At 34.9% G+C, this 72,089-nt stretch overlaps 1 pseudogene; it reads right to left on the minus strand.

Annotated features, from left to right (window-relative positions):
- Window positions 1-29,727: 29,727 nt before the first annotated feature.
- On the minus strand, window positions 29,728-33,272 carry LOC116132654 (annotated as a pseudogene).
- Window positions 33,273-72,089: the final 38,817 nt, after the last annotated feature.

The following is a 72,089-nucleotide window of genomic DNA, read 5'->3' on the forward strand; positions in this document are numbered from 1 at the left end:
AAGTGAAGGGTACACTTCTACCAGCGGGAGGTTAAAATGCATTGGAGTTTTCCTTAATGGTGATGGGTCGACTTAAAATGACGGTTTTGCTTATTTGCCAAAGCAGAGGTTGATAAACGTGCGTTAAGGCATAGTAGAACAGTACACATATACTATGTACGTGGTGACATGTAGTGTCCACTCTACTGATACTAAGAATCACACTTGAGGACAATGGCATGTAGTGACCATTGGATTATGTGATTGGCTTGTTGGCTTTCTAACATCATTTTGGCTTGTTCGCCAAAGCGAAGGTTTGAAATGGGCAGGATGGGATCTTAGTCCACTAGGAAAGTCAACGGACTTTCCCAAGTTAATGGTGAGGGCTATTGACTTGAGTAAAATAGTGCGAGCTTCGTTTAATAAAAGACCATATTAAACAATAATAATGAACATGGTAATAATGGTTACTTTTTCTGCACTTGTAGATTCACTTAAATTTGAGCAAAATGATCCCAACATCAATGCGACAAATCATCGAACTGGGGAAGAAATGGAATGGTGAAAATTTCGTTGACTGGTATAGAAGTATAAATAATATACTTCAGTCAAGCGATAGATTATACACCATTGAGCAAGCTCTATCACCAGAGCCTACTAATAGTTCTATCCATGAGACTAGGTATGTATATATGAAGCATACACATGATGCAAAAGCAGAAATGACTAGATATATTGTGCTTTCATCAATGACACCATTACTATGACAACAATGCCAGAAAATGGATTTAGCTTCTATTCTTCATTTTTTTCGAAGAAATGAGAAGCATATGGTGTCTCGGTCGTTATTCAGATGTAGGATGGAAGATGGTACCGAAATTGGTGATCATATCTCAAGTGGACCGAGTATAAGAACAAGCTTGAGATTTTGGGATGTGGACTTAAAGAAGGTTTAGCAATAAACTAATATTACAGTCATTATTGGATTCTTATTCTCAATTTGTCTATGACTTCATAGAGGAAGATAAGAAGAATACCTTTTCGAGCTTATGGATTTGTTGAAGACCACTGAGTTAGGAATGAAAATGTCAGAGACATTACATTGGTTGAAGCCAACTCAAGTGAAAAGGAAAGGCTTAGAAGTCATTGAAAGAACTGTTGCAGAAAGGAAAAGTGTTTGTCTTCACTGTGGAATCCCAGCCATTGGAGGAAACATTGCAAGGCCTTCCTAGTAAAGGGAAGAAGAACGTTACTTCTTCGTCAAGTACATTCTTGAGATTAACTTCTCCGTAAACCTCTAGTTCACACAGATGTGGTTCTCACATTTGATTGATCTGCAGGAACTATGGTAGAGTAGATTGCGTCGAGGGAGAGGTGAAACTACCAGTTGAAATGAAGCACGTGCTACTGCATTTGCTATAGATCTAATCGTCTGATTTAGCCGATGGACTTGTTTCTTTGAACTTGTGGATTATTATGGTTTTTCTTCAGTTTCTAGAAATTATATTTCTTGTCCACATAGGATAAATGAGAATATTAGTTTACTAATGGATTATTGTCCTTGAGTATAAATAATATTTCTTATGGAACTGTTTCATAATAATATGTTCTTAAGAAAGACAGCAAGATAATCTCAAAAATGAAAATTAGCCAACTTTGGGAAGTTGAGCTAAACATACCTGAAGGAATGTGGGAGTATCACACTCACTCCGCTTATGCACCCTAACATAATAGAGTGTCTGAAGGAGGAACAGGACCTTAATTGACATGGTTAGGTCCATATGAGTTTTAGTGTTTACCGCATCGTTCTGGGTTATGCCTTAGAGACTGCGACTCATGTTTTGAACCGTGTCCGTCAAAGTTTGTAGATAAGACTCCATATGAGCTATGGAGTGGCGAAAGCCCAACTTGTCTTATCTAAGGATTTGGGTTGCGAAGTTATGTTAGAAATTGACTTCGAACAAGCTAGGCCCAAATCCTATAAATGTATATTTGTGGGTATCCAAAGGATACTATTTCTACCACCCAGAAGAGCGCAAAATTTTTGTTGCTCGATCTGGTGTCTCCTAGAAAAGGAATATTTTTTAAGAAGTACTAGTGGGAGAAAAATAGATTGGATGAAGTTCTAGAACCACGAATATACTAGACGAAAGACAAGATGATGTGCCACAGAAGTGGTTGAACATCATGAAAGGTTACTCCTAACTTGTGGATCAAAGTGAACTACCTCAAGTAGCACATGAGCTACGTATATTTGGGAGAGTATGTCATGAGCCCGAGAGATACGGTTATTTCGTGACTCAACATGGTGATGTACTAGTCTACCAAGATGATGAACCCAGAACCTATAAAATGCTATATCGAATCCAGATTCCGTTAAATGGCTTGAAGCCATGAAATCTAAGATGGACTCCATGTACCAGAACCAAGTGTGGTCTCTGGTGGAACCACCTAAAGGGGTAAAACCCATAGGGTGTAAATGGGTCTTCAAGAAGAAGACTAACATGGATGGCAGCGTGCATACTTATAAAGCATGGTGGTTGCCAAAGGTTTCAAACAAATTCATGGCATTGATTATGAAGAAATCTTTTCGCCAGTTGCCATGATTAAATCCATCCAGATGATGCTTGCAATTGCTGCATATCATGACTATGAGATTGGCAAATGGATGTCAAAACTGCTTTCCTGAACAAAAACCTTGAGGAGGATGTGTATATGACACAACCTGATGTTTTGTTCTTGATAGTCAAGCTAATAGGTATGCAAGTTCAGAGATCCATCAATGGACTCAAGCAAGTCTCAAGGTGCTGGAACATTCGTTTGATGAAGCCGTAAAAGAATTCAGTTTTATCAAGAACGAAGATGAGCCCGTGTTTATAAGAAAGTGAGTGGGAGCGCAGTAGTATTCCCAGTGTTGTATGTTGATGACATACTTCTGATTGGGAATGATATACCGAACTTGCAGTCGGTAAAGACTTGGGTATCCAAGTGCTTCTCCATGAAGGACTTAGGGGAAGCATCCTACATCCTTGGAATAAAGATCTATCATGATAGATCGTGTAGTTGCTCAAAGTAGTCAGAGTAGATAGACAAGGTACTGAACACATTCAGTATAGAAAAATCAAGAAAGGATTTCTTATGGTATATGGTGTCTATCTCTGTAAGGATATGTGCCTTAACCACACAATAAGAGAGATAGAATGAAGAGGATCCCACATGCTTCAGCAAGTGGATCCATCTTGTATGCTCAGATTGATATCTAATGTGCATTCAGCACTTGTGGTGGATATCAATCAGGCTCAAGTGAGCAATATGTTATGTACTTAGATCGATGTCTTATGTGCATTCAGCACTAGTAGAAGATATCAACTAAATCCAAGTGAATGACACTGAATGAGTGTCAATGGACATTCTTAGTACTTGAAAAGCTTAAGAATATATATTCTTGGATTATGGAGGGAAAGATGAGCTTACTATAAGAGGATACAGTGACGCTATTTCCTAACGGGAAAAGGATGATTATAGTTCGCAATTTGGGATCAGTGTACTACAGCGAATTCTACAATTGATGCTAAGTGTATCGCATTTTTAATGCTGCCGTGTAGGCGGTTTGGATCAAAAAGTTCATTCAAAAACTTGATGTGATTTCAAGCATTGCTAATCCATATAGTTGTACTGCAATAGCAATAGAGCCATGTTGTGGCTGAGGAATCACTGTCTCACCAGTAATCCAAACACTACTTAGTTGATTCAATCTGATCTGAAGGATCGATAAGAAAGGGAACTGCAGATTTCAGAACACCTACTAACCCACTATTAAAGTTTCATTGTAGCAAAAGCATGATGGGTATCTGGGTCATTCAATGTTGAGTGCATGAATGACTGCTATAGGTAGGCACTTGGGTCATTCAGTGTTGAGTGCATGAATGATTGGCTATAGTGCAAGTGGGAGATTGTTAGAGTAAGTGCCCTAGAACCAATCATTATTGTAGAATTGACTCTTTGAATAATGTTCATTAATCAGTAAAAGGCAATTTTATTCTATATCGTGTAAATCATTATTATTGCAATATGTATTGATATATGTCCTTAGAATGGTAGAACCATGACGAGGGTATCACGTGTTTAAATCTTGATAGTGAGAACCCTATGAGCACATATGGTGCCATTCTAGAAACGTCCTTAGCCCCAGTATTATCTGAAGTAAGGGCACCAATAAGCGGTAAGGCTATCATAGTGTTGAACGACCCTGTCGAAAGGCAGTAATTATCTCGCTTGTCAAAGTTGTTTGGTGACAACCTGGTGCAACACATGGGTGCTTTCTGTAGGCGGATACACCGCAACAAGTTCACTGGACTGACCCCCAGAGGATTCCATATGGAGGTAACCCCAATGTCTATGGAATAAATCCTCTAAAGAATGGTGGTGCATGATCCTTAGACTTGAGATCACCGGAGTGCCTTGTGCACCGATTGGTGTAGTTTGACACTAGCCTAATGCAGTTCTTTTCAAAGCTATCAATATGGTGGTGATTGGCTGCATCGAGGAGTGTATCAAGACTGGTGGATTGACAGAGGATTCATCACTCCCGGTACGGGAGAAGTTATCTCACGGAGTAATTCAGTATAAGCAATGACACTAAAACTGTGGCCACAGTGGGATTGAGTTTGTGCTCTATCTGGATTATAATACAAGTCATTGGTCCAGAAACTGAATACATAATATCGAGAGTAACCGAAGGTTGACACTATTTCTATGCCTTCGTCTCGTCTCGTCAAGATAACGAATAATGAAAGGATCGAATTGTACGGTAACCATATCATTGACAGGTAGCTACTTTGCTGAATCTGAATCTATCGGTTGCCATGATGCCTTGCTAGGAGCCAATCTTGGTCTATGTATTAGTGAGACGATTAATTGGTGTTAATCGCGATACTATACACTGTCGGTATGATGAGGAGCCTATGGGTCACACACATAGAAGATAATTTAAGATCCAGAAGAAGGAGGACGTTTTCGTCTTTATAAGGCGAAAGGCTATTTTGGTAATTCTACAGTGCAATTAAATTTGCTGAGGTCGTAGCCTTTATTTAATTTATTAGAAAAATTAAATAAGTGAAATTACGTTTATATGTGTTCGCAATATTTAATTAAATCTCATTATTGTTAAATGTTAAATATAGATTAAATATATATTAATTGAGTTTAATTGAGATAATGATGAATAAAATAAAATATCTAATTTGGGAGTGTTTGTAACATGGGTTTTTGGGTTGGAGCCCAAGGCTAGTCCATATGGGAATAGAGCAACCAAATTTACTATAAAAGAAAAAGGTTATTTGTAAAATAATACAGATTTTTCATTAGTTCATTTGTTGAAAAAGAGAAATACACAGTAGCCCCATATCTCTCTCCCATACCAGTTTTTGGTTTGTGCCAAAATCAAAGTTTTCTTCTTGATTTCTTAAGGCCAAGGAGGATCTAGCAAATCCCTCATTGGTTCCTTGTGATTATCTTCGTGTGGACTTCGTGGGTTTGGTCCTACACTTGGATTGCTAGCAAAACACGATCAGAGACAAAATTGGAGGAGCCTCCAAATGTGCGTATGATTCTCTTAACTCATGATTAATATTTCTGTAGATTCTTATTATGATAAAATTGTAAAATTATACCCTTGATCTTGGCTCATGTAAACGATCCTTGTATTATATTTTTCGTTGTTTTCGCTGCGTATATGGATCATTTACTAACACTTAAGGCTAAAGAGGATCTAGCAAATCCCTCTTTAATTCTTCGGGTTATCTTCGTGTGGACTACCGCTGGTTTGATCCTACTCTTGGATCGGTAGCAAAACCTATTCAGAGACAAGTTTGAAGGAGCCTCCAAACGTGTGTATGAATTCTTAACTGTAATGTGATTTTACTGCAGATTTTGATTTAACGTATAATCTATAAAATTTGTGCCCTGATCTTGGTTCTAGGGGAACAATCTACTGTTATATATTTTTGTTTTCTGCTGCCATGATTTGATCATTTCCTAATAGTGGTATCAGAGCTTTGGGTACTAGATTTTACAGTTTAATGTATGGTTGATTACACATATTTGATTGATAATATGTAGCCTTGTTGAATCTGCATAAAATCTGCCTTGAAAGCAAGTTTTAAGAAATCAATTTAATTGATTAATTTAATTTGTTGATGATATGCAAGATTGGTATATTGGGATATGGATTTTTGTTGAGATCAGAAGTTTAGATTGATTGCAAAAATTGGATTGGCGTTTTGTTTGATGCTGGTTGAACTGATAAGATGTTACAAATCAGTGTATGCTCGCCGCGTCGATATAACCCATCGTCGCGACGATCATCCTTAGCATAATCGCTGATTGAATATCAGCGCTTGCCGCGGCGATATAACTCATTGCTACGGCAATCGTAGTCTAAGATGCACGCTGATGAAAATCAGCGCTCGTCGCGACGATGTAACCCATGGCCACGGCAATCGCACATGGTGCATGTATGTGACGCAAATCAGCGCACGCTATGGCAATCTAATACGTCATCGCAGCGAGCGTACTTTCGAGTGCATAGGGGCCAAAGTGAAAAATTTGAAAACTTTTGGACCAATAAGATCTACAATTTGTCAGGGGGTAATTAATAATTAACCCACCCAATTCAAAAATTGATTGTTTTTGAATGTATGCCATGTATTTGTTTGTATATTGCATGGTGCCTGGTACATGAACCTTAGACCTATGGTGAATGTTTTAAAATTTTTGGGTATGTATGGTTGTAATTTTTTTTTTTTTTTTTAAAATAAGGCCTGTGTGTCTTGCCTTTCTCCCTTTCTTGATGTACATTCTTTTCTCATCTCATTCCCCTCGAATGTAAATCGAGGTTTCTAAATTTATTGATGTAAAGATTTTTGTATAATTATTTTTACTGTAAATTTAGAATGATGTTTTTGTAATGTACTTAAAGATGGATCAAGGAAGAGACAATCATACTTGAACTCCAGATTTTATTACAGGACCCCTAGGTGACTTATCGATTCCTCTAGGCTCGAGGAAATCGGTTTTAGTTGGGCCATGTACCGGCACGTTTAATATTTTGTTTAGAATACATGCTAAGGTTGAATGTTCAATAACATGCCAAACAATGTCATTCTAACAAAGATAATAATCTGGTGAGACATTAAATAAAAACCCTCAATTAAAGTATATTAAGTCATGTATGCCTTCCATCACTATGGTTTTAATCAAACCACTATTCGTCGAAACCTTATTCGTCAAAGCGAAGGGTACGCTTCTACCAGTGGGAGGTTAAAATTCATTGGAGTTTTCCTTAATGGTGATGGGTCGACTTAAAATGATAGTTTTGCTTGTTCGTCAAAGCGAAGGTTGATAAACATGTCATAGGCATAGTAGAGAAGTACACATATTGTGTGTACGTGATGGCATGTAGTGTCCACTTTACTAATACTGAGAATCATACTTGAGGACGATGGCTAGGCTATTGGATTGTGTGATTGGCTTGTTTGCTTCTTCACATTTGAGGTTGATAGTAGGAGCTATCAACTGGTGTGGATTAAGTTTGTTGGCTTACCTAATCAACTCATTTTGGCTTGTTCGCCAAAGCGAAGGTTTGAAATGGGCCAGATGGGATCTCAATCCGCTAGGAAATCCAACGAGCTTTCCCGAGTTAATAGTAAGGGCTATTGACTTGAGGGAAATAGTGGGAGTGTCGTTTAATAAAAGACCATATTAAATAATAATGAACATTATAATGACTTTTTCTTTTCTGCAATTGTAGATTCACCAAAATGAGCATTATGAACCTGCGACCAATAATCGAGAAAGAAAACAGGTTGGATGGATCCAATTTTTCAGACTGGTATCGTAATCTTCAGATTATACTCAAGTTGGACAAAAAATTGTATATCCTTGATAAGCCATACATGGCTGAGCCTGATCCTGATACCACTCAGGGAGTAAAAGACACTTATCAAAAGTTCCTTAATGATGCTGATGACGTTCAATGCTTGATGTTAGCATTGATGACACTAATGCTGCAAAAGCAGCATGAGAATATGGATGCTGCTGCCATTATTCTACACCTCAAAGAGCTTTTTGAAGGGAATGCTCAACATGAGGGGTACAAGGTGTCAAAAGCACTGTTTGGAAGTCGCCTGACTAAAGGAGCCTAAGTTGGCCCTCATGTACTCAAGATGATCGAGCACATAGAGAGGCTTGAGACTTTGGAATTTGAGTTGGATGCAGAATTACAAATGGATTTAATTCTACAATCCTTGCCTGTATGAACAGTTCATAATGAACTTCAATATGAATACAATGGTGAAAATCCTGTCGAAGCTTTTAAACATGCTGAGGATTGCAAAGCAGGACTTGAAGAAATCCAAGCCTATTTTACTAGTAGCTGCCAGTAAAGGAAAAGGTAAAGGCAAGGGAAAGGCCAAGGCCAATCCCAAGCCCAAGCCTAAAGGACATAATGTTCTAAAGCCTAAAGGACATAATGTTCTGAAGCCTAAAGGTGGCGTTAGAAAAGGCAGGAAAGTAGTCTGTTTCTATTATGGCAAGCCTGGCCACTGGAAGAAACACTGCAAGGCTTTCCTCGCAAGCAAGAAGAAGTCAGATGCTTCGACTTCACGTATATTTATGGTTGACATTAACTTCTCTCCCTCAACATCTTGGGTCATTCACACAAGATGTGGTACTCACATTTGTACTGATGTGCAGGGACTAAGGCAGAGTAGAGTGCTCGCCAAGGGAAAGGTGGACCTACGAGTTGGAAATAGAGCACATGTGGCTGCATTGGCTGTAAGGACTTACTGTTTATCTTTGCCTACGGGCTTATTGTTGGAACTAAATAATTGTTATTACGTACCTTCTATTTCTAGAAATATTATTTTAGTATCTGCTTTACTGATGATCTCAGTAGATATGGTTATGTCTACCTCATGAGACATAAATCTGAAGCCTTTGATAAGTTCAAAAAATCCTGGAACGAAGTATAGAATATGTTGGGCAAAAGTATTAAAACTCTTTGATCTGATTGAGGAGGTGAATACTTAAGCTCAGGGTTTTTTGAATACCTGAAGGAATGTGGGATAGTATCACAACTCACCTCTCCGTATACACCCCAGCACAATAGAGTGTCTAAAAAGAGGAACAGGACCTTACTTGACATGGTCCATGATGAGTTTTAGTGATCTACCTGCATCATTCAGGGTTATGCCCTAGAGACTACGACTCACGTTTTGAACCATGTGCTGTCAAAGTCTATAGATAAGACTCCATATGAACTATAAAATGGGCGAAAACCCAACTTGCCTTATCTAAGGACTTGGGGTTACGAAGCTTATGTTAAGAAATTGACTTTGAACAAGGTGGGCCCAAAATCCTGTAAGTGTATATTTGTGGGGTATCCAAAGGGGATCAAAGGATACTATTTCTACCACCCAAAAGAGTGCAAAATTTTTGTTACTCGTACTGGTGTCTTCCTAGAAAATGAATTTTTTCTAAAAAGTACTAGTAGGAGAAAAGTAGAACTCGATGAAGTTCTAAAACCACAAAATATACCAGACGAAAGATGGGATGATGTGCCACAGGAAGTGGTTGAACATTATGAGAAGGTTACTTCACAACTTGTGGATCAAAGTGAGCCACCTCAGGTAGCACAAGAGCTACGTAGATATGTGAGAGTAAGCCATGAGCCCGAGAGATACGGTTATCTCATGACATACTAGTCTACCAAGACGATGAACCCAGAACCTATGAAGATGCTATATCAGATCTAGATTCCGTTAAATAGCTTGAAGCCATGAAATCTGAGATGGACTTCATGTACCAAAACCAAGTATGGTCTCTGGTGGAACCACCTGAAAGGGTAAAACCCATAGGGTGTAAATGGGTATTCAAGAAAAAGACTAACATAGATGGCAAGGGGCATACTTATAAGGCATGACTAGTTGCCAAAGGTTTCAAACAAATTCATGGTATTGACTATGAAGAAACATTTTCGCCGGTTGCCATGATTAGATCCATCCGGATTATGCTTGCGATTACTGCATATCATGACTATGAGATTTGGCAAATGGATGTCAAAACAACTTTCCTGAATGGAAACCTTGAAGAAGATGTGTATATGACACAACCCGATGGTTTCATTCTTGATGGGCAAGCTAACAAGATATGCAAGTTACAAAGATCCATTTATGGACTCAAACAAGCTTCAAGGAGTTGGAACATTCATTTTGATGAAGCCGTAAAAGAATTATGTTTTATCAAGAACGAACATGAGCCATGTGTCTACAAGAAAGTGAGTGGGAGCGCAGTGGCATTCCTAGTGCTGTATGTCATCACATACTTCTGATAGGGAATGATATACCGAGCAGTTGGTAAAGACTTGGTTATCCAAGTGTTCTCCATGAAGGACTTAGGGGAAGCAGCCTACATCCTTGCAATAAAGATCTATCATGATAGATCACGTAGGTTGCTTGGCCTAAGTCAGAGTGCATATATTGACAAAGTACTAAAAAGATTCAGTACGGAAGAATCCAAGAAGGTATTTCTTTCAATGTCATATGGTGTTTATCTCTCTAAGAATATGTGTCCTAGAACACAAGATGAGAGAGATAGGATGAAGAGGATCCCATATGAATCTGCAATTGGATCCATCATGTATGCCATGCTATGTACTCGGATTGATGTCTCATGTGCTTTGAGCACTTGTAGTAGATATCAATCAGATCCAAGTGAGCATCACCGGATGGCTGTCAAGAACATTCTTAAGTACCTGAACATGACTAAGGATATGTTCTTGGTTTAGGGAGGGGAAGATGAACATTCTTAAGTACCTGAACATGACTAAGGATATGTTCTTGGTTTATGGAGGGGAAGATGAGCTCACTGCAAGAGGATATAGTGATGCTAGTTTCTAAACGGACAAAGATGATTATTGATCGCAATCAGGGTTTGTATTTTGTCACAATGGGGGTACAGTGAGCTGGAAGAGCTCCAAGCGAAGCATCGTAGAAGACTCTACAATGGAGGTTAAGTATATTGTATTATCAGATACAACCAAGGAGACAGTCTGGATTAAGAAGTTCGTCACTAAACTTGGTGTGGTTCCCACGATTGTTGATCCAATAGACATCTATTGTGAAAACAATGGAGCAATCACTCAAGTCAGGGAACCACGACCTCATCAGAAGTCCAGACACATACTCAGACGATTCCATCTCATCAGAGAAATAGTTGAGAGGAAAGATATGCAGATTAGTAAAGTGCATACTAACGACAATCTCGTAGATCCACTGACAAAGCCTCTATCGTAGTAGAAGCATGAACAACACTTGAGATCATTTGGTATTAAATACATGAATGATTGGCTATAGTGCAAGTGAGAGATTGTAAGAGTAGGTGCCCTAGAGCCAATCAATTATTGTAGAATGGACTCTTTGTAATAATGTTCATTGATCAATAAAAGACATTTTATTCTATATCGTGTAAATCATTATTATTGCAATATGTATTGATATATGTCCTTAGAATGGTAGAACCGTGGTAAGGGTATCAAGTGTTTCAAATCTTGATAGTGAGAACTCTATGAGCACATATGGTGGCCATTCTAGAAACGTTTGTAGCCCTAGTATTATTCTGAAGTAAGGGCACAGATAATACGGTAAGGCTATCATAGTGTTGAATGACCTTATCGAAAGGCAGTGACTGATCTCACTTGTCAAGGTTGTTTGGTGATAACCTGGTGCAACACATGGGTGCTTGTTGTAGGCAAGTTCATTAGACTGACCCACCAGAGGATTTCATATGGATGGTAACCCCAGTGTTTATGGAACAAATCCTCTAACAAATGGTGGTGCATGTGGTCCTTAGACTTGAGATCACTGGAGCGCCTTGTGCACCGATTGGTGTAGTTTGACACTAGCCCAACGTAGTTTTATTCAGAGCTATCAATACGGTAGTGATTGGCTACATCAAGGAGTGTATCAAGACTATGGTGGATCGACAGAGGATTCATCACTCCCGGGTATGGGAAAAGTTATCTCACGACATAATTCAGTAAATGGCAATGACATTAAAACTATGGCCACAGTGGGATTGAGTTGTTGCTTAATCCAGTTTATTATTCCAGTCATTGGTTCAGTAATTGAATAAATACATATCGAGAGTAGCTGAGGTTGACACTATTTATGTGCCTCGGTCTCAATGAGATAACAGATGATGGAAGGATTGGATTGTATGGTAACCATATCGTTGATAGGTAGCTGCTTCGCTAAATCCGAATCTATCAGGTGGCCATGATGCCTTGCTAGGGGCCAATCTTGGTCTGTGTGTAGTGAGACGATTAATTGGTGTTAATTGCGATACTACACACTACCGGTATGATAAGGAGCCTACGGGTCACACACATAGAAGATAATTTAAGAATCAGTTTATGAGAAGGGCGTTTTCGTATTTTTAGGCAAAAAGGTATTTTAGTAATCTCACAGTGCAATTAAATTTGCTGAGGTTGTTGCTTTTATTTAATTTAATATTAAAATTAAATAATTGAGATTATATTTAAATATGTGTACGCATATATTTAAATGAATTATTGTTATTGTTAAATATTAATATATTTTATATATACTAATTGAATTTAATTGAAGTAATAATAATTAAAATAAAAATATCTAAATAGGGCTGTTTGGGTTGGTGCCTAAGTCTATTCCTAAGTGGAATAGGGTTTCACATGCACTATATAAGTGCATGTGTTCCATGAATTAATTGATTATTGATTAAGTATTATTATATTCATTTAAAAAAAAAAAACCTCCAGTCCCTTTTTCTCTCTACCCACGCCACTTCACATTTGATTGAATCAAAATTTTCATTTGATTCTTGTTCTTGGTTCTTAAGGCTAAAGAGGATCTAGCAAATCCCTCTTTAGTTCTTCGGGTTATCTTCGTGTAGACTACCGCTGGTTCAATCCTACTCTTGGATCGGTAGCAGAACCCATTCAGAGGCAAATTTGAAGGAGCCTCCAAACGTGCGTATGAATTCTTAACTCTAATATGATTTTACTGCAGCTTTTGAATTAACATATAATCTGTAAAATTTGTGCCCTGATCTTGGTTCTAAGGGAACGATCTACTATTATATATTTTTGTTTTCCGCTGCCATGACTTGATCGTTTCCTACCAAAAAGAAGAGAAAAATTTCTCTTAAAAAAGGCCTCCACAGCCAAGAATGAAATTGGGTTAGAAAACTTAATTTTTCTTTACTTATATAATAAAGTAAAATATCCATTCCACCCCTAAAGTTTAGCATCAACCCAACATTAGGTAGAATTCCATATTAATACAACTTAGTTATTTAGTTAAATATTACTATAAATATTAATATTAACTCTAATAATTAAATTTATAATTTTGCTAAATTACTCTAATAATAAAATTGGACATAGGCTACAACGTTAGTAAATTTAATTACACAGCAAAATTACCAATATGCCAATTCATCTAAAAGACAAATATACCTTTCCAAAAATTCACCATCCTTAAACTGTCTTCTAAGTGTGTAACCTATAGGCTCCTTATCATATTGGTAGTGAGTAGTATCTCAATTGACACCAATCAATCATCTCACTACACATAGACCAAGATTGGCCCTTAGCAAGGCATCATGGCCACCCAATAGATTCAGATTCAACAAAATAGCTACCTATCAACGATATGGTTACCGTGCAATCAAATCCTTTCATCATCTGTTATCTCATCAAAGCTGAGGTACAGAAATAGTGTCAACCTCAGTTATCCTCGATATCTTTGTATTCAATTATTGGACCAATGACCAAAATAATAAATTAAATTGAGCAATAACTCAATCCCACTATGGCCACATCTTTAGTGTCATTGCCATTTAATGAACTGCGTCGTGAGATAACTTCTTCCATACCCAAGAGTGATAAATTCTTTGTCGATGCACCTTAGTCTTGATACACTCCTCGATGTAGCCAATCACTATCGTATTGATAGCTCTAAATAGAACTATGTTGGGCTAGTGTCAAACTACACCAATCGGTGCACAAAGCGCTTCGGTGATCTCAAGTCTAAGGATCACATGCAACGTCATTTATTAGAGCATTTATTCCATAGACACTAGGGTTTCCATCCATATGGAATCCTCTGGTGGGTCTATCCAATGAACTTGCCTATAGCAAACACCTATGTGTAGCACTAGGTTGTCGACAACAACCTTGACAAGTGAGATTAATCACTGCCTTTTGACAGGGTCGTTCAATACTAAGATAACCTTACCATATTATCTGTGTCCTTGGTTAGAATAATACTAGGGCCATAGATATTTCTAGAATGGCCACCATATGTGATCATAAGGTTCTCACTATCAAGATTTGAAACACTAGATGCCCTCATCACGGTTCTACCATCCTAAGGACATAAATCAATACATACAATTCTGATATACATAATATAGTAGAAAACGCCTTTTATTGATTAATAAACATTATTACAAAGAGTCAATTCTACAATAATTTATTGGCTCTAGGGCACATACTTTAACAATCTCCCACTTGCACTATATCCAATCATTATATATCTAACATCGAATGACCCTAAGTGCCTATCATGCTTCTGCTGCAATGGAAACTTTGACAGTGGGTTAGTAGGTATTCTGCAAATCTGCACATCCCCTTTCTGATCGATTTCTTAGATCAGATTGAATCAACTAAGTAAGTGTTTGGATTACTGGTGAGACTGTGGTTCCATAGTCACAACAATAGCTCCGTTGTTGTCGTAGTAGAACTTTACTGGATCAGCAATGCTTGGAACCAAATTGTAAAACCCCTCCCTAGCTGGGTATTGCCTAAGTATCCCTTGACCATTGAGAACCTAGAAAAGACACACCTAGGAAAGGAGTTTGTTTCAAAACCTATACTTTTGTTTGTTTGTTTGTTTTTTGTAAAGCATATTATTAAACATCCCATATCCATAAAATGATTCAAGAAATTTAGCTTCCTACAGAGTTAATAACATAAGTATATAATATCATTTACTAAAATCATTTAACCTTTTTCATTCATTTGACAAGGAAATGGTCATACTAGTTTTATTAAAACATATTTACTTCAATATCCATAAACCAAAAACCATTTGATGTTATTTTACATCAAAATTCAAAACATAGCAAAAGCATTCCTTCATGTGCATGTCACTCCCCAGTAGCCTCTCCCAGCTTCAAACTTTAATCCTTACCTACAAAACATTTTAAAAATTTCATGGGGTGAGCGCTAATCGCTCAGTAAGGGAATATGGCCATTTATAAATTATTAAGGTTCATTATACAAGCATATTACTCAAGATCTTGCCTACCTATAAGACATGACCTTCATTCATTGACAGTATCAAGTTCATAAAACATGTCATACACTTTGGACTTCCCTCATGAACATAAGTTATAACATAACCATACATAATATTACATAGAACATATATGACTTATGCAATATTCACAAACATGGCATGCCTATTTCTTTTGTCTTTGTACTTGACATTTTCATTAGTCTTTATTATCCGATCGGATTCATTTGAACCATTACCTTGTTCTTGGTCGTCACCTCAAAGGACTCATGGTTTCCATAAAGATTTCATTCCTCTGATCTTGGTTTACACCTCAAGAGACTAATGGAATTCATTCTTTAACATTTCATAAATTTTTTCATAAGTCAACTAAATAAGCTATGTGCATTATCATTATGAAGGCAAACATATGGGATAACATCTCTCACACTCAATCATACTATTCATTCATTTAACATGTATCCTTGGCCAATTGCACAATTCATCAATCAATTTTGCAAAACTCCTTGACATGAATATTTTCCTATTAAATTCATTAACTTAATTCATTTGATTTCTCATAAAATACAAGGAACTTCAACAGTAAGATTATTCAATGGTTTATTAGAAATTATAAAAAAGATGGGAATTTTTATTAAGGAGGTGGATGCCATACAGTTCGTCACTTTTCAAGCAATTTTTCCTCATATTCCAATTCGAATTGATTTTTGGCTAAAACATAAAGTTTTAGGTCTATTTCTCAACTTTTTAATACTTAAAGAACATCTTAATTCGACTTTTATAACTTCAGTTATGACTGATTCAGCAAAGCATATACAGTATATCACTCTAAGTATAAAAGGCCATAAAAACCTCCCTTTTTACAAAACCAAACCTCCCTTTTTACAAAACCAAAATGTGCCAAGACATCATCCAACTACAAATCTCTTAATTGGCATAATCATCCTCCATATGCACACATACACCAATCAACACACCCATTTAAACAATCCATAACCAAAACATAGCATCACACTCAAATTAACTTAAATAAATGTAAGTTCAATCAAGCCTAGGTTTATCAATTTTTGTCATAAGGGAGATTTTTATTTTCCTTACCTTAGTATTCAAAGCACAAAGACACTCCTCCTTAGCTCCAAAGGTTCACCCTTTCTACCTTACACACATAACCACTTATGAATTTCTCTTTTAACTAAAAATCACAACAAACTAGGGTTTTAAAACTCACCTTAAACCCTGAAATTGAAGTTCTTTAAGTGTGGATGGTAATCTCCTTCAAAATTCAACTTGAAATCCTATGAAAATTTTGAGAGAGAGAGCTTGAATTAAAGCCTTTAATGGAGGAAAATAAGATTTGAAGAAGAAAGTTTGGTGTTCTAACAGTGTTGGCTAACATAACCAAAAAAAAATCTTATAAACATTTCATTTTTTTTTAATTTTTAAATGGGATTGGCCATCAAAAGTTAGATATAAGGGTCATTTGGTATAAATTTTGCGTATAAGGGTATTTTGGTCATTTCTACTATAACATAATTATTACACTCCTTTAATGCCATTTGACTTCTCTTTTCTGCTTGGTGACCAAGTAATTCCATAAGATAATTAACTAATTTACCCATAATACACTTTTATGGATATTTGATTCCTATAAATTATTGTGAAAAGACCATTATACGCTTTGGGAACCGTTTATGTTGTTTAATTCTACTAACCTCCTTCATGACCCTTTAACCTTATTTCTTATCAGTATCATCAATTCCTAACACTTTACAACATTCACGTCTCATAATGCATGCAAAATGACCATTTTACCCTTTTATTGATGAAAAATCATTTTAAGGGTAGAATTACATACCTTATAGCATCGGAATGCTGATGCGGGGTTTACACACATCAAGTTCAGTAATGAACTTCTTGATCCAAACTGCCTACACAACTGCATTTAATAATGCCATGTACTTAGCATTAGTTGTAGAATCTGCTACAGTACTTTGCTTCTAGCTTTTTCCAGCTCACTATAGCTTTATAGAGACAAAATACAAACCTGGGTTGCAAGTGAAAATCATCTTTATCCATTTGAAAACTAGCATCACTTTATCCTCTTATAGTGAGCTCATTTTCCCCTCCATAAACCAAGAACATATCCTAGTCCTTTTTAGGTACTTAAGGATGTCCTTGACACCCATCCAGTGTTGCTCACTTGGATTTGATTGATATCTTCTACAACTGTTTAATGCACATAAGACATCAATCTAAGTACACAACATCACATCACTCACTTGGATCCGATTGATATCTACTACAAGTGCTTAATGCATATGAGACGTTAGTCCGAGCATGCAACATGGCATCGCTCACTTGGATCCGATTGATATCTACTACAAGTGCTTAATGCAAATGAGACATCAATCCAAGCATAGAACATGACATACATGATGGATCTAATTGCTAACGCATATGGGATCCTCTTTATTCTATCTCTCTTATTGTGTGTTTTAGGACACATATCCTTAGAGAGATAGATACCATGTGACATCGGAAGAAATCCTTTCTTGAATTCTTCCATACTGAATTTCTTCAATAACTTGTCTATATATGTACTCTGACTTAGGCCAAGTAACCTACGCTCGGTAGATCTTTATTCCGAGGACGTAGGTTGCTTCTCCTAAGTCCTTAATGGAGAAGCACTTGGATAATCAAGTCTTTACCGATTACAAGTTTGGTATATCATTCCCGATTAGAAGTATGTCATCGACATACAACACCAAGAATGACATTATGCTCCCACTTACTTTCTTGTAAACACATGGCTCATCTTCGTTCTTGATAAAACCTAATTCTTTTATGGCTTTATTAAACTGAATGTTCCAGCTCCTTGAAGCTTGTTTGAGTCCATAAATGGACCTCTGAAACTTGCATATCTTATTAGATTTTCCATCAAGAATTAAACCATCGAGTTGTGTCATACACACATCCTCTTCAATGTTTTCGTTCAGGAAAGCCGTTTTGACATCCATTTGCCAAATCTCATAGTCATGATATATAGCAATCGCAAGCATAATCTGGATGGATTTAATCATAGAAACCGATGAAAAGATTTCTTCATAGTCAATACCATGAATTTGTTTGAAACCTTTGGCAACCAGTCATGCCTTATATGTATGCACCTTGCCATCGATGTCAGTCTTCCTTTTGAAGACCCATTTACACCCTATGGGTTTTACCCCTTTAGGTGGATCCACCAAAGACCATACCTGGTTCTGGTACATGGAGTCCTTCTCGAATTTCATGGTCTTAAGCCATTTAACAGAATCTGGATCCGATATAGCATCATCGTAAGTCCTGGATTCGTTGTCTTGGTAGACCAGTATGTTGCCACGTTGAGTCATGAGAAAACCATATCTCTCGGGCTCACGACGTACTCTTCCAAACCTACGTAGCTCCTATGCTACTTGAGGTGGTTCACTTTGATCCATAAATTGTGGAGTAACCTTCTCATGATGTTCAACCACTTCCTGTGGCACATCTTCCCGTCCTTCGTCTAATGTATCTTGTGGTTCTAGAACTTCATCGAGTTCTACTTTTCTCCTACTAGTACTTCTTAGAAAAATTCCTTTTCTAAGAAGACACCAGTACGAGCGACAAAATTTTGTGCTCTTCTGGATGGTAGAAATAATATCCTTTGGTCTCCTTAGGATACCCCACAAATATACATTTGTAAGATTTTGGGCCTAGCTTGTTCGAAGTCAATTTCTTGACATAAGCTTCACAACCCTGAATCTTCAGATAAGACAAGTTGGGCTTTCGCTTACTCCATTATTCATATGGAGTCTTATCTACAGACCTTGATAGCATACGATTGGGTCATAGTCTCTAAGGCATAACCCCAGAATTATGTGGGCAAATCACTAAAACTTATCATGGACCTAACCATTTCAAGTAAGGTCCTATTCCTCTTTTTAGACACACCATTATGCTAGGGTGTGTACGGAGAGGTGGGTTTTGATACTATCCACATTCCTTCAGGTATGTTTAACTCAACTTGCCACACTTGGCATAGATTTCATTTTGAGAATATCTTTATTGTCTATTTTAAAAACATATTATTATGAAACAGTTCCATAAAGAATACTATTTATACTAAAAGACAACAATCCATTAGTAAAGGAATATTCTCACTTGTCCAAAGTGGACACAGAAATATTATTTCTAGAAACTGAAGGAAAATCATAATAATCCACAAGTTCCAAGTAAGAAGCCTATAGGCAAAATCAGACAATAAGATCCTATAGCTAATGCAGCATCACATGCTCCATTTCCAACTGGTAGGTCCACCTCTCCCTCGATGAGCAATCTACTCTGCCGTAATCCTTGCACATTAGAACAAATGTGAGTACCACATCTTGTGTCTATGACCTAAGATGTTGACGGGAGAAGTTAATCTCAATCAAGAATATACTTGACGAAGAAGTAACATTCTTCTTCCTTTTTGCTAGAAAGGCCTTGCAATGTTTCCTCCAGTAGTTGGGATTCCCATAGTGAGGACAAATGCCTTTCCTATCTACAATAGTTGCTTCCAACGTATTCTGGGCCTTTTCCTTCTCACTTGAGTTAGCTTCAACCAACGTCAATGTTTCTGACATTTTCATGCCTGACTCAATAGCCTTCAACATATCCAAAAGCTTGGAAAGGGTATTCTTCTTATCATCCTCAGTGAAGTCATAGACAAAATGAGAGTAAAAATCTAGCAAAGACTATAATGTTAGGTTTATTGCTAAACCCTCATTAAGTCTACATCCCAAAATCTCAAGTTTGTTCATATACTCGGTCAACTTGAGTATATGATCACTAATTTTGGTACCCTTTTCCATCTTGCATCTGAAAAGTGACTAAGACACCATATGCTTCTCATTTCTCTAGAGAGAATAAAGAACAGAAGCTAAGTCCATATTCTAGCACTACTGTTGCAGTAACAGTGTTATTGATGCAAGCACAATGTATCTTATCATTTCTGCTTTTGCATCATGTGTATGCTTCATATATACATACCCAGTCTGATGGATAGAACTCTCAACAGGCTCTGGTGACAAAGCCTGCTCAATGGTGTATAATCTATCACTTGACTGAAGTATATTGTTTATACTTCTATACCAGTCAACGAAATTCTCACCATTCCATTTGTTTCCCAGTTCAATGATTTGTCGCAGTGATAATGGGATCATATTGCTCATTTTTAAGTGAATCTACAAGTATAGAATAAGCAAACGTTATTACAATGTTTATTATTATTATTTAATAAGGCCTTTTATTCAATAATCGCTCCCACTAATTTCCTCAAGCCAACAGCCCTCACTATTAACTCAAGAAGCATGTTGGCTTTCCAAGTGGACTGAGATCCCATCTAGCCAATTTCAAACCTTTACTTTGGTGAACAAGCCAAAATGGGTTGATTAGGTAGGCCAACAAACTTAATCCACACCAGTTGATAGCTCCTACTACCAACCTCAAATGTAAAACAAGCCAACAAACCAATCACACAATTCAATAGCTGAAGCCATTGTCCTCAAGTGTGATTCTCAGTATCAGTAGAGTGGACACTACATGTCGCCACGTACACACAAAAAGTGTACTTCTCTACTATGCCTATGATATGCTTATCAACCTTCGCTTTGGTGAACAAGCAAAACATATAATTTAAGTCGACCGATCACCATTTAGGAAAACTCCAATAAAATTTAACCTCCCACAAGTAGAAGTGTACCCTTTGCTTTGGTGAACTAAAGTTAAAGTAGACATGTTAAGCTTTCCAAGTTGGGATGGCACATCCAGAGATGACTTTGTTTAGGCCTCCAATTATTGGTGTAAAGTCAGAGCTGAAAACTGAAATCGAATCCTAATTAGAGTAGGATTTCTGTTCGACCACTAGAGCTTTAAAAAGGCATAACTTTAGCTTCCATAACTCAATAAGACGATTCAAAAGCCTAAATTGAATACACATCCTGAACTGCAATTATTATGAAGGGGCCGAAGTCCATAAAGCTTGTTGTCCTATCCAAAACTTGCCTGGAAGTTACAGCTTCAGCCTAGAAGCTTTAATCCTTAGTTGATTTGGATTATTTTTGTATGGTTCGTATAAAGACTTGGTCCAACTTCAAGAGGGAGTTCAATACATGTCTGGAGGGCTGGAAATTCGTGTATATGAGCTAGAATTTCACTTGCACAAATTAAGGGCAGGTTTGAAGACAGAGAAATAAGTATTTTCCTAAAAGGGTTTAGTTATTTGCCTTAATTTTAGGAGTTGGCTTTTAAAGGGAAGCTTGTATACATTTCTTTGAGATAAAAATAGAATTTTTAGGTGGCCAGGGTTTTGGAGGTGGGAGATAGAACGCAATTTTATTTTTCCGTTTCTTTGTGCCTTTCACCTCATCATGTCGTGCTAAATTCTTTAATTCGATTCAAGGAAACAACAATCCGATTAGCATAATTGTGAGACTTTGTTCTTAATCTTAGGTATTCTTCTATTCGTATATCTGTGTTTTTTGTTTTATTTATTATGGTTTCATGATTTAATTGATTAAAGAAGCCTATTAATTGATTGATTGTGTGATTGATTGCTAAACTGAATTTGTAATCCGTAATTGTTATAATATTCAGTTAGAGTAGTAATTAAGCACAATAATTGTGATCCAAGCTTTTGTCGATTGTTTAAAAGAAACATGGAATGAATTAAATAATCTGACGCTTGTTCGATTGTTATTCATCTTTAACTACTTCCAAATTCGTAATGCTATCAGTAAATTCATAAGGATTGCGTAATACCAAGTGGTTTACTGATAAGAATTAATTTGTGTGCTGGGCTCAGATTAATGAACTTAGGGAAGATAAAGATTATCTAGCTTCTTGATAATCTTTGGTTAAATATCCAATTAAAGAATAACATATATTAGAAGTTAGTGATCAGTTTGCAACTGTGGGTAATTTTCCTTGAGTCGAAATCATTTTTTATTAAATTCTCTTTACTTAATTCCTATTATTAGTAATTACTCTTGTGTCAATTAATTTTCAAAGTAAAATTTCCCTCTTTTTATTTCATTAATTCATTGTGATATTAAGTTGGGTAATCTGATTAACTAGTCTCTATGGATCGACCTGTACTTACTGTGATTACAAGTTGTGAGTAGAGTAATTTAATTTTTGGTTGCGCTCGACACGCATCAACGTGCCGATACATGACCAAACTAAAACCGATTTCCTTGAGCCTAGAGGAATCGGTGGGTCACCTAGGGATCTTGTAATAAATATCTTGAGTCTTCAAGTATGATCGCTTCGTCTTTGCTCCATCTTCAAGTACATTGCAAATTACATCATACTAAATTTACAGTGAAATTAATTCTACACTAATTTTACATCAATAAATTTAGAAACCTCGAGTTACATTCGAGGGAAATAAGATGAGAAGAGAATGTACATCAAGAAGGGAGGAGAAAGACAGGGCACACAAGCCCTATTTAAAATATTTACAATCATACGTACCCAAAAATATATATAAAACATTCACCATAGGTCTAAGGCTCATGTACCGGGCACCATGCTTTTCAAATAAGAATTATCGCATACATTCAAAACAATCGATTTTGAATTGGGTGGGTTGGTTTATAAAATTACCTTCTTGAATTTGCATAATTACGCATTGGTCCAGCATTGCAAAAGTGCTACAGCTGCATTCACATCACGGCATAGTTTTATTATGACTCAGGAACGAATATGCGCCACGACGAAGTTTTATTTCGCTGTGGCGCAAATCCAGCAACTCGTGCTCTAACGACGCATTCACGCCATGGCGTAGTTTTATTACGCTAGGACGAGATCACGCAATTTTATGATTTGATGTGCTACTTCATCGTTTTCATGCCATGGGTAGTTTTATTACGTCGCGGCCTAAATTGCTCATTGTGCGATTTTACAATGCTTTCACGCTGTGGCAAAATTTTATTTCGCTGCGGCTCAAATCACATAATTACGCGATCACGTAACGTAATCATGCTGTACCAAAATTTTATTTTGCCACGGCCTATTTGCACGTTTTAGTGGCTTAACATATCCCGCGATCATGTCGTGGCAAAGTTTAATTTTACCGAGGCGTGTTTACGTATTCCAGGCTTACGAAGCTCAATGCCATGGTGTAGAAGGACTTTGCCACGACACAAATCACAATTCTAGAATACTATTCATGCACGCATAATACAAAATCGATCCAATGCGAATTCGTCAACAAACCCAATTTATATATTAATCAATTTAAGTAATTTTAACAAATTGAAAAGCCTAAAGATGCATTTTCTAACAATCTATTTAGGCAATCAATCAAAACAATATAGTTAAAATATATATAATCAAAACCCTAGGCTCTGATACAACTATAAGCAATCGATGAACGTTGGCAATGGAAAAACAATTAATTTCGCCCATCGATCACACTAATTTTGCCAAGATCAAGGTTTGATGTGTATATATTTTACACATGCTTAAATTGAAATAACATAAATCCATACAAGGATTCGATTATACCTGAGATTGGAGGCTCCGTCAATGTCTCTAAATGTGATTCACTACTGATTCGAGAATAGAATCGAACTTACGTCATCCACATGAAGACAGTATGCCAATGACCAAGAATTTTGCTAGAAATAATTCTTGGCTTTAAGGAATCAAGTATTTGGAAGAATGAGTGTAGAGAAACGAAGAGAAAAATTTCTCTTCAAAAAGGCTCTCCATGGCCAAGAATTAAATTGGGTTAATAGCAATTCTACGTAATGTTTGGACATAGGCTATAACATCAATAAATTTAATTACACAGCAAAATTACTAATATGCTCATTCATCTAGAAGACGAATATACCCTTCCAAAAATTCACCATCCTTAAACTATCTTCTAAGTGTGTGACTCGTATACTCCTTATCATATCGATAGTTAGTAGTATCACAATTGACACCAATCAATCGTCTCACTACACACAGACCAAGATTGGCCTCTAGCAAGGCATCATGGCCACTCGATAGATTCGGATTTAGCGAAATAGCTACTTATCAACGATATGGTTACTTTGCAATCAAATCCTTTCATTATTTATTATCTCATCGAGGCTGAGGTACAGAAATAGTGTCAACCTTAGTTATTCTCGATATCTTCGTATTTAGTTACTGGACTGTTAGAGTAGGTGCCCTAGAGCCAATCAATTATTGTAGAATTGACTCTTTGTAATAATGTTCATTAATCAATAAAAGGCAATTTTATTCTATATCGCGTAAATCATTATTATTGCAATATGTATTTATATATGTCCTTAGAATGGTAGAACCATGATGAGGGTGTCAAGTGTTTCAAATCTTGATAGTGAGAACCCTATGACCACATATGGTGCCCATTCTAGAAACATCCATAGCCCCAGTATTATTATGAAGTAATGGCACAGACAATATGGTAAGGCTATCATAGTGTTGAATGACCCTGTCGAAAGGCAGTGACTGATCTCACTTGTCAAGGTTGTTTGGTGACAACCTGGTGCAACAGATAGGTGCTTGCTGTAAGTGGTTACACTGCGGCAGGTTCACTAGACTGACCCACCAGAGAATTCCATATGGATGGTAACCTCAGTGTCTATGAAACAAATCTTTTAACGAATGGTGGTACATGTGATCCTTAGACTTGAGATCACCAGAGCGGCTTGTGCACCGATTGGTGCAGTTTGACACTAGCCTAACATAGTTCTATTCAGAACTACCAATACGGTGGTGATTGGTTGCATCAAGGAGTGTATCAAGACTATGGTGGATTGACAAAGGATTCATCACTCCCAGGTACGGGAGAAGTTATCTCACGGCGTAATTCAGTATATGGCAATGACACTAAAACTGTGGCCACAGTGGGATTGAGTTGTTGCTTTATCCGAATTATAATACAGGACATTGGTCCAGAAACTAAATACATAATATCGAGAGTAACCGAAGGTTGACACTATTTCTATGCCTTCGTCTCGTCGAGATAACGAATGATGAAATGATCGAATTGTACGATAACTATATCGTTGACAGGTAGCTATTTTACTGAATCCGAATCTATCGGGTGGCCATGATGCCTTGCAAGGGGCCAATCTCGATCTGTGTATTTGTGAGACGATTAATGGGTGTTAATCGCGATACTATACACTACCGGTATGATAAGGAGTCTATGGGTCACACACATAGAAGATAATTTAAGATCAAAGAAGAAGGAAAGGCGTTTTCATCTTTTTAAGGTGAAAGAGTATTTTGGTAATTTCACAGTGCAATTAAATTTGCTGAGGTCGTAGCCTTTATTTAATTTATTAGAAAAATTAAATAAGTGAAATTACGTTTAAATATGTGTTCGCATATATTTAATTAAATCATCATTATTGTTAAATGTTAATATATAGATTAAATATATATTAATTGAGTTTAATTGAGATAATGATGAAATAAATAAAATATCTAATTTGGGAGTGTTTGGTAATATGGGGTGTTTGGGTTGGAGCCCAAGGCTATTCCATATGAGAATAGGGCATTAAAGTTTTACTATAAAAGAAAATGATTATTTGTAAAAGATAAGAGATTTTTTTTCATTAGTTCATTTTCTTTGAAAAAGAACAAACACAGCAGTCCCTTAAACACTCTCCCACGGCAGATGCATTTTGCCCAAAATCAATTCATTTGATTTTCTTCTTTAATCTTAAGGCTAAGGATGATCTAGCAAATCCCTCCTTAGTTTCTTGTGATTGTCTTCGTGTGGACTTCGTGGGTTCGATCCTACACTTGGATCGATAGCAAAACACGATCAGAGACAAAATTGAATGAGCCTCCAACGTGGGTATGGTTTCTAAATCCAGATTTATTTTCTGCAGATTCTTGTATTTTATAAACTGTAAAATTTATACCTTTGATCTTGGCTCAATGGGAACGATCCTAGAAATTATTGTTTTGTTTTCCACTGCGTTAATAGGTCGTTTCCTAACATGGACCAATAACCGGAATAATAAATTAAATTGAGCAACAACTCAATCCCACTATGGCCAGAGCTTTAGTGTCATTGCCATTTACTGAACTGCGTCGTGAGATAACTTCTCCGATACTCGGGAGTGATGAATCCTTTGTCAATCAACCATAGTCTTGATACACTCCTTGATGTAGCCAATCACTACCGTATTGATAGCTCTAAAAGAAACTATGTTGGGCTAGTGTCAAACTACACCAATTTATGCACAAGGCGCTTCGATGATCTCAAGTCTAAGGATCACATGCAACACCATTCGTTAGAGGATTTATTCCATAGACACTGGGGTTATCATCCATATGGAATCTTTTGGTGGGTCTGTCTAGTGAACTTGCCTACAGCAAGCACCCATGTGTAGCACCAGGTTGTCGGCAAACAACCTTGACAAGTGAGATCAGTCATTATCTTTCGACAAGGTCATTCAACACTATGATAGCCTTACCGTATTATCTATGTCCTTGGTCAGAATAATACTAGGGCTATGGACATTTCTAGAAGAGCCACCATATGTGATCATAGGGTTCTCACTATCGAGATTTGAAACACTAGATGCCCTTGTCATAGTTCTACCATCCTAAAGACATATATCAATACATACAATTATGATTTACATGATATAGTAGAAAACACCTTTTATTGATTAATAAACACTATTATAAAGAGTCAATTCTACAATAATTGATTGGCTCTAGGGTATCTACTCTAACAATCAAGACTCCAAAATTCCAACGAAACATCATAAAACTTCACCTACAATGGCATGAATCAAGGTGACTCGTTGTTAAGCTCCATCTATGACTGCCATTTTTATAGTAAAAATAGGCCTTTCTAGAATAGCCAAGACCCATCCTCCAAGCATTGCAACATAGTTGCCTCGATCCTGAATTTAAAAAAGAAGAACCCTTTGTCATTCATCATAACCTCCTTAACTCCATATTTCTTCCACATTTTCATTGCCAAATATTATATTGCATGGAGTAGGGGTTTCTTCTCTATGAACGACCCAACCAAGCAAATCTCCAAATTCCTTCTACCCCTTATAGCTAGCGAGAGAGGGGGACTAATCATTGTCATCCCATTGGAATCAACAATCGGCTCATGATACTTTGTCTTATATTTTTCCTTTGGTGGCCTGTCTGTAGTCACATGTGCCCAACTGTGATGTTACCCTTTTGAACCACCTTCAAACTGAGAGCCCACGATTTGCGTTTAGTAGCCGAAAATCTGTCTATTATTCTCCAAATGGCTCACCACTCTTCCTCCAGCACTAGGGCTTTCATTAACCTTTAGCTTAGCCCCGTTAGTCATGTCCTTTCCAAAAGTCAACCTGAATTCCTTGTTAGCACCCAACCCGTCAGTCTNCCTTGGCGAAATCTTGGTGGGGTACTCTACGTAATTGGTGGTCGGCGATGTTTTCAACATTCCAACCCGATGAATTGCCGATATTTTTTATTTGTTTTTTTTTGGGGGGAGGGGGGAGAGAATGAATGATGATTAAAGCCAGAGTTTGGAACAGTGGCAATGATGAAAAAGTGGAAACTGATTTTATCTCCTCTTGAAGTAAAATGGGTCATCTCATCCTCAATCAATCAATCAATCACGAATATTATTATTAATAATATTGGATTAGTGTAGTCTTATCAAATTTATTTTTCACTTTAATTATTGTAAACCAGTTTTATTACATTTAAATATTTAATCCCGTAAATCTTTTGACTTATTTCTCCAAATTACCAGAATTAAATATAAAAAAGATTTGTGAAGGGAGTTTCAAAACCTGTTAGGCGCGTGATGAGTTTGGACATTTTTTAACACTCCCGTCCTTTCCTTTTACATGCTAGTAAAGTCACATACAAAAAGGTATATAAATATATAACAAACTCTTTCATTAATTTTCATGTTTTTTTTTTTTTTTTTCTTTGTTTTCTTTCATAATGATATCATTTTGTAACCTTCTTTATATGGGCCTTTGTAAGGATAGCATTTTTCTTTATAATTTTATCTTTTTTATTGTTTTTAATCTTTCCTAAAATTTAACAAGAATTGTCTTATGGTGTGCGTTAAAAGACAATTTAATAATATTAAAAGAACACAATTTTTAATATATTTGGTTGATGCAATCGAAAGGCACTTGGTAAAATATACACATAGTTACTGATAAGTAACAAGATTGTTAAAAATGACGTAATAAAGTAAAGAACAAAAAAAAAAAAATTATAATGATTCGACGGTATAGAAACCAAACATACATCTATTATTATATTATTATTGGGGAATGTTACAGGATCGAATGAGATTACAAAAGAAAGTTCGTGAGGTAACATAAAGGGCATTCAGCTCTTGCAACCCATTCTCTTTAAACACTCTCTAAAACAAATTAGTGTATTTTTCCCTTAGACTTTACTAATACAGAAATTTCTTGGAACGAAGGCCGTGAGCTCTTTTTATACTTGTCTCATCTGACAATAGTTAAGGATAGGTATTACAGGATTGTTTGCACGCATAATCCCCTTAATTAGGATTTGAGTCATTAATCTCCATGGTGACAAGCCGGGCAATGCGAATGGTAGCTAAACTCATACTATCAACAATCAATTACCTTGTGGGAGGAGTTAAGTGCCGATGAGATGACATGTGGGAGGATCCACACTATCAGCATTTGACACACCTTGAGGATGCATGTCATAAATATGACCACCAAGAAATTAGGCACAACATATTGAAATGCTAAATTTTGTGTCATTTAATCCGTATAAAAAATATCAACAAAACTCTAAAGTTATTTTTAATATAAACGCAATTTAAAAACTTACAACAGTTTTTAAATTAAAAATTTTAAAATACAATCAATTTAAATCGTATTTTAGTTTTTAAAAATTATTTTTGGATCATGAACAAATAAATCAATCAGGCCCTAAATTTAAACTAAATTCCATTTACTTGGATTTTCTTTCTCAAGAAGTTCATGTTCTAACAAATGAGATCAGCCATTTAATTACAAGCGAGAATTAGAGTGAATCGTTAAATGAGCTCCTCCTTTCATAATTAATTCAAAACAAGCTACCAATGAAATCAAAGCATTAGGGTATTTTTCTATGTGGTTTTTTCATTAAATTAAAAGATAAGAAGATTAAGATTTTTAGCACAACCCTTTATATATTTCTTTATCAAAGATCAACAATGCAAACTCAGGTAATTTTGTAGAATACATGACAACCACTTCTTGGACATAAGCTCCATGAATGTATGAGCACTTTTCTTCTATTCATTGTTCCAGTTTTATCACAACCAACCACAACATGTGAAATGCGTTGATGGCATCCGTCCTGTTTGTCGAATATATCTGCTTGCGCTGCTGTTTTTTCTGCATCTCTATTTTTTCTCGCTTCAGCTGCTGCCCTTTTCTCTTCTGATCTTTGTCGTGCCATTGCTATCTTTTTCACCATCTTTGCTTGAGCTTGAGCTCGCATTTGTTCAACTTCGGCCTGTAAATTGTTGCATTAGTTAAGAATCTTACAGCCACTAATAATTGCTCAGTGTATCAAATTTTCATTAGAAGCAAGATGTCAATATTTACTAGGCAAAAACTTGACTTATTTACTAGGCGAAAACTTGACTTATAGGTCAAAAATTAGGTGAGAGATCTAGTTGGCACATAGATTGAGTGATATTGCTAGGTCTAACAGTAACCATAGCGGATTTTCAGTTACCATTTCAGTCCTTATATCTCTCTTTACCTCTCTGGACAGTTTTCAACCACAAAATAATTTGACCTTTCACATTACCATATAATTATAGCCAATAAAGTTCTCCTCTGACCTGACACGGCGAGTTGAAAAGATTTTAGCTAACCTCTATTCTTTGCATCTCTGCTTCTAGTTTTGCTTTCTGCTGGCTTTCCCATGCTTGGATTTTGATTTCTTCACGTTTAAATCTGCAGAAAGAAAAAAAAAATGCTTCTGTCAAATTGAAGTGGGAATTACAAGAGAAAATAAATCTAGATGCTGGTCACTTGAAAGTACTACTGCTTTGAATTTATTAATTAAGCTGAGAACAGTGAACCTGCTGTGTGCTTAGATTTTTCAACTTCTTCCCATGCGGCTGCACGTTTTTCAAATTCAATTCGCTCGAGCTCCTCCATATCAGTTGTTTTGACTGAAGAAGTATTCTTTTCCTGCTCATCTTGACTAGCCCAAGCAGCAATATCATCTTTCCAAGCTGGACACCAAGAGCAACAATCCTCTTCTTGTTCTTTCCTTAATTTTCTTGCTCAGAACAATCTCTTTTGCCATTTTCCATGGGGCGTCGTGATTCATCATCTGTGTTGTGCTCCACAGGTGTGGATACCGTGCTATCCCCTAGGAGTAGATGGAATTGAAGAAGTCGGGCTACGGAGTGGAGTTGTCGCCCCTACAGGGGTCGCAGTCCTTGAAGGCTCTTGACTTGTCATGGGAGTCATTTCTGTTCCCATATCTCTCTACACATGATCTTATGGCAGGACAACTGCACATTTAAATCATAAGTTCACAAAATTAATGACAGAACTTGCACAATTATAGAAAATAAGACTCACAAGAAAACTTATGGTGCATGGTATTGGGAATGGCAATTTGTAGAAGAAATATAATTTGACTTCTTAAAGCACACAATATTTTGTTAGACTTCAATAACAAAGAAAATTGAAATTGATAACTTAATTCTCCCTATATGGTTAAATTATATCTATCAGAAGCAGAGAGTTTTTGAAATGATTAGAACACAATTAGTTGACGCTCATATAGGAAAAAATCAAATATCATGAAAATATTCATTGATATAATGCTAAATTTTCATGGCAACATTAGACCAATCCTTGTTGGTCTCTGGGAGAATTTAAAACAGAAAAAGGTGAACAAAGGTATGTAGAACCAATCTCACCACGCCCCACCAAAAGAATGAAAAGAACTAAAATAAAAAAAGTTAATCGAGATCGTCATACAGGCCACCCGTTCCAAACTATATCATCCATTGGACAATAGACAGAGCCTTATGGTGGGGTTTCGGTTACTTGATTCTCTCCCTTGAGTTATGCTACCCGTAAATGTTATCATGTACAAGTACATTATCCAAACACATTGACAGAGAAACTATCATCAGTTTAGATGTAAAGCTATTAGATAGTAAATGTAGCCTTTCTTGACAAATTTTAACAAAGCATAGAGATAAAGTGCATTTCAAATTTGAAATTAAACAAAACATATGCATATCGGAATAGGTCTCTTAATTTTATCCAAAAACTACTAAAACAACAAGTTCCTGATTTTGGGTTCTAGAACAAACTAATGAAAATGAAGTCAACTCTTTTACCTGATGCTCTTCTGCTGCACCTTTTGCAGAAGATAACTCGCCCTGACACTTCCGTCAAATCCTTACTTTGAGACACGTATCAATCAATGCATTACCTCTGAATCCTTGATGCGTCCAGGGGGAACAAAAGCGAACTTCTCAAAAGCAATTTGTGATGCAGGTTGACAAAAATCTACACGCTTCGTGTCAGCTGCCCTGAATTGATGGTTATTCATAAGTTGCATATTCGGAGCAACTCTTACAATGTTCGTCACTGGTAACCTATAAGCTTGGTTGTGGAAAGTATTCTTCTTAGAATAGTTAGCTTGCAAAATTTGCCTATTCATTATCCATTTCTCAGCATCATTCCACTTAGATGGCATAGGTCTCGAAAATGATCTCGCAATGGGGTTGTGTCCTGATCTCTCCCCTTTATGAAACTCAAAGCTAGATGAACTAGCATTACTGTCATAATCTAGATTTATCTTCAAGCATTCTCATTGGGTGAATTGCACTCGAATTACCACTATCACCCTTGAGAATTGCTGCATTTTGACTGGACCAACATCAGTGTTTTCCCTTGGCTGGCAGAAGCTGATCACCTAGGTTGTGGTCCAAAACTACCTCACTGGCGACTTGTAAGCTTGGAGCTGCAACTGCAGGGCAAGACGAAACATATACGGGTTGATTCAATTGCTTATTTTAGTGCACTAAATCCCACCAACCCTTAAGCTCATACAACAACCACAAATAACTCTATATAATATAGCTAAGTTAGAAGAAGCTTTTTTGTTTATTTTACAATAAGTTTAAAGATATAACAAATTCACCAACACAAACTCAGTTGCGAAATGAAAGCTAAAATGGGTTTATTCTAAGCAAGATAAGAAATAAACCTTCATCATCAAAATCTCCATTCTTGGCGGCAATAAGCTGGTTTCTGACGAACTCAGAATCCTCAAGCTTGGAAGGAGAAGTCTTGCAGAGTTACTGTTTGATCCATCCTTCTTTCTATTGTGATGAGGCCCCATCAGCTTCATCCTCAGCTTACTTGGAGAATTATGCCAGTCTGCAATTCATCGAACCACAAAATACCCATTCAAACACACAACTTATAAACAAGAAACCACCAAACTAACAACGTATTCAATCATTACAAAAAAAAAATCATGAATTCTCCTCACAATCAACTTTAGAGAACCAAAAAAGGAGAAAAAATAAGAAGAAAAAAAAAAAACACACTTTATCAACTAAAGAGAAACTCCAAATTGGACATTCTCATCTCAAGAAAATAACAATTATAACAATGCACACACCCAGATCAAACACGAACATAAAACACAAAACGCAACTCTATTTGTTCAACCCATTTCAAGAAAGAATGAACCCAAAAATTAGACAACCCCACAAGCCAAAAACACCATTAAGTTTTTTCTTTAACAAAAAAAAAGAAAAAAGGTTGGTTTGAGAATGACCTGAACTTTGTGTATCTTCATATCCATTCGAGTAGATCTTTCTCTAAACTCTATGGAATTGTCCTCTCCCTACAACTGCAAACCAAAAGACAAAGAAATATAGGGAAAGAGAAAGGCTTTATTTAAGCTAAGCTTCCATCAATAATCAGACATCTCAGTCCAAGTTTCAGTTTGAGTGGGACCATCTTCATATTTTCAATTTGATCCACTACTTCAACTGTACCTAACAATTAACATAACAGGTTACAGTACCCCTTCTGATCTGGCCACGTCATCCCATGGGACCGCAGTCACGTCAAAGTCCTTAAGGAAGAAAATATCTAAAACTTAACAAGCATTTTGGTCAGCACGTCGCCGCGGCGAAGAAGCTTCTGTCACCGCGGCGAAGCTGTCTAGCAGCTTCCCCGTGGGTTTCAACACCTCTTCGCCACGGCGAAGATTCTTCTTCGCCCCGGCAAAGCCTGGAACACTAAACTTCTTCTATTTTCAACCAATTTCAAGGCAAGTGTTCAACATATCACTCAATCAAAGGCCAACCAAACAATAATACTAATAAACCGACTCAAAAAAGAGCAAAAGAAGAAACATTAGCTGCGTACCTCAAGTGGGGCGTTACAGTAGTGGGCAGTAGGGTGGGATGTGCGACGTGGGGAGCGCAATGAGGCGTGCGCATGAGCTCACAATGAGGCATGCAAGGGAGTTAAACCCTAATTTTTTATACTATTTAAAATTTTAAATCATTTTTACGATAGAAAGATAGTTTAATAGAGGAAGAAAATTTGCAATGGGATATACATATTAGGTTACAAGCAATAATTTTTTTTTTTTTTTAGTTTTAATTGTTTCACATAAAAATTTATTGTTATTTTTTCTTCAATACAAATTTGTAAGTTTTTAATTTCTTCACATATACATTTATTGTTATTTTTTCTTCAAAGTATTGGTAGCTAATTTAATCTATATATTTTTTGTGTTGTTTGACTGTATAATGTTTTTGGGATCATTTGTGAGAATTTTTTTTAACTTTCAATTTAATTATCTACAATTTTATTTTAGGAATAACGCTAGTGAAGGATATATAGCATAAGCGAAGGACTGAAATGCTAACTCTTTTAAAATATAAAAAATGGAATGAAGGACATTAATGGAATTTATGGGATGCCATAAAAAAAATAATTTAAAACTTTGAAATGGAATATCTTAAGAAATGGGGTGTCTTTGGCCATCAGTGGAGTGCCAATAATTCCACTCTTAAGAAAAATAGATGATAAAAACAATTGAGCCTAACTCACATCATGGGCTAACCTGGTTCCTTAACAATGATAAGATATTCTTAGGCCTACTAATCTTAAGTACCATCAATTCCTAATGCCTTTGTAGTGGGCCAATTCCTAAGTTGTATTATTAAATGCCCCATCAAAATTCAAGACATAACTCTTTCCAAATGAATTCTTTGTTTCTCATTCATCTCTATTAACAAGGGTTTATTTGATATATAATTTAAATATATTTTTTTGCTAAAAAAATATAAAAAAATCTTATAAAAACGCTTTTGGTAAAAATGAGTGGAAATATTTCGAAAAACCATTTTCAGATACAATCCTAAAAGCTAGTGTAAATTAAAAGTTATTTTCGGTATGACTCTACAAATTATTCCATATATATTGATACTTTTTTGAGGTCAAGGAGGGGTCCTAAACCCTAAACCCTAAACCCTAACCCTTGTGGGTAAGGTGTGCTACGAGCCGAGCAAGCAGTAGGCGTGGCTTGCTCAGCTCGAATATATTAGGAGAGTCTCGGCTTGACTGAGCTCTGGCGCTGAGCTCTCGAGCTCGCGTTGTGGTGAAAAATTGAGGAATGGCTTGACTCAGCTCGACTATTATAAGAATTTAAGAAAACGACAGCTTTTGAACCTCTGCTTCTTCTTCTTCTCTTTTCCACCGCCCTTCCCACTATTTCTCCAGTCGATGCTGAAGACTGCTGAGACCAAAATCCAAAGCCTCATCTCCACCCAGTCATAATCTTCAGTCGATCTTCCTACTGCATGTGCCACATCATGAGGAAAATACCACCACCATCGGAGTTCACCCCACCGTCATCGAACTCATGAGATCTCAGCTTTACCTCCGACCTCCTCTCATGGGGCACCTACGTCAATGGCCCTGACTCTCTCTTTGCCCTCCATCTCACAGCGCCAACTCGTCCTAAGCTTGTTGAGTTTGTGTTTTGGGTTTGTTTTTATTTGTTTGTTATCTTTGTTTTTGGGGTTTAGTGTTCAAAATACCAAAAACAGTTAAGCTGTATCGAGGTGGCTGATGTTGCGGTGTAAAGAAGCGAAGATGACGTGAGCTCGCGACTGCTCGCGAGCGTTCGAATCGAGCCCGAAAGCTCGACATTTTTCACGACTTGAGATGGCTCGAACCGTGAACTACTCGATCTTTGACGAGTCGAGCCTGAGTTCGTCCCGAGTCACCCAAGTAGCTCACAGCTACTCGTTCGACTGCACCCCTAGTTGTGGAGCCGACTTTTGGTGGTTGTGATGTGGCAGAGGCTAATATGTGTTTGTTGGTTGTTGTGGGCGTACTAGAGGAACAGTGTTAAGGTGGAGGTTGAGGCATGGTTGGTTTGTTTGTGGAGGGGCAGTTGTAACCAACTGCTGTAAACTAGTACATTGCATGCAAATTATAATAGAAAATGGGCCCAAAACTTTCTTTTTATTATATGTAATAACTTTTTTATACACAAAGAGCATTATTTACAAAATGCCATTTAAAAGACAAAAATAGGGGAAAACGTGTAGCTATTGCTCTCGCTTGCCACGCCCCTCCAACTGCACATCACCTAGATCCTGCATCTACAAAGGAAAATACAGGGGTGAGCACAAAATAATGCTCTTAAGTAAACCCTCTATTTGTCTATCCCTGTATTTATTTCTCTTAATTCTTTCCTCACTCTTCTTTCTTTCTTTCATTTGTTTTCTACTAACGCATGGCCTCATCTTATCGAGGTACGACCGGATGGGTTACACAGCACCATCTCACTCTTCTGACTGTCGGGTGAGTTCACACAGCACCAACCCGCTCTTGTGTACTACCGAGTGGGGATCACAAGCACCTACTCGGTTCATAACTAGCGGTGGAGATCACAAAGCACCTACCCGTTTCTCATGACTTTCGGGTGACGATCACAAAGCATCACCCATTTCTAATGCTCTTCTCTTTCACTCTACTCTAGCACTTCTCATTCTCTCTACCCTTGAGTAGTTGCATTCACAAGTTCTCTACTCATAGAGCAAGTGCATACACAAAGTTTCTACCTTTCTTAAGTCAATTTATGCATATGGAGGGTCATGCTTATTAATGCACTGGAAATGCCAATATGCAATGTTCAATAATTAGGTTCATAACTCATTCTCATGTCTCTCTAGGCATTTCATCAAACACTCATGTGCATATAAAACTCTCTCTAACTACAACTCTATTTCTCTCTTTAACCATCCAAAATTGGAAGTAAATTCCCTTCCATGGCATATTCCTACCATAAGAGAACACTCCCAAAATACATACTCAATTTCATCTAACTATCTCAAACCCTCACACATCCACACTTCCTATAAAGGAAAAGTATCCAACATTCATCATGAATACTTATCTCAATTTAATTTCTCAACAAGTAGACTATATCTCTACTCAGTTTCTCAAATACATACATAAAACATGCATACATCATTTCTACTAAATCTCTACTCAAAAGAATCTCAATTCTCACTTGGGATGGGATTTACTACCTTGTGACAGAGAGATCTCACTAGCACTTCCTTTCTCTTGGTTTGCTTGACTTTTCTCTACCCTTTAAACAATTAAACATTCAACCAAAAGACCTCATATTCAAATATACACAAAATCCACAAAACTTCACACCAAAGCACGAATCCTTACCTTAGGATGCCTTAGATTGATTTTCTACCCCAAATCACTCAAAAAGCCCTCTAAAATCCTTGAACAAAGAAAGAGAATTTGAGAGGAAGTAAGAAAAGAGAATGCAGTGGAGAAGAAGAGAGGGTTTGCAATGACTTAATTCCTTTAATACAATTTATGCACAAGCATTCCCATTTTGCCCTTCTCCTTCCTTAGGAATTCCATCTAAATCCTTTGATTCATTACAAACACACCCCATATTAACATATTCTCCATGAAAATTTCTTACATTTTACTCCCCACTTTTCCTACTAATTGGGCTCCCTAATTTTCCTCCACCACTAGGACCTCCATCCTCTGAATCCAGTGATCCAACCACAATTCTTTCTGGTTCCGGATTACATCAAGCGCTTCTGCATTGGCTTGCATTCCGCTTACATTTTCCTTCTCAGCTGGAGCTCTTTCCAAATGGCTTCCTCCCAACCCATCCTTGATCAAATTCCCAAGGACTTCTCCTCCATCACATCCAAAAGGCTAGGGTCGATGGCAGGGGTTATCATGTAGCCAGGGACGTAGCCAGGAATTCATTCTAGGGGGATCAAGACGTTAATTAAACTTAACAATATAATTGTAAATAAACTTATAATAAATAATAGATTGGGTATAAGTTATACAAAAATATGAGTATTTATTTATAATGCTCTTTATAATTAATATATTTATGATTGTGTTTAACAATATGAAATAAATTTATAATACTTTAACAAGTGTAAAACAAAACCAAGAAAATTTACTACTGGGCAAGTTATTAAGCCAACACAAATAACAACATTTCCAAATTAAGCTATAATAAAATTTCCATTAATTCAATATTCAAAGATTTATCTAGCTTTCATAGCAAAATATTTTAACTTTTGTTGTAATTTCACTTTTATGTTTTGACCCCTTAAAATAATGCATCAAAATACAGATTTTTGATTTATTTTTTCTCTTAAATTCAATATTTTGATATGATTCATCTGCAGGTAGTTTAGATGGTTAGAACAAATTAGGGATAATGTGGATAGACACATGGTCTTAGATTCGATTCTCCATATGAGCATCCGCAATTTAAGTGAGAGGTTATGGTGGTGGGTTGTAAGCTAGCCCTTAGCCCTTACAATTTTAAGTAAGAAGTATTAAAACACAAAACAATTGATGATAGTTTAATTTGACAAACAAATTTTAGAAATGATATTTATTTTATAAAATATATGAAAAGATATAAAAACTTTCTTCATTTTTTTTTTGTATAATTAAATAATAGATATAAAATTCATTATATAATTTATTAAATATATTTGTGGGACTTTTTTTTGTAAAAACTAAGAATTTAATTTGATATATTTTATGAATCTAANGTGGGTTAAACTTTTATTTATAACTGTATAGAATTATATTTAGAATTCCATAGATTTCATAAATTTGGAAAATCTTAATTGGTTAAGGTTAATAAGATAGGAAGAAGATAAGGTCAATTTTGGAATATGTTTAGGAATATAATTTATTTAACAAAATTTATTTAATTTCGGGTTTAAAAAGAGTTTTGATAGCGCTTAAATAACAACACTCTAAAAAATAAAAATGCATTTAGCATTTGTTTGAAAACATGAAAATGAAAATGTGTTTGACATATTTGTTTGAAAACAATATTTTTAAAATAAGAAAAATATATTGAAATCTCGTTTGACAATAATACAAAGTCAGATTGGATTTTAATTTGATCTATTGTAGACGATAAAATCTACGGTTGATTTGGAAGGGATGAATTATGTGAGAAGTGAGTTACTGACAATCAGATGGGTACCTATTCAGAAAGAGAGAACGAACTTGAAGACTCAGGTGACACAAGTGTGCTATCAGTCGTAGGCACTTTGACAGTTAAGTCAGCATGGGTGAAGGTATTTTCATAGGGGCTAAGAGCGAGAAAGGGTTTACCATAATGTGGCTTGGGCTAGACTAACACAAAGTGGTCGGAGCACAGCTTGCTGTGGCTAAAGGTGGTAAAGTTTAGTGAGCATTGAGCTTTATAGCGGGAAAACGGAGATTCTTGGGAGCAAGAATTCAGGAGCTAAAACTATGAGTAATTTCTGAATGCATAAGGAGAGGCTTGACCTCTGTTTATCTAGGAGTTCAAGGGAGCTTGAGTAATAGTAGAACTCTGAGTTTCTACTTGATAAAGGAGTTTGAATTAGGAAGTCTTGTGACTTGCCTTCATCGGATTAGGAATAGTAACACTGAAGTGGAAAGTAAATAAAATTCTTATTCCTATTTTGGCATGAATGTGGGTTAATGGGCTAGAGCCCGATTTAGCTTAACTTGTATAAAGGCCCACCTCATGGAGTGGCCCAAACAGTAAGTCAGACCAGTTCGTAGGGTGACCCTGCTTATAGAGAGACACAACTCGTAAAGTAGCCCAGTCGTGGAGAGGGCATACTCGTGGTGTGGTCTGGCTCGTAGAATGGGTCGGTCCATAGAATATTCCTTCTTACAAAATGGGTCATCCTGTAGGATGGTCAATCCACAATGTAGATTTAAGCGTAAACCCAATCAGAATTAGGTTAAGGCACTAGGCTGTAATATGTTTATTTCGTTATTGGACCTTGTTAGGCCCAATATGATTTTTGGCCCATACACCTATATAAAGAAATGGAATATAATATGGTGTAAATGGAATGAGAAAATTATGTGTGGGAGAGTAATCAACATTAAAGTTTCATATATCAATTTTGTTTAAGAGAGAGAAAATGAACAAAAACAAAATTGATAAGTTTTCTTTTGTTTCATGAAAATTAAAGACAAAACCATAAACAAACAAGCATTTCATATTTTCCAAGGATCAAAAATGTTAAATAGTGAATTTGGTGCATAAATGAACGTTGCCTTAAAAATAGTCCATTTTCTCTCGACTCAAAATTTTTACAAAATCATTACTTACCTCTAATCATGTTAATTTTTACAGTTGAATTTTATAGTGGAATGGAAGAACGTGATGATTTTGTAAATCTAGAAAGAGGTTGTTGATGTTTTTTCAAAAGATCAAGTTGGACTTTCTCCATTTGCCATGGTCTTGTGATGCCGACACCATTGCATAGTTCGTCCTCTAATGATTCAAATGGTGTCGAATGAGTCGTTGGCGACAGCTACTCCTTAAAAAATTCATTACTTACTGTCAGAATTGAGAGGACAAGAGAGACAATTGAAGAGAGTAGGAGTATGCCCGAGAGGTATCTTTGAGAGGGAAAGAGAGACAAGTGGAGAGTCGGAGTATGCCTGAGAGATATCTTCGAGAGAGAGAAGAATTGTATTCAATTGAATTGAATCATTTATATTAAGTTGTTGTGAATTGTATTTGTATACACAACTTATTTATACAAAAGTGTTAATAGCTATGTAAGAATAGAAAATATCATAATAATGATACAATCTCTGCAATAAAAAAATGAAAATAATTATCTAAAACACAATAGGAATGAGAATAATGTCATATATTCTCATTTCATATCTGCATGTTAATGATATGGAATGTGAATAATGTTGCATATTCTCATGTCAATACTCCCCCTCAAGCTTGTGGTTTGTATAAGTCATAAACTCCAAGCTTGCGTAGTAGATGCAAATGTTGTTTTTCATTAGATGTGAGAGAAGTAGTACCTAAGGAGGGAGCCAGAACGGTTGGACAGACATAGTCAACTGTCCAAATGGGAGGTCGAGTAAGATGGGAGGATCGTCGTTAAGGGACTATCTTCAAGGAGGGAACACCAAAAGTCATTAGGGAAGATGTGTTAGAGTCAGTGCACTAGAGCCAACATTTTAGCTCTTGTAAACTCATTTTATAAATGAATAAAAGGCATCGTTTATTTATGAGTATATATAATATAGCATCTATTTATTGCGTGTAAAGAAAATAGTATATATGTCCTTAGACAGGTTGAAACCAGTGATGAGGGAATTAAGTGTTATAAATCTTAATTCTGAGAACTCTATGAGCACAATTGGTGGTCCTTCTAAAATTGTCCGTAGTCATAGCATAAATTTGACCAAGGACACAAATTATACGAAGAGACTATCATCATGTTGAACGACCTTATTGAAAGGTAGTGAAAGATCTCACATGTTAAGGTTGTGGACATCAACCTGGTGCAACGCATGGATGCTTGCTTGTGCAAGTCCACTAGACTGGCCCATCAGAAGATTCCATACAAGATGGTAAACCCAGTGTCTATGGAATATATCATCTTACGGATTGTGGTGCATATGGTCCTTCGACTTAAGATCACTAGAGCGCCGTGTGTAGATATCGATGTGATTTAACACCAACCCAATTTCATCTCTCTTAGGAATTTCCAGAATGGTGGTAATTGGTTACATCGAGAAATACTTTATGGCTATGGTAGATCAATAAAGGATTCATCACTCTTAGTTACATGAGATCTTATTTCGACGAGATATTTAGTTAAGAACTACGACCTCAAATCCATGGCCATGGTGGAATCGAGTTGGTGCTAAAATCCAATTTTATATAGTCATGAGATTTGAGAACCAAATATAGAACATGTCAAGGTAGCATTTTGAGGTAAACACTATTTCTGTACCTCAAACCTTGATGAGATATAAAACGATGAAATGGATCGAATTGCACGGTAACCATACCGTAGACAAGGTAAGCCTAATCACTGATTCTTTGCTTACCAAGGAATCATGATGTCTTGCTAGAGGTCAATCTTGATTGGTGTACAAAAAACACTAATTGGTTGATGCCTAATTAGTTATCGGGGCACTGCCGCAAAGTAAAAAGGCTTCAGGTCACACACATAGAAAGCAATTAAGTGAGAAATGGAAATGGAAGGACAATCTTGTCCTTGGGTCGAAAAGGGTATTTCGGTAATTTGGGAGTCTAGGGGCATTTTCGTCATTATGGGCGAAAAGGGCACTTTGGTAATTTTGCTAAGGGGTTGATGCCATTATCCAATTTATTGGAAGAGGATTTAGCAAAAATTGGAATCATATTAATTTTAATTAATATGGAAATATCTATATTTAATTTAATTAAATATGTATTAAAAACCCAAATATTAAATATATATATATATGGATTAAATAAATGCATTTATTTAATTAGTTTATATATATTATGGAATTAATTAAATAGTATTATTTATTTAATTTAGTACTTAATATTTAAATAGGATAATATCTTTAAGAGATATTATCCTTTCCTTTTAGGATTAGTGTAATCGTCTAAGATAGGAATTCAAGGATTGCGATCCTAATTGAATTCCTATTTGGAATAGCACTATAAAAGGAGGAGGATTTTTAGTTGTCAAGTGAATTCTTTTTGGCAAAATAGTTTAAAAGAAATTGAACTATTTCTCCCTCTCTAACTCTCCCAAATGCACGCCTAAACCCTAGCCACCAAGAGAGTTCTCTCTCTCGGGCAAATTATACCAACGACAATATCTCTTTTGGGTGTCTACAAGACAAATTGTCCACAACTTAGGGGAAAATCTCAAATAGCAGAAACTCTCAGCTGCTTATACTTGGGTAAACCATGTGGAGAAGCACAATAACCATTGTCCATAGAAAATATTCCTGAATAAAGTCAAATAGAAAAAGTGGAGAGAAGAGAGGTGGCTGAGAGGGAGAGTGTGATAAAGGATTTTGCAATTGTGTTTGTCATTGTTGTGTTATCTAACCCCTATGTGTCTTGCAGGCTAAAGTTTAACTTAAAGTTAGAATGGGTTGATTAGCAGAAGCTTGATTATGAAAGAAGTTATCTAACTTGAGTGCCTATGTGTCTTGCAGATTGAAACAGAAATTAAGGCTAAAGTAGGTTGATTAGCGAAATAACTCAATAACCCAGGATAGTAGTAAGTGCTGGAAATGATTCAATATGCACCAGGGAAGTTCCTAGGAAACACTAAAGGGGTCATGAACGATCTAACTTAAAACCCTGCCTTCTTAGACATTCATCGTCTTGTTGACAGAATTTTCGTAGACATGCATATAATCATATAAATAACTACTTACTATCCTAAACCTGGAGTGATAGGGTTTGGGATAAGATATGTTTGTATGAGGAACATAGAACTCTATGAACAAGAGACAGAGAGATTAATTGATAAATTCTTCATTGATAACCTCAATCTAGATTTAAGCTATTAGATAGTCTTACACTTGACTCCAAATGACTCCCAAAAAGACTCTAATTGCCTAATTCAAATCTAATAAGATATTCTATCATAATTATAAAAGGATAATAAGATAATCCTAGTTCTATCCTAATAAAATAATAGCATAATTATGAAAGATAATTATAAAAGACTTAACATAATTATAAAAGATAATAATAAAAGACTTAACATAATTATTCTAATTCTAAAATAATCCTAACATGGAGGCTCTGATACCATATTAGAATTGAAAGGGCAAGAGAAACAATTGAAGAGAGTTGGAGTATACCCGAAAGATATCTTTGAGAGGAAAAGAGAGATAAGTAGATAGAGTCGAAGTATGTCCAAGAGATATCTTTGAGAGAAAAGAATTGTATTTAATTGAATTAAATTGTTTGTATTGAGTTGTTATAAATTGTATGTGTATACACAGCCTATTTATACAAAAATGTAATAGCTATGTAAAGATAAAAAATATTACAATAATGATGCAATCTTTGCAATAAAGAAAATAGAATAATTATCTAAAACACAATAGGAATAAGAATAATGTCACATATTCTCATTCCATATTCATATGTCAGCACTAACCTCTAATGATATAGAATTTGGAACATAAAAGAACATTGCCACAAAAATCATCCATTTTCTCTCGACTACATTCTTTTACAAAATCATTACTTACCTCTAATCATTTTAATTTTAACAATTAAATTTTATAGTGGAATTGAAGAACTTGATGATTTTGCCAAATCTAAAAAGATGTTATTGATGTTTTTTCCTATTGAACTTTCTCCATCTACCATTATCTTGCGATGGTAGCATCACTGCATAGATGGTCATCCAATGATTCCAATGGTGTTGGCAATGTCGTTGAACGAGTCGTCAACGACAACTGCTGGGCGATGACTTTGTCAACTAGTTTTCCAATTTTTTGAATTTTAATTTTTTAATTTATAAAATTATTACTATTATATTTTAAAATTTAAAGGAACATATTTAATTATTTTTTAAAGAAAAAAAAAACATTGTTAAATTTATACTCCTAAAGCAAAAGTAATTTTACAATTAATGAAACTAAGCACTTTGTAGACTTTATATAAAGTTGATTATTAAAGTTAGCTCATAAGTAATTAAGGAAAACACTACAATTATCCTAAACTAAACCATAATGTTGTAGCTTAGGGATGAAGTGACTAAATTGTAAGCTATAGCAATCCCATGCATACACTTAATTTCAAACAAAAAGAAAACAAGAACAACCCTTATTTAAAAATTTTGGCCTATTTTATTCAGATAAAAATGACCCAAAAAAAAAAAATGAGTTATAATTTGAAGGCAACAAATAGTATGCTTTTTTTTTTTTTTTTTTTTGAGGGATGGCAAATTTTCTAGTTTTCCTACAAGGACTATTACTCATAGGTCTCCGCCCCATTCAGACTGGATTTTAGCCAAATTTCCATCCCATCCCCAAATTACTTTTAAGTCAGGGATGGGGATTGCTACAAGTGATGGGCGCGGGCCGGGTCGAGGTCGGGGACCCCATTCCCTGTCCTTGTCCCCGATATTCACTCCCATGACCATTCCTGGCCCGTCCCCGCTGGCAGGGATAACTCTCATGATCGTCCCCGGCCCGTGGGGATGGAATCACTCCCATCCTGTCTTGGCCCGACCCGATGAACGAGGCTTTGCGGGAAAATTCACCCTGCGGGGATTTCCCCCCGAACATAATTAAATTTATCTATATCTAATCTTAACACAATTTATTAGGTAAATTGATTAATTATTCAATTGTATGGAAGCTTAGGCTTAGTTAGCCTTGTTAATTAATTAATTTTTCATAAAATTAATATAACTAAATTCAATCTTAACATAATTTACTAGGTAAATTGATTACTTATTTAATGGTATGAAGGCTTAGTCGATTAGGCTGAATTAACCCTGTTAATTAATTAATTTTCATAAAATAAATATATCTATATCTAATCTTGACATAATTTATTAGGTAAATTAATTAATTATTCAAGTATATGGAGGCTTAGGCTTAGTTAGCCCTGTTAATTAATTGATTTTTCACAAAATTAATATAACTAAATTCAACTTTAACACAATTTACTAGGTAAATTGATGAATTAATTCATAAAACACTATCTCCGCTATAACTAATAAAATTAGTCCATTTGTGAAAGGGACAAATCTCATTATCCCAAGTACCCAACATTGACAAAGTTTAACATTATATTTAATTGACCAATTAATTAATTACAAAGATAATTGAATTTGTGTAATTTGTAAGTCGTTAAGCAATTGTGTATATTCTTATATTGGCTTGGTAAATTGTAATAACTTAATCAAATTTATTTTTTAGCCATGTATTATTATTTAGTGAAATTCACAAAGTAATAATACATATATTTAATTATTAGATTCCCTCATTTAAATTGTTTTTTCTATAAATTTATTACAAACATTAGAAAGTATTATAAAAGTAAATATCATAAATTTAGATATATTACCTAAAATTATGATTTAAACTCTAACTTTATATACAATCTCCCAAAGAAAAAAAAAACATAAAATTCTCAATAAAAGAAGGTGGGGCTCCACGGGGGTGGGTCGAGGTTGGCCAGGGATTGCACAATCCTTTCCCTCGACCCGTCCTCGGGGGCGGGGAGTTTTTTGAGGACCATCCCTAGTCTTATCCCCGACATTTCCAAGGATTCCCCGCCCCATTCGGGCCAAATCCCTGCGGGGCTGGGGCAAACGCCCATCCCTAATTGCTACCCTATGCTTGATCCTCGAAAAAATTATTTTAATTTCGTATTGAAAATATTTAATGAGTTCTATTCCCACATAACAATTTAAGGGAAAAAAAATTAAGAGTTTCAATACAATAATATCAATCTTGATTCTAACTTTATATCAATACAATAATTCAATTATGATTAAAGATTTTATTATTCTAATATTATACATTTAGTAAAGAATAAATTCTCATAAACGTTTTTTTATTTATAAAAAGACTATCAATTATATTCTTAAGTTGAATAATACAATAAAAAAAAAAAAACTATTAGTGTTTAATATTGAAAAAATACCTCCTATAAAATATTAAAATAAAAGAAAATAATCTTTTTTATTTTTTAATATTTAGGGATCAGGTCCCCACGGGGATCTTTACCTTGTCCCCGTTTTGTCCAATTCAAGGATGGGGATCAATTTCCCTTCCGGGGACAAGGATGAGATGATGACCCTGCCCCTACCACAATTGCCATTCCTAGTATTAGCGTTGGCTCCTAATAATGTTACCATATAACCTTTGGTGTATAAAATTTGAAAAGACATTTGTATCCAAATGTGGATAAATTGGGAGATCTTGAGTTTTCTACCATAAAAGATAAAATAGAATGCTGAAAAAGGAAAGAAACAAGGTTTATGAATTATGACCATGAGGGTTTAGCCAGATGGTCAAGCATGTGGTTTGATCCCACAAGGTTTGGGGTTTGAGCCCCCTCTTGGACACCTACATGGCCAAAAATCATATTTAATCATATGCTAATGACGGCAAGGTTTGGTGGGGGTTTTAGTTTCGAATTCGAGCTTGTGAAGCAAGTGTGGAGGATTTCTAGATTATCAAAATAAAATAAAAAATTATGATGAGACAATAAGGAGATAGTTAAGAGTTAAAGAAGAAGTGCTTATAGAGTAAGATAAAAAAAAAAAGAGAAGAATAGACAAGAGAGACAAGTGAAAGACAATTTTGTTGACGATAGTGTGGCAATTATGAGGGATGGTTAAGAATGAAAAAATACATTATTATTGATCCATAAGGGTTTAGTTGAATGGTTAGCATGTGGTTTGCTTTCATAAGGTCTAGGGTTCGAGTCCCTTTATAGGTACTTGTGTGTGGCCAAAAGCCATATTTAATTGCATCCCAACCATGATAGGGTTTAGCAAGGGCTCCAGTTTCGAACTCTTATACACTATTGCCACTCTAACCCTATTATTGTCTTTTAGGGTTTGATAAAAACTAGCCCTAAAGTGGAAAGTATCTCATAAAATAGTCTAACCCAATTTTCCTAATTTTGAAGGATGAAATTGCTTCCATTTACATTTCTTTAACTTCTTCAAAACCCATCTAACCATTCTCCATAACTATGATCCCTAACAAATCACTACATTTTTGGATTTTTTGAAGGTGATATTGAGTGATTTTATTGAAATCTTGGGCAATTATAAGATTGACAAAAGATATGTTATTTCTATTGAGATATTTGAAAAAAAAAAAAAATTATAGGGTGTATTTGTAAAAATAAAAACCATTGTAGGAAAACAAAAATAAGTTTGATCAACCTTGGTTTTTTTCCTACAATAGTTTTTTTCTTCTTACAAATACCCCACTGTGATGCCTTTTCTTTTCTTTTCTTTTTTTTTTTTTTTTTTTCAAAGATCTAAATAAAAATAACTCATATTTTGTCAATCTTTTAATCATCCAAGGTCCCAATAAAATCACAAAATATCACTTCCAAAAAATCAAAAAATGTAGTGATTTGTTAGGAATTATAGTTATGGAGAATGAGTTGGATGAGTTTTGAAGAAGAAGTTAAAACAAATGTAAATGGGGTCAATTTTATCATCCGAAACTAGTAAAATTGGGTTTGACTATTTTCTTAGATGCTTTTTACTTTAGGGCTAGTTTCATTTTATATATTAAAATAGAACTAAATAATATAATTTCCCATTTAGGGTGCGTTTGGTTTGGGGAATGTTTTATTGCTGAAATTGTAGGATTACCAGTTAGATAGATTACCTTGAAGATTATGAGGGAATGTTACAGCAATATGTTTGGTTAGATTAGTGTGTATAAATAATTAAGATGTTTGGTTAGGAATAATAAAATATTATCGACAAAAGCTTTTATTGAATTGCCTTTCCTTTTTAATATAATAATAATTATTATTATTATTTAAATAAATTCTTTTAACCCCCTATATTTGAGAATTTAGCTGAAACACCCAACAACAACGTTTAAACTTTAACAAAATACCCCCAACCACCCAAGACCACCGCTGACCGCCTACCACCACTAGGGGTGAAAATCAAGTCGAGTCGCTCACGAGTTACTTGAACTCAACTCGATGTTGGCTCAAACTAGACTCGAAGTTCGTCGAGTCAAGTTCGAGTTCGAGTTCGATCACAGTAGAACTCGACTCGATATGTTCACGAGTATTTCCAAACTCGATGGTTAAGTTGATAGTTTTTAAAGTAATAGGAGTCATATATAATTTAAAAGTTAAAAAATTTGTAAATCCACCCCTGTTAGATGAGCTCGAAATCGAGTTTAAACTCGAACTCAATTAAAACTCGACTAGAAATAAAATAAAATAAAATAAAAAAAAAACTCGATTATACGAACATGAATTCAAACTCGATTTCCAATTTCAAGTACCGAGTTCAAGTTCGAACTTGATTTCTTAGGCTTGTTCAGGCTCAAACTCGAACTTGATTTCTTAGGCTTGATCAGGCTCAAACTCAAACTTGATTTCTTACGCTTGATCAGGCTCAAACTCGAACTTGATCCTATAGCGATCGAGTCGAGTTCTATTTACAAGATACTCAACTCGATTACACCCCTAGCCACCACCGTCGATTGCTAGCAGTAGTCACCGAAACGGCGCACAATCGGTGAGATTTGGCCGGCTGTGCACTGTTTTGGCTGTGTTTGGCTAAATCGAAGGCCAAAAATAGCTAGATCGTCATCTGGCTGTTTCCAACTAGATCCACGCCAATCTGGCTGTTCCAGCCAAATTGAAGGCAAAAAACAGCCAGATTATCTTGGATTTGGCCAGAAACGGCCAAATATGTGCTTGCTATTTTTAACCAGATCCACGGTGATCTAGCCGCTTTCAGCCTTCGATATGGCTGGAAACATCCATATCGATACACAGTCGACGAAATCTCGTGGGTCGTGCATCGATCTAGTGACTATTGTTGATGGCTGACGGTGGTCCTTGGTGGTTGGGGATATTTTGTCAACTTTTAAACTTTTTGTGGCTGGGGTATTTTAGCTAAATTCTCAAATGTACAGGGTCTGACTAATTGTTATTTGGTAGACATTTGAGGGCAATTTAGTTCAAAATGACTTTTATTTAAGGACAAATTTGGTAAAAAGGAAAAAAAGATAACCCCAATAAAAAAAGATTAACACCCTGGACTAGGTAATTTGATAACCCCCAAAATGCCCAACAGTATTCACTATTAGGAAAGAAACATTTCCGCAATCTTATGTTACTGTCAAACCAAACAAAGGAATGTCTGGAATCAAATATAGATAGCAGGAGTTATCTGGAATCTACCCACGGCCCTAACCAAACATAGCCTTAGGGTGCTTTTGGTTTAGAATGTTGTATTACTAGGAATGTTATATTAATAAAAAGATAAATTACCTTGAAGATTACTGAGAATGTTTAGGGAAATATGTTTGGTTAGGTTGAAATAAACTATTGAGTATGTTTTATTGATATGTTTGGTTGAGAGATAAATGGGTGGGTATATTATATAGATTACTAAATTGCCCTCCTTTTAAAATATTAATCTAATATTATTATTTTTTGAATCATTTTTTTAAACCCTTACATTTGAAATTTTGCTAAAACACCCCAACCATATAAAACTTTAATTTATAGCAAAGTCACCCTTACCCACCCAAAACCACTACCAGCAGCCAACCACCACAGCCAACAATCGCTAGAATGGCACATGACTGACCGGATCTAGCTGATCGTGAGCCGGTAAGACTGTTCCTATCACAGCCAAAGATGTGGTTGTAAAACGGTCACAAATCTGGCCGTGAAAAGGCCAGATCTTTGGTTGTGATCTGGCCATTGTCGGCCTTCGATCTGGCTAGAAACAGCTAGATCGACACTATGTCAACTATTTCCATCAGCTGACAGTGGTCTTGGGTGATTGGGGGTATTTTGTTAACTTTAAATTTTTTTTTTACTATGGTGTTTTAGCTAAATTATCAAATGTTGGGGGTTTGGGTAATGGTTATTTGGTAGACATTTAAGGGCAATTATGTACGAAATAATATTTAATTAAGGGTAAAATAAGTATAAAAATCATATTACCTTGATAATCTTTTAATAACACCATTTGGTAAGGTAATTTGATTACCCTTATATTATTATTTGCAAATCGAACAAGAGAATCTTAAAAATTAAACGAAGATTACCAAAGTAATTCTATATGACCAAAGTAATTCTATATAACCTTGAACCAAATGCACCCTTAGAGATGAATTCGATTAAAAATTTGAATAATCAGGTCCTAGTAACTATTTCATAAATAATAGGGGTGGTAAGTTAAGAGTTTACCTCTGAGCGTGTCATTGTAATCATTAACAAAATCTTATTTATTTTCTTCCTGTTTGTTATAGGATTTTATGGGTTTGCCTGTCTTCAAGTTAAACTTTAGTCTAGTGTGATTTTTTTCCAATTATTAATCAGTTTTTTGCTTTTACATCATAAGAACACCTTTAGCGTTACTGTTTTAATTAGCAAAAAAAGGAATTTATGTATTAAAAAAAAAAAAAAAAAAAAAGAGGGAAAATTAGTCCCGCTAATCTCGCCATATAATAATACTAATTAAGAATCAATCCAATTCCTCGGAGTGGCGATTAATTAAAGGGATGTGAGCAGTCAAAGATACCCACACGGTCACCGATGCATAGGAGTAATGTGAAGGAAGGAAGGAAGGAATTGAATGGTAGACCAAAAGTTCAGAATTCTATATATTATAACGTCACCCTTTGCCTTGAACTTTTCACCATCCTAACCTCTTTTCTCATCATATTATTACGATATATTCGTTAATAATAACAATTTCTTGATAATATTTAAAATAATGTTTTAACTTAAAAGCATGCATTATTGAATAAATGTTTAACTCTTATTACTTTCTTTGTAGATGTTGTTTATTCTTAATATCATACTAGGGCTTGGGAATCTAAACTTGGCCAACAAAAATTTATAAATTGTAGCCTTGAGACATGTGATAATTAACTAATTAAGCTAATGCATGAAAATCATGGAGGAAAATAATTTTAAATATAGCCTCTATTATTAATAAACAGGATTTGAGCTAGTGCTTTTTCTTTGATATATATATATATAATCAAAAGAAGAAAAAATAATAATAGATATCAATTGTTTAACAAGACAGAAAAAGGTTCAAGTTTTAAGAGATGGGCTGCAAGTTATAAGTTATTTGGCAAAAATAATGGAAAACTCAGCTTAAGTAGTAGATCTATTTGTATAATTAAACTTAAAATCAACTCTTTTATTTGATATATTGTTTAACTGGATTATGTAGTTTGATTTTTTTTTTTTAATAATTCTATAAAAAAGATTATAAAATCACAAATATATAGCGTAATGTAATTAAGTAGAAAACAAATTTATGAAATCACAAAAGTTGCACTAATTTTGTGTGTTACCCAATGATTTATAGGTAGAAAACCCAACCTGTATATTATATTAGACCTGGCAAAACGGGTGGGTGGGCCGGGTACGGGCCGGGTAAAACGGTACGGGTAAAACGTAACGGGTCCAAACGGGTGATTATATCGGGTCCAATATTTTGGACCCGTGCCCTACCCTATACGGGTACGGGTGGACCCGCGGGGACTGTTTTTCTCTCCTCCAGCTTTCGTTTTGACATTTAACCCCTAACATTTTTTCAATTAGGACAATTACACCCCCAAAATTCCTGCAGTTTTAATTTTACATTTCACCCCCTAAATCAACTACTCTAATTCAATTCAATTAAGAAATAAACAAATATGAACAAAAAAAAACAATAACACATAAACAAACAATAACATATATACAAAACTACAAATACCAACCAAAACAAACAATACAAAATCACTAATACACAATTACACATAAACAAACCAAATAAGTTAATAAACTATAAATACCAATTAAAATAAACAATACATAATCCAATATTCAACAAAAAATATTCTAGGACAGCAAATGTTCATCCCACAGTGGACGTGATAGAGTCTCTTGATTCCACAGTCTCGAGAAGTCAATGCACATCAAGATCATCATCCAATCATCTTTCACCTCATCATCTACAAAACAATGATCACTACAAATATGTTACCTTCAAACTCATATCCATTATTAATCACTCATTAGAGGACATTCTAATTAGGGTACTGTGGTCTGTAGCTAATGATAACTATGCTGAAACTGTTTTCAGATACTTGTTCTGTGGACACCATTGTGCCTCATATTTGGCTGTTTTCACGAGGAAGACAAACTGGACCATCCAATGTAACTTTTAGATAATCATCTTTAATTCATTAATGTAATTAAAGGGCAGCACAATGTTTAGTAATTGGTCTTATCTTTTCTGGTTTCAGTGATATTTTACATTATTTACCAATTAATTCATAATTTTTTAGTCCTGTCTCCATACAACTTCGCTATCGATATCTACAATATTAACGAACTACTTACAATTATAGATAACAATCGATCAAAAAACTTAATTAATCTGATGAGATGAAAAAGCAATACAGGACAATGATCAAATGAATATAGCCTGTCACTATTAGCTGTAGCGGTTGTTGTGTTTCTAACATATAACCGACACTCAACGATCATTAACCTCTAAAAAATTCAGTATTAAACACTAAAGTAATCAATAAAATGATGCTAACGTCTATGTGAGATCAATAAGACCATGCATTGGAAGAATATGCTATAAATTCGATTAAAATCGCAATCAGAATCAGATTATAAAAATGTATTAGGGGTAGAGTGATTAAACTTAGGCCAGTCATTGTTTTGGCTTCTTGACCTACTATAATCAACAATTAAATGCGTGAACTAAAATATCTACCAGCCTTATTAGTTACAGGAGCTAGTGAGTAGTGATTCTCAACAACTTTTTTTTAATGGCAAACTTGAAAAGCAAGAACATAGCTATGGAATACTAAAAGGAATGGGAATCAATTCCATAGACTAGTGTTTCTGTCATTGCTGTTGGTTTTCTTATCACACTCACAAACTCTGTTGACTCATACAATTAACATTCTACTGAAAATTGATTCCTTCAAGTAATTAGCATTTGATAATGTAGTTTGTAATTAAGCTTAAAACACTGCTCTGGATCTGTTTCCTTAATCCAAATATTGAAGTGATGGACATCTTTCAAGTAGTGTAGAATCTTCAAATATGGGTGTAATAATGGGAGGTTTAGTCTAAACCACTTATTTCTAACACTTTGTTTTAGGCTTTTAGCATGTAAGTCTAAGTGCCATCCATTCTGCACCAATCAGCCTACAGAATTTAATTCAGAATCTGTTGTCAGTCAGTTCAGTGCCTTCTGGCTGCAATAATTGAAGGTCGCTATACTAAAAATGCACTTTTTCCAACCCTATTCAACCATTTTCGTGACATATTGCAATATTGTTTGTTATTTGACATTTTCGTGACATTATTGCAAAACCAACAGCAATGACAGAAACACTAGTCCATGGAATACTCACTAATTCCTAAACAAAAGAGGAAACTTAGCTTATGTATAAACTACCTAGAGTCTTGGAGCTTAGCGGTGGTCCGTGGATTTCTTCTATCCCAAGGACGACGATATCGGTTCCACGTACTCCAACTCGGCGTTCCCCTTACGACGGCTTCCCGAGCGTATTCCCCTAAAGAAACACAAAATCGTCAAACCCATCTTTGAGTACGGCCACGATAAATTTATTGAGAATCTGAGAGTGAGAGTGAGAGATCAGAGATCAGAGATGTGAGAGTGAGAGATCAGAGATCAGAGATTGGAGTGAAGATCGAGATCAGAGATGTGAGAGTGAGAGATCAGAGATCAGAGATGACTGATGAGATGAGATTGAGAGAGTGAGAGGCTTGCTGCTGCGTGATGGAATTCGTGAAAATTAGGGATTCAAAGAACAAAAACTCATTACTGCAAATACGGTGCCCGCGGGTGCCCGCGGTTCACCCGTATAACCCGTGTGTATCTGGCCGGATACGGGTACGGTCTTAAAAATGGGTTTATTAAATTGGACCCGTACCCTTATTTTTACCCGGTACGGTCCACCCGCGGGTCCAGACCCGTTTTGCCAGGTCTAATTATATAAGAAAGAGAGAGCTTCAATTTCTCTTCACCAAATGTTTATGATATAGGGTTTACAAAAACCAACAAGTGGCCCTTTCTAGGATCCCAACCTAGTAGAAGATTTTATGGATATGATTTTTTTTTTATCAATTATCCCATGTGGAGTTTACTTTTTAGAGTATATTTAATTTTTAAAAATGTCATAACAGTACTTGCAAATGCATATCAACGTTACTTTTTTCATTTTTTTATATTTCATCTATTCCAATAAAAAAAAATACGTACAAACTAAAATAATAATTATATATATGGGTATATAACAAATTTTAATGGTTTGAAATAATTTGAATTAATTCTTGAAGTAAAAATGTTGTTAAATTTGCGGCAAGTGGAGGGTTTTGTTTTGGAGTTTTCTTAACCTAATCATTAGTGATCTTTAAGGGCTCTTAAGCCTTAACCCCCAAACATTTTTTTATTTTATTTTATGAAATAAATTAACTATCCAAAACTTCTCCATAACTCATGCTCAAGGCCCTAGGCAAAATTCAGAAGGGTCCCCAATCTATTACTTTATTGTTTTATAAGACAATAGCAATCAGAGTCGGTCCATGTAACTTTTTCTCAAAAGAATTTACCTTAATTTATGCTCCAACAACAACCTTTTATTATTATTATTAAAGATGTTTCTCATTAATCCTAGGTGGACTCTACTCACATGCAATGTTTCCTTTGTCTTTGTATTGTTGTAAGTATTTTCACGTAGGTTTTTAATAGGTTTGACCCATTTCTCTTTGTTCTTGTTTTTCTGTATGTTTGTATTTGTATTTTCACGTATGAACATAATAATTTTCTAGCCAACTTCTTTGACCCATTCTCCACATGTCACCCAATAGTTGCCATTTCATTTCCCATTTATTTCTTCAATTTGACTTCATATTGTTGTTGAATAATTTGGAATAGAGAGTAACAAAAATGGGACAAATCATTTAAAGAACTTTTACAGTTATCTTTAACAGTTATGCATGCATATATTATGAAATGTAATATTATCCAAATATAGCTAATCCTAACTACAAAATCAAAAGAGGTTTAGTTTAAAACAGTCAATAATTGAAAATTTTAAACATTATTTTTTTTTTTAAATGGGATCTATAATATATTACGAGTAATATTACATGTACAAATTATCATACAAACTATTCCTATAACTAATGTGACAATCTTACAAATTTACATATCATCTTCTCTTATTTATTAATTTCTCCGTAATTATTACTAATTAAGTTACCTTATATTTGACACATAAAACACATAATTTTGTACTGTTAGTATATATATCCTATACTAAATTACTACTAATAAAAATTACCTTATATTTTCGCAACAATCGCTGTACGTTGCCTACTAAACCAAAAATCATTTAAACTTCAATTTGAACTATTTTCTGGATTTTACAATATTTTTTTTAAAAAAAAAAAAAAAGGTTGATTAAGGATAGAACGAAATAAGAAGAAAACAAACAAAAAGATGGTGCATGTGCAGAAAAAAAGGACCTAATTGTAGTGACAGAAGAATTTTGGTCCTTTAAGTATGTTGGTCATTGTATTCGTAAGTATTACCTAACTTTTTTGCTTTAGAGATTCAGACGTGTGATTTTCTTTTTGTACTTTTAGGGAACATCTTGGATATTAAAGGTGATTCTAAAATAAAATTTTAATTTCATCCTTTCAATCTAAGTACCACTTACTGTTTCTATAAAACTCTACTGAGCTTAGTTATTTATTATTATTATTTTTGGTGATCCACGGAACTAGAACTCTGGGTATATTACAAGATCTGAGTTCATCCACCTGGGTTGCTAATAGGGTGACCATTGAAGATTTTACCGACTTCAACTTCAAAACTCTGGAGGATTAGTTGAGGTACCAAGCTGACCGATATCCCGATCACAAAAAAAAAAAAAAGAAAGAAGAAAAAAATTATCTGTATTCTTATTGCTAAATACACCTCTATTATATTTTTTATAAAAATATCTTTAAACCCATTTATTGCTGAAAATAGCCCCGTCTATTTGGTTTCATTTGCACCCTTTTTTCTTATTTCAAACTAATTAGGGTTTTTTTTTTTAAACCTAGTTTCCTAATTTCAAACTTAATTAGGTTTTTTTGTTTGCATCCAATTCAATTAGGTTTTTGTTTGCATCCATTTTCTCAATTTTAATTAATAGGTTTTTTTTTTTGCACCCAATTCAATAGGGTTTTTGTTTGCGTCCATTTTCTTCAATTTTAAACTTAAATAGGTTTAGTAATATATTTCATCAAACAAACAAATATTCCAAATAACATAAAGCAAAAAAGTTTTAATGATTTAGAAAATTCAGATTTAGGGTTTATGTAAGAATTAAAAGTAAAAAATTAATATATATATAGAATACGAATGTATTTAGAAATTATTATGTCATTTCTAGTAATTTTTTTAAGGTTGAGCTTGTCAAAACAAAATAACATTTAAAAGTAAAAATCGCTTTCAAACAGTTAAAAATTAATATATATATAGAATATGAATGTATTTAGAAATTATTATGTCATTTCTAGTAATTTTTTTAAGGTTGAACTTGTCAAAACAAAATAACATTTAAAAGTAAAAATCACTTTCAAACCAAATATTTATTCAAGATTCCACCAAATACAAGTCTTGGCCAATTGGCTTAATTAATTATAACATTTTTTTTCTTTTCTTGAATAAGGAATCTTGGTATTGTTGTCTAAAAGAAATACAAATAATGATTATTCCTAAATCTTTAAAAATTGTGTCAAAATTTATGGATTAAATAATATGTGAGTCCTTGACCCATATCTTTGTATAATTGCTATATAATCTTAGGTGTTGTAATGAGTCAACATTTTAAGCTAAAAAAATATTTATAAAGAAAGTGACTGAAATGTGTTTCTGAAGATTGAAAAAGTTAAATAATTTGAAATTCCCCAGTTTACATGCATGGTTGATAAAGCATTCAACCTTTTCAAATAATTGGAGAATTTTTGTACAAAATAAATGGGTTAGAACCCCACCTAACACCCCTTTTTTTTCCAGCTTATAAATTGCTACACAAAGTTGAAGTGTGAGTGGGGACAAAATAGGACTTCAGTTTTGACTTGTTATAGTTAAAGAGAATACTAAGTTACTTAACTTCACCAACTAAATTTAATTAGACTCTAATTGTCTTAGTTTTCTCACATATGGGTCCCTTGATTGATTTGAGTTGTCACTTTTCCTCCAATATTTAAAAGTTTTGGTTTGTGAAGTTCAAAGTTTCAAACATTATGGTCAATAATGAGCAACTTCTGGAGGATGGCTATTCAAAATAATATCATCATCAAATGCTATGGAGAGAAGAAAGAGAAAGGTAGATTTGACACTAAATTTTGATGGGCTTTCAAAGAAATTTAATGGGCCTACAAGGCCGGCAAATACCCAAGTTAATAGTTTTTGATAAGCCTATCGGGCTCAATTCAAAGATTTGTTTCTCTTAAAACTTTTTTGGAGAGTTGTGGACCCAAGCCACTTCAGTGGAACATTTTTTTGTTGGCCATGGTATGACAGGTAAAAAGCTTCAATAGGGCTTATTAAAATTAAAATGTTGAGTGGTGTTATTTAAGTCCCACTCAATCTCTTTAAAAGCCCTAATAACATTTTTTTTTTTAATTATATATGTTGAGTATGTAATTACCAAAAATGTCATTTAATCTTTTAGTAACACCCAAACATTAGAAAACTCTATTTCTTAAAACCCTAAAATCCTTTTATGTTTAGAATTATGTTTTAAGATTAACCGAGTAATATTACATGTACAAATTAATCATACAAACTATTCCTATAAACTAATGTGACAATCTTACAAATTTTACATATCATCTTCTCTTATTTATTTAATTTCTCCGTAATTATTACTAATTAAAGTTACCTTATAATTTGACAACATTAAAACACATAAGTTTGTACTTGTAGTATATATTATCCTATACTTAATTACTACTAATTAAAATTACCTTATATTTTGGCAACAATCGCTGTACGTTGCCTACTAAACCAAAAATCATTTAAACTTCAATTTGAACTATTTAATCTGGATTTTACAATATTTATTTAAAAAAAAAAAAAAAGGTTGATTGAAGGATAGGAACGAAATAAAGAAGAAAACAAACAAAGATGAGTGCATGTGCAGAAAAGAAAAGGACCTAATTGTAGTGACAGAAGAATTTTGGTCCTATTATATTAGCTGTTGGGTCATTGTATTCATAAGTATTACCTAACATTTTTGCTTTAGGAGATCAGACAATGTGAATTTTCTTTTTGTACTTTTAAGGGAACATCTTGGATATTTAAAGGTGATTCTAAAATAAAATTTTAATTTCATCCTTTACAATCTAAGTAACACTTACTGTTTCTATAAAACTCTACTGAGCTTAAGTTATTATTATTATTATTATTTTTGGTGATCCGACGGTCAACTAGAACTCTTGGGTATATTACTCAAGAGGTCTTGAGTTCAATCCACCTGGGTTGCTAATAAGGGTGACCATTGAGAGGATTTATCCGACTTTCAACTTCAAAACTCTGGAGGATTAGTTGAGGTACGCAAGCTGACCCGGATATCCCTGATCACAAAAAAAAAAAAAGAAAAGAAGAAAAAAATTATCTGTATTACTTATTGCTAAATACACCTCTATTATATTTTTTTATAAAAATATCTTTAAACCCCATTTATTGCTGAAAATAGCCCCGTCTATTTAGGTTTTCATTTGCACCCCTTTTTTCTTATTTCAAACTTAATTAGGGTTTTTTTTTTTAAACCTAGTTTCCTAATTTCAAACTTAATTAGGTTTTTTTGTTTGCATCCAATTCAATTAGGGTTTTTGTTTGCATCCATTTTCTTCAATTTTAAACTTAAATAGGTTTTTTTGTTTGCACCCAATTCAATTAGGGTTTTTGTTTGCGTCCATTTTCTTCAATTTTAAACTTAAATAGGTTTAGTAATATATTTCATCAAACAAACAAATATTCCAAATAACATAAAGCAAAAAAGTTTTAATGATTTAGAAAATTCAGATTTAGGGTTTATGTAAGAATTAAAAGTAAAAAATTAATATATATATAGAATACGAATGTATTTAGAAATTATTATGTCATTTCTAGTAATTTTTTTAAGGTTGAGCTTGTCAAAACAAAATAACATTTAAAAGTAAAAATCGCTTTCAAACAGTTAAAAATAATATATATTAGAATATGAATGTATTTAGAAATTATTATGTCATTTCTAGTAATTTTTAAGGTTGAACTTGTCAAAACAAAATACATTTAAAAGTAAAAATCACTTCAAACCAAATATTTATTCAAGATTCCACCAATAACAAGTCTTGGCCAATTGGCTTAATTAATTATAACATTTTTTTTCTTTCTTGATAAGGAATCTTGGTATTGTTGTCTAAAAGAAATACAAATAATGATTATTCCTAAATCTTTAAAAATTGTGTCAAAATTTATGGATTAAATAAATGTGAGTCCTTGACCCATATCTTTGTATAATTGCTATATAATCTTAGTGTTTTAATGAGTCAACATTTTAAGCTAAAAAAATATTTATAAAAAAGTGACTGAAATTGTTTCTGAAGATTGAAAAAGTTAAATAATTTGAAATTCCCCAGTTTACTGCATGGTTGATAAAGCATTCACCTTTTCAAATAATTGGAGAATTTTTGTACAAAATAAATGGGTTAGAACCCCACCTACACCCCTTTTTTTTTCCAGCTTATAAATTGCTACACAAAGTTGAAGTGTGAGTGGTACAAATAGACTTGATTTTTGAATTGTTATAGTTAAAGAGAATACTAAGTTACTTAACTTCACCAACTATTTAATTAGACTCTAATTGTCTAGTTTTCTCACATATGGGTCCCTTGATTGATTTGAGTTGTCACTTTTCCTCCAATATTTAAAGTTTTGGTTTGTAAAGTTCAAGTTTCAAACATTATGTCAATAATGAGCACTTCTGAGGATGGCTATTCAAAATAATATCTCATCAAATGCTATGAGAGAAGAAAGAGAAAGGTAGATTTGACACTAAATTTTGATGGGCTTCCAAGTTAATAGTTTTTGATAGCCTATCGGGCTCAATTCAAAGATTTGTTCTCTTAAACTTTTTTGGAAGTTGTGACCCAAGCCACTTCAGTGGAACATTTTTTTGTTGGCCATTGTAGACAGGTAAAAAGCTTCAATAGGGCTTATTAAAATTACAATGTTGAGTGGGTTTATTTAAGTCCCACTCAATCTCTTTAAAAGCCCTAAAACATTTTTTTTTTTATTATTATGTTGAGTATGTAATTACCAAAAATGTCATTTAATCTTTTAGTAACACCCAAACATTAGAAAACTCTATTTCTTAAAACCCTAAAATCCTTTTATGTTTAGAATTATGTTTTAAGATTAATGCACTTTGAAATGATGGAAGATGATTTCAATCAAAGGAAAACATAATAATATAAAAGAGTAAGTTTTAAGTACTCATTTTTCAATTTTTTTTTCTTTGTTTTTGCCTCTCAGTTTCTTGGTGGAAAACAATATAATATAATATAATAATATAATAATATAATGAGAACAATGTCCTTTGTAATAATAGGCATGCCATTGCCATTCTTGAACTCTTCGTGACAATCAGCCATTGAAAAGCTCACCAGTCACAAGTTTAATCATATAAGACAGACATATTGAAGCAAGTTTTATTAAAATAACTCTATGACCTTTTTCCTATACAAAGGTTCTTTGGAAACGATGTCCCTTCTTTCATCGTTTTATCAGCTTTCATTAACATATTTGGAATAAAAAAGTCTTGATAGGTTTTATTGAGGAAATAGATGTTGAATGAATTATGTGCATTGAGATTTTACACCCTAGAGAAAAATAGATGGTGGGGTTAATAAAGAGAATTAGGAAGAAAATATTAGAGGGGTAATATTGAAATGAATTAATATATTTCGTAAATGACATTTTGAAAACAATTTTAATCATTTTTGGGGTTTAGAAAGAGATTATTGAGACTTAAATAATACCACTCTAAAATGTTTCTTACAATTAGACCTATTTCGGGGTCCTTTTGGACCATAAGATTTTAATAAGGGTTTGTGATTTTAGCCCGCACCTTTTGTATCAGAACCCCTTTTTTTTTATTCTTCTTTATTTTAACAAATATAACCTTAAATAAAATTCCTATAAATGACACTATAGGTCTAAGTACACCACTACTTCATTTTATATTTTCCTTCTATTTATTCTTTCTTCTAACCACTAAAACTCTTAGTTTATCCTTTCATACTTTAGAAAAAAAAAAAAAAAAGAAAAAAAAGAAAAGAAAAAGAATCTAAAAAAAATGATCTCTTTTCACTTCTCCATCACAATTAATATTTTTGGTTATATCCAGATATGATTTTCATATATACACCCCAAGTATATATGTTCTTAAACTTAAAGTTATAAACTAATCCAATTAAAAATAAAAAGGCAAAACATTCACTTGAACGGATAATCTACATTTTGATGGAGTTTCTTAGAGTTATTGGAGTTTTTTTTAAGGAATACATAACCTTGTAATTCACAGTTTGTTGGTTGGGAGTAGAAGTGTATAAATCTATAAATCCTACATAGTAATTAAGAAGACAAAATCTTGAGTTTACTGAGACTTAAAAGGAAAACGAAAATTGAATGCATAGTTATTTATTGTCTAATATTATAACTGCATATCTCAATGCATTTTTAAAAGCTTAGGCATACTTATGAATATATTTAAATACATAATCTTACTAATTTTAATTTCAATATAAAATTAAATATAGACAACGACCTCAGCAAATTTAATTGCATTGTGACTACCAAAATACCCTTTCATCTTAAAAGACGAGAATATCATTTCCATCATGAATGACGAAAATATATTTTCATCATAAATGACGAAAATACCCTTTCTCACCAATTCATCCTTAATCTGTTTCTATGTGTGTGACCCGAAAGCTCCTCATCATATCGGTAGTGAATAGTCTTGCGATTGACACCAATCAATTGTCTCATTAAACATAGACCAAGATTGACCTCTAGCAAGACATCATGGCCACTCGATAGATTTGGATTCAGCGAAACATCTTGCCTATCAACGATATGGTTACCATGCAAACCGATCCTTTCATCATCTGTTATCTCATCGAGGCTGAGGTACAGAAATAGTGTCAACCTTAATTATCTTTGATATCTTTGATATCTTTGTATTCAGTTACTGGACCAATAACCGGAATAATAAATTGGATTGAGCAACAACTCAATCTCACTGTGGCCACAACTTTAGTGTCATTGCCATTCACTAAACTTCTCTCGTACCCTAGAGTGATGAATCATTTGTTGATCCACCATAGTCTTGATACACTTCTCAATACAGCCAATCACTACCGTATTGATAGCTTTAAATAGAACTACCAATCGGTGCACAAGGCACTCCGGTGATCTAAGTCTAAGGATCATATGTACCACCATTCGTTAGAGGATTTATTCCATAGACACTAGGGTTACCATCTATATGGAATCCTCTAGTGTGTCTGTCTAGTGAACTTGCCCACATAAAGCACTCATGTGTCGCACCAGGTTGTCAGCAAACAACCTTGACAAGTGAGACCAGTTATTGTCTTTCGACATGGTCGTTCAACACTATGATAGTCTTACAGTATTATCTATGTCCTTGGTCAAAATAATACTAGGGCTACAGACATTTCTAGAATGACCACCATATGTGATCATAGGGTTCTCACTATCAAGATTTGAAACACTTGATACCCTCGTCACGGTTCTACCATCATAAGGACATATATCAATACACATAATTATGATTTGCATGATATAGAAGAAAATTGCCTTTATTGATTAATAAACATTATTTTAGAGAGTCAATTATACAATAATTGATTGACTCTAGGGCACCTACTCTAACAATCTCCCACTTGCACTATAGCCAATCATTCATGTACTCAACACCAAATGACCCTAAGTGCCCATCAAGCTTCTGCTGCAACAGAAACTTTAACTGTGGGTTTGTAGGTATTTTGCAAATCTGCACATTCCCTTTTCTGATCGATTTCTTATATCAGATTGAATCAACTAAGTAAGTGTTTGGATCACTGGTGAGACCGTGGTTCCTTAGCCACAACAATGGCTCCATTGTTGTCGCAGTAGAACTTTATTGGATTTGCAATGTTTGGAACCATATCAAGTTTAGTAATGAACTTTTTGATCCAAACCGCCTACACGACTGCATTAGATAATGTGATATACTTAGCATCAGTTGTAGAATCCACTGCAGTACTTTGCTTCAAGCTCTTCTAGCTTACTACAGATCTATTGAGATAAAATATAATCCCAGATTGCAAGCGAAAATCATCTTTATCCATTTGGAAACTAGCATCACTGTATCCTCTTACAGTGAGCTCATCTTCCTCTCTATGGACCAAGAATATATCCTTAGTCTTTTTCAAGTACTTAAGGATGTTCTTGACACCCATCCAATGTCACTCACTAGGATCTGATTGATATCTTCTATAAGTGCTTAATGCACATAAGACATCAATCTGAGCACACAACATCACATCGCTCACTTGGATTCGATTGATATCTACTACAAGTGCTTAATGCACATGAGACATCAGTCCGAGTATACAATATGGCATACATGATGGATCCAATTGCTGACACATATGAGATCCTCTTCATCATATCTCTCTCATAGTGTTTTAGGACACATATCCTTGGAGAGATAAATACCATTTGACATCGGAAGAAATCCCTTCTTGGATTCTTCCATACTGAATCTCTTCAGTACCTTGTGTGTGTATGTCATTTGACTTAGGCCAAGCAACATACGTGATCTATCTTGGTAGATCTTTATTCCAAGTATACAGGCTGCTTCTCCTAAGTCCTTCATGGAGAAGCACTTGGATAACCAAGTCTTTACCGACTGCAAGTTTGGTATGTCATTCCCGATCAGAAGTATATTGTCAATATACAATACTAGAAATGCCACTTCTCTCCCACTTACCTTTTTGTAAACACATGGCTCATCTTCGTTCTTGATAAAATCGAATTCTTTTACGGCTTCATCAAAACGAATGTTTCAGCTCCTTGAAGCCATAAATGGACCTCTGCAACTTGCATACCTTATCAACTTGTCCATCAAGAACGAAACCATCAGGTTGTGTCATATACACATCATATTCAAGGTTTCCGTTCAGGAAAGCTATTTTGACATCCATTTGCCAAATTTCATAGTCATGATATGCAACAATCGCAAGCATAATTCGGATGGATTTAATCATGACAACCGGTGAAAAGGTTTATTCATAGTCAATACCATGAATTTGTTTGAAACCTTTGGCAACCAGTCGTGCCTTATAAGTATGCACCTTGCCATCCTTGTCAGTCTTCTTCTTGAAGACCCATTTACACCTTATGGGGTTTTACCCCTTCAGGTGGATTCACTAGAGACCATACCTGGTTTTGGTACATGGAGTCCATCTCAGATTTCATGGCTTCAAGCCATGTAACATAATCTAGATCTGATATAGCGTCTTCGTGGGTTCTGGGCTCATTGTCTTGGTAGACCAGTATGTCACCATGTTAAGTCACAAGAAAACCATATCTCTTGGTGATGAGAATGCAAAATTCATATTTTTCCCCCTTAATGTCTAGTCTTTTATATTTATTTGGTGCACGAATGTACTCATTATTCTTTTATTTTGATTGAGGATGCAAATGGAGGCATTAAATGCAAAACGAAACTAATTAGGTGAATTCGGACAGTTTTGACATTGCTTTGTAATCTGGTCATAACTCTCTCATCCGAGCTCCGATTAAGATGATTCAAAATATAGAACCCCAAGAAATAGATCTACAACTTTCATGTTTTGAGTTTGGAGAGATAATTGTTGTATCAAGGTTGGAATCGGGCTTCAAGTTGACACACCTGCACTGCTAACGTTCTGGAACATTCTACCTTATCATGCAATTCAAATATGCAGTTTATTATTGGAAGTTTTGAAGATCTTGTGCATGAAAGTGACAGCTGGAAACACCAATTTCCTAGTTATATTAGGACTTTATTTTATTTTTAATTAATTAGATTTGGATAAATGTTATTTTAGGATAAAGCTTAGAATATTTTTAGGAGATTGATGAGAATTCAAAGACTGGAATTGGATATTTTTAAGAGGGGGAGAGAGATCAGATTGGGGGAGACTACACACGCCTCTCCTTCCCCTCTTCTTCTTCTTCTTCTCCTTTGAGTTTTCATGATGGCCATGAGCGGCTAAATTTTTATAACTTGGTTGAAGGAAACGGAGGCCTCGGAATCAATAAAATTGTGAGATCTAATCTGTTTTTAGTGTTCAATATATGCTTTGAGTATTAGATGTTCTTCTATGGCTATTTTCATGATTGTTCCATTTAATTACTAGGAGGCTTGCTAGTTTATTATTTGTTGCAATCTATCGCTAAATTAGATATCAAATCTGTAATTGTTTGATCCCTCTAATTTGTGAGCAACTAAGAGTTAATAATTTGTTGTTTCAGGAATTATTAATTCTTAAGAGGAACGCTCAACTAAATTAAATACAACCGCTTGTGTTTGTGTTGTTCAGCTTCATTGATCTCTCTAGTTCTTAAGGCTGCTTCTAGATTAAACCTTTAGCGCTTGTCTTGGGTTGTTTAGTAGTAAGATTACTTAGATCGCTTGTTTCCTAATTAACTGCAACTAAGGAGAGATAGGAAAATAATTCCAATGGTGAATATTCAAAGTATGAATTGATATATACTTGCATCGATGATCAGTTGTAAAATTTCGATGGTGGATGTTGACTTAGACCAAGGTTTGTTCTTTTGATTGATTTCGATAATTTGATTTGAATTGTCCCTTGTTTTTTTTTCCTGAAACTGTTTTTGTTATACTCAAATCCCCCCCATTCTTGTTCACATAGCATAAAACTAGGCTAGACACTCTTCGTGGGAACGATCCTTAGTCGCACTACTACATGTATTCTTAGATTTTAATTATGGTTGCTTGCAACATCACACCATTTGGGCTCATGGCGTACTCTCCCAAACCTACGTAGCTCCTGTGATACTTGAGGTAGTTCACTTTGATCCATGGATTGTAGAGTAACCTCCTCACGATGTTTAACCACCTCTTGTGGCACATCTTCTCGTCCTTGGTCTAGTGTATCTTGTGGTTCTAGAACTTCATGGAGTTCTACTTTTCTCCCACTAGTACTTCTTAGGAAAAATTCATTTTAAAGGAAGATACCAGTACGAGTGACAAAAATTTTGCGCTCTTTCAGGTGGTAGAAATAGTATCCTTTGGTCTCTTTAAGATACCCCACAAATATACATTTGTTAGATTTTGGGTCCAACTTGTTCGAAGTCAATTTCTTGACATAAGCTTCGTAACCCCAAATCTTTAGATAAGACAAGTTGGGCTTTCACCTACTCCATTGTTCATATGGAGTCTTATCTAGAGACTTTGACGGCACACGGTTCAGTATGTGAGTCGTAGTCTTTAGGGCATAACCCCAGAATGATGTGGGCAAATCACTAAAACTTATCATGGACCTAACCATTTCAAGTAAGGTCATATTCCTCATTTTAGACACTCCATTATGTTGGGGTGTATATGGAGTGGTGAGTTTTGATACTATTCCACATTCTTTCAAGTATGTTTAACTCAACTTGTCATACTTGACATAGTTGTTATTTTGAGAATATCCTTATTGTCTATTTAAGAACATATTATTATGAAACAATTCCATAAAGAATATTATTTATACTAAAAGACAACAATCCATTAGTAAAGCAATATTCTCACTCGTCTAAAGTAGACACGAAAATATTATTTCTAGAAACTGAGGAAAAATAATAATAATCCACAAGTTCCAAGTAACAAGCCTGTAGTCAAAATCAGACGATAAGATCCTATAGCTAATGCAGCAACACGTGCTCCATTTCCAATTGATAGGCCCACCTCTCCCTCGGCGAGCAATCTACTCTGTTGTAGTTCCTGTACATCAGAACAAATGTGAGTACCATTTCCTGTGTCAATGACGCAAGATGTTGACAGGAGAAGTTAATCTTAATCCAGAATGTACCTGACGAAGAAGTAACGTTCTTCTTCCTTTTTGCTAGGAAGACCTTGCAATGTTTCCTCTAGTAGTTGGGATTCCCACAATGAGGACAAATGCCCTTCCTATCTACAACAGTTCCTTCCAACGACTTCTGAGCCTTTTCCTTCTCACTTGAGTTGGCTTTAACCAACATCAATGTTTCTAACATTTTCATGCCTAACTTAGTAGCCTTCAAGAAATCCAGAAGCTCGGAAAGGGTATTCTTCTTATCATCATCAATGAAGTCATAGAAAAATTGAGAGTAAGAATCTGGCAAAGACTGTAGTAGTAGGTCTATCACTAAACCCTCATTAAGTCTGTATCCCAAAATCTCAAGCTTGTTCATATACTCGGTCAACTTGAGTATATGATCGCCAATTTTGGTATCCTTTTCCATCTTGCATCACACCATATGCTTCTCATTTATTTGGAGAAAATAAAGAATAGAAGCTAAGTCCATATTCTGGCACTATTGTCGCAGTAATGGTGTCATTGATGCAAGCACAATGTATCTTGTCATTTTTGCTTTTGCATCATTGTATGCTTCATATATACATACCCAGTCTGATGGATAGAACTATCAACAGGCTCTAGTGACAAAGTTTGCTCAATGGTGTATAATCTATCACTTGAGTGAAGTATATTGTTTATACTTCTATACCAATCGACAAAATTCTCACCATTCCATTTGTCTCCCAGTTCAATGATTTGTCGCAGTGATGATGGGATCATATTGCTCAATTTTTAAGTGAATCTACAAGTGCAGAATAAGTAAACATTATTACAATGTTTATTATTATTATTTAATAAGGCCTTTTATTAAATAATTGCCCCCACTATTTTCCTCAAGCCAATAGCCTTCACTATTAACTCAGAAAAGCCTGTTGGCTTTCTTAGGGGACTGAGATCCCATCTAGCCCATTTCAAACCTTCGCTTTGGTGAATAAGCCAAAATGGGTTGATTAGGTAGGCCAATAAACTTAATCCACATCAGTTGATAGCTCCTACTACCAATCTCAAATGCGAAGTAAGCCAACAAACCAATCACAAAATACAATGACCGAAGCCATTGTCCTTAAGTGTGATTCTCAGTATTAGTAGAGTGGACACTACATGTCGCCACGTACACATAACAAGTGTACTTCTCTACTATGCCTATGACGAGCTTATCAACCTTTGCTTTGGCGAACAAGCAAAACTCATCATTTTAAGTCAACTCATCACCATTAAGGAAAACTCCAATGATATTCAACCTCCCATTGGTAGAAGTGTACCCTTTGCTTTGGCGAACAAAGTTCCAATGAACAGTAGTTTGATTAAACTCATGGTGATAGAAGACATTTCAATTTTGACTTAATATACTTTAGTTGAGGGGTTTTTATTTTATGTCTCACCAATTTTATATTTCTTAGCATGTTATAGTTATAACATACACCCTTAGCATGCATACTAAGCGTGAAATAAATGTGTTGGTGCATAGCCTTAACTAAAACTGATTTCCTCAAGTCAAGAGGAATCAGTAGGTCAACCCAAGCTTAAAAGGAAATGGATTCTTCAAGTAATTTCGCCTCCTTCCCTTCCATCTCTTCTTCTTCTCAAACATTACACAACTTTCAAAATTAAAATTACATTTTACATTATTGAAAAGAAACCTCGAGTTACATTTGAGGGGAGTGAGATGAGAGAAAGAAGTTACATTGGAGATTTAGAGAAAGGCAAGGCACGTAGACCCTATTTTAAATTACATAACCCAAAATAATTAAACTAGGTTCGTAGGCTTATGCACCAAGCACCATGCATATTCACAAACAAGAATCATGCATAAACAATCAAAATTTAATTTTGATTAGGTTGGTCAACTAGAGTTACCCCTTGAATTTTGGCAGTGTTGCAATTAAGTCCAACAAGTTTAAAAATTTTTATTTTAGTCTCTTGTTATCGGGCCTCACTCAATTGGGCCTCCAGAATGTTTCTAACATGCAACAATATTTTTTTTTAAGAAAATTATGGATTAAAAATATCACACAACAATGTGATCACGACCCAAAATTCAGCCCATTGCATCTTTACATGGGCTGCCTAAAAAATCCAGATTCGGTGCACGTTTTAACGCACACTAGATCAGGCCCTTGGCTAAAAAACCAAGTGCTGGGAGCACTTGACCACCATGGGGCAGCCCAAAACAGCAGCCAATCAAGAGGATAGTAGCGGCGCATTCGCATGCGCCACTGCTACATGTGGCAGCAGCCTTGGTGTTGTCACACAAGGCTGCTGTTGTGCCGTTTGTGGCGACACAGCCCAAGGCCACATGCTGGAGTATGTGGCTAGCACTCCTCCCCATGTAGCAGCGCGCAACAGTTGCACGCAATCTGTGAAGCAGTAGCGTGCAAACTCTGCTTCTTGTTGCTGCCGTGCACGACAACACACTGCAGCAACACGCCACCCTACAAGGCAGCATCCTCCTCTGATCGGAATCAAGTTTTATTTGATTTCAATCCCCAAAAACAGATGCAAAAAAAAAAAAAAAAAAAAAAAAAAAAGATTAGCAACACATCAACCGCAGCAGATTTTTAACACAAAAAAAATCAGTTTTTACACATCATGAAATAACATAATCAATACATATCGAAATCAATTTAACCAAACGTCGAATAACAACGTAAAAGGTATAAGGAAGGCTCTGATACCACTGTTAGTCGTTGATGGGGTTTACGCAGCGGAAAAAAAAAATAACATCCCCAACAACAACATTGAACCCAAGAACCTTATACCCGATTTACGTTATTTACATATAAAATGATATTGAATATAAAATTTCCAGATTTCATACTAGCGTTTGGAGGCTCCTTCAATTGATACGAATTTCTCTCACTCTAAGATAAGAGTGAACTCTCGGTATCCACACGAAGACAGGATGGAGATCGACTTGCGGTCTCAAGTGCTAGCAAGACACAAAAGCAAAAAGGATGCAGAATTTTTCTTCAAGAAAAATTCTCTTCTCCACCAAGTGAAAAATGTGAGAGAGAGACCGAGGTGAGTGGCTTGGATTTAATTAATGTGTTCTCTTATTTTATTTTAATTTTAAGTTGCCTTTTTATATGCAACAAAAATTAAAACCCTAATCTAGTTAGGAATAAATTTATTCCATGACTAGAATAGTAAATCCTCATTACCAAACCAAGTAATAATCCACATGACATCTTATTCAAATTCAAATATGATTTTCATATTCATATATTATCTTTATTATCAAATATTAATATTGAATATATATTTAAATTCAAATATGAATTTCATATTTCATATATATTATCTTCACTAATATTAATACCATCAAATATTAATATTAAATAATATATATATATATACATAATCTCACTAATTTTAATTTCCATATTAAATTAAATATAGGCAACGACCTCAGCAAATTTAATTGCACTGTGAGATTACCAAAATGCCCTTTGATTTCAAAAGATGAAAAAATATCTTTTCCATCATAAATGACGAAAATACCCTTTCATCCCAAATGACGAAAATACCCTTTCTCACCAATTCATCCTTAATCTGTCTTCTATGTGTGTGACTCGAAGGCTCCTCGTCATATCGGCAGTGAGTAGTCTTGCGATTGACACCAATCAATTGTCTCACTAAACACAGACCAAGATTGGCCTCTAGCAAGGCATCATGGCCACCCGATAGATTCAGATTCAGCGAAACAGCTTGCCTATCAACGATATGGTTACCATGCATACCGATCCTTTCATCATTGCTGAGGTACATAAATAGTGTCAACCTCGGTTATCTTTAATATCTTTGTATTCAGTTACTAGACCAATGATTGGAATAATAAATTAGATTGAGCAACAACTCAATCCCATTATGGCCACAGCTTTAGTGTCATTGCCATTCACTAATTTGCTCTGTGAGATAACTTCTCCTGTACCCGAGAGTGATGAATCATTTGTTGATCCACCATAGTCATGATACACTTCTCAATGCAACCAATTACTACCGTATTGATAGCTCTAAATAGAACTACATTGGACTAGTATCAAACTATACCAATCGGTGCACAAGGCGTTCCAGTGATCTCAAGTCTAAGGATCACATGCACTACCATTCGTTAGAGGATTTATTCCATAAACACTAGGGTTACCATCTATATGGAATCCTCTGGTAGGTCTTTCTAGTGAACTTGCCTATAGCAAGCACCCATGTGGTACACCAAGTTGTCGGCAAACAACCTTGACAAGTGAGATCAATCGCTATCTTTCGACATGGTCGTTCAACACTATGATAGCCTTACCGTATTATCTGTGTCCT

Source organism: Pistacia vera, unplaced genomic scaffold (assembly GCF_008641045.1).
Source record: "Pistacia vera cultivar Batoury unplaced genomic scaffold, PisVer_v2 Contig259, whole genome shotgun sequence".
Lineage (NCBI taxonomy): Eukaryota > Viridiplantae > Streptophyta > Magnoliopsida > Sapindales > Anacardiaceae > Pistacia > Pistacia vera.